General features: G+C 33.9%; 5 protein-coding genes across 5 annotated transcripts in view; 1 reads left to right on the top strand and 4 right to left on the bottom strand.

Moving 5' to 3' along the window:
* The window catches only part of LOC149489443 (chymotrypsin-2-like), a 3,208-nt gene extending 2,639 nt beyond the window's left edge, over window positions 1-569 (top strand). The window contains exon 5 of the mRNA XM_089715009.1: window positions 423-569. Coding sequence (XP_089571135.1) covers window positions 423-569 — 147 coding nt within the window. The remainder of the gene's footprint in view (window positions 1-422) is intronic.
* Window positions 570-2,072: 1,503 nt separating this feature from the next.
* On the bottom strand, window positions 2,073-4,043 carry LOC149489442 (chymotrypsin-2-like). The gene is made up of 5 exons (XM_089713752.1): window positions 3,910-4,043; window positions 3,663-3,837; window positions 3,077-3,323; window positions 2,460-2,618; window positions 2,073-2,270 (listed from the first exon to the last, which is right to left on the bottom strand). The coding sequence occupies exons 1-5, from the start codon at window positions 3,959-3,961 to the stop codon at window positions 2,121-2,123; spliced, it is 783 nt and encodes a 260-aa protein (XP_089569878.1). The 5' UTR covers window positions 3,962-4,043; the 3' UTR covers window positions 2,073-2,120.
* An 8,848-nt stretch (window positions 4,044-12,891) lies between these two features.
* LOC149489441 (uncharacterized) lies at window positions 12,892-20,691 on the bottom strand. Its single transcript, XM_089715005.1, has 10 exons — window positions 20,548-20,691; window positions 19,781-19,983; window positions 18,794-19,037; window positions 17,920-18,078; window positions 16,879-17,024; window positions 14,680-14,697; window positions 14,433-14,615; window positions 13,847-14,093; window positions 13,231-13,389; window positions 12,892-13,041 (listed from the first exon to the last, which is right to left on the bottom strand). Exons 1-10 carry the CDS (start codon window positions 20,689-20,691, stop codon window positions 12,892-12,894), a joined length of 1,653 nt encoding a protein of 550 aa, XP_089571131.1.
* Window positions 20,692-24,822: 4,131 nt separating this feature from the next.
* On the bottom strand, window positions 24,823-25,824 carry LOC149489440 (trypsin-1-like). Its single transcript, XM_089714943.1, has 2 exons — window positions 25,612-25,824; window positions 24,823-25,044 (listed from the first exon to the last, which is right to left on the bottom strand). The coding sequence occupies exons 1-2, from the start codon at window positions 25,735-25,737 to the stop codon at window positions 24,904-24,906; spliced, it is 267 nt and encodes an 88-aa protein (XP_089571069.1). The 5' UTR covers window positions 25,738-25,824; the 3' UTR covers window positions 24,823-24,903.
* A 7,643-nt stretch (window positions 25,825-33,467) lies between these two features.
* Window positions 33,468-69,899, bottom strand: LOC149489439 (protein obstructor-E-like). Its single transcript, XM_089713760.1, has 6 exons — window positions 69,746-69,899; window positions 53,641-53,682; window positions 41,997-42,236; window positions 38,880-39,068; window positions 37,095-37,324; window positions 33,468-34,468 (listed from the first exon to the last, which is right to left on the bottom strand). The coding sequence occupies exons 2-6, from the start codon at window positions 53,672-53,674 to the stop codon at window positions 34,397-34,399; spliced, it is 765 nt and encodes a 254-aa protein (XP_089569886.1). The 5' UTR covers window positions 53,675-53,682; window positions 69,746-69,899; the 3' UTR covers window positions 33,468-34,396.
* Between the last annotated feature and the right edge of the window lie 2,190 nt (window positions 69,900-72,089).

Below are 72,089 nucleotides of genomic sequence, written 5' to 3'. Positions count from 1 at the left end.
TATTTTCTTGTGATTGATTTCACTCGAGTATCATATATTTATATTTATTCATAATATTATTATCTCTACGAGTATATCTATCTAGTATCCATGTGACCACACACACTGCAAAGTGTGCCAAACGTCGGGGTAATCCATACTAATATTATAAATGCGAAAGTAACTCTGTCTGTCTGTCTGTTACTCAATAACGCCTAAACTACTGAACCAATTTGCATGAAATTTGGTATAGAGATATTTTGATACCCGAGAAAGGACATAGGCTACCTTTTATTGCGAAATATGTACCACGGGCGAAGCCGGGGCGGACTACTAGTAATCTAATATTATGAATACCTAAATTACAAAAAATTATTGAAGTGAAACTTCATTATTTATAAGCATTTCTCCGAGTGCAAATTAACCTTCCGTTATATTTTCAGGGTGATTCTGGTGGTCCACTAGCAGCTAATAATTCGCTAGTAGGTGTTGTTTCCTGGGGCAACCCCTGCGCGGTAGGGAACCCCGATGTTTTTTCAGGCGTGTACGCATATCGAGACTGGATCCTCACCAACATCGCTAATAATTAAGTTTCATGATGTCAACAACATTCTTGTTATTGTATTTACTTTTTAGTATTTTCAACTGGATATTAAATAATTTTTAGTTTATCTCAGTTATCATAAAATCTTTTGCTGTATATTTGGTCTTCGTATTAAATTTTACAAGTAATTATGAATAGTCTTTTTTTTCACCACCCTTTCGGAAGGTTCTACCGAGAAGAATTGGCAGAAACACTATAATACGATTGTCCTATCTTTTAATTTAATTTAAGTATGAATTATATAATTATGTACATACATAATACAGTTTTCGTAATCATTATCTACCTAATCTTATATTATAAAGATTTTAATTATCTAGTTATTTTTTTGTATGTACCTACTGAAAAGGTAATATTCAGAAGTACTAATCTGATCATGAAAAATCTTTCACAAACCGATAGCTGCACTATTAGAGTGTAATTTTATTTTGATTGAAGAAAAAAATTGTGAAAAATATTAATATTTTTAAATCAAGTTGGCCAAAGCAGTTGAGATGTGATTTGCAAGTATGCGATGATAAACAAACGAAAAACTTATCAAACATATTATATATTACATAACATTTCTGGTGATCTGTGATACCGTTTAAAACCCATTTCAGACACCAGCTCCTCCAACTCCAGCTATGTTTTATAATTTTGTATGCATGTAGATTTTATGTGATGGGGAATTGTGAGGAGAAATAAATAAATGATTTGATTTGATATTATTGGTCATTATTAGTTCTAGAAAAAAAAAGTACAGCTAAGCTAAGAAGTTTATTTTAAAGGATATATGTATTTATTCCAAATCAAATCGCTTTCTTCGATTTGAAACCAAAATAATGGAGGGAATGTCCACTAGTGACGGACAGTAAGGTATTCAGAAAATAAAACAAGAACTACTTCGAAAAATTTTACTTTTTGATTGATTAAGTATAGTGTCTTCATATGGAGTAAAAGTTTCAGATTCTCGAGATAAAATATGACGGTCGTGATCAGCTGTGAGACGTTATACCCTCTCAGTGAAGGTTTCGGTCTCACGGGATGGTACATGCCGTTCGCGGTCAGCTGTGAGCCGCAATTCTCGTTGTGAAGCGGTTTCAGGTTCTCGGCATAACACATGTTGTATTTGGTCAATAGTAAGCCTCTTACCTCTAACGATTCTTGAGAACTCTCTTACTTATCATTTTGTTAGCTTTGCTCGAATTTCGAGATAAAGATTTTTTAGGTGGCTAAGTAAATAAAAATTAAGTTAAAACGGACTGAGAGTGTTATAGACAAATATAATCAGAAAGCTTCGAACTCCTAAGCTATCGGAAGTTACAGGTGTTATTGTGGGTTGTCAGGAATAAAATATAAATATATGATACGGCTGTTAAGAATATATTTTTTTGAATTTGACGAATAACACTAGGCTCTGGTCCTGGAGCTAAATTTAATGACAATTAATGAGATGAATTTCTAAACATCATTTAATAATGTGTAAACTCAAAATGCAAAATGATCATAATAAAAAAAATATTTATTTCAATAATGTTCACAACATCCATCTTGATTATTGATTATTAGCAATGTTGGTAAGGGTCCAGTTTCGATACGCAAAAACGTCTGAGAAGACATCAGGTAATCCATTGGCACAGGGATTTCCCCACGACACGACACCGATTAGCTTGTTATCTGCTGCTAGTGGACCACCAGAGTCACCCTGAAAATATAAGGGAAAGTGTAATACCCTACTGTCTACTGTCTGTCACTCCGTAGCTGTTCGCTTTTTCGCAGTTCTCAATTATTGTGTATCGAGCTTAATATTATCGTCCTCATATTTGGTCTGTATCTAACAGTCTTAAAGTGCTGAAAAAATTTAATATTATTTAATTAATTATATTTTACTCACAAAACAAGCACCCTTTCCTCTTTCTTTTAAAGTGCAAAGATTAGTTTTAGTTGATACCGGATATATTCTAAACTTTTTCTCCAATTCTTCTTTACACTCTTGAACCGGTACTGTCTGTACGTAAAGCACTTGTAGCTTATCAGGCTTTGTTCGCCGATCCTTAAATATTAAAAAAAAAAAACAATTAATTACAAATTATTATTCAATGCAGTTAATAAAAAATGCATTTTAAACGTCTGTTTAATGTTACGAGTTAATTAAATAACAGAGAGGACAAGTTTTTGGATGAAACTTTCAAGTTTAACGGGATAATTGCTAATAGGACATTTCACTTATGTTAGAAGCAAGCACACATTCGTGTGGACTGAATGTCCTCTTTAAAAAAAAGACGGGTTGCACTCCGGGAGTGCCGGCAGAAGCGAAAACTTGATTATTAACGTTGAGCATGTTTGATATTTTGGAATGGTATCCGTCTTACGCTTTTTCGATCAGGTCACGTGTCCTGACGCGAGTTTAAGATTTTATACCCACTATAGAAAAAGTGCTCAACGCCACTAAAGAAGTTTTCACTTCAAAAATTTGTTCGATTTTATAAGCTAAAACACTCATTTACTTACATCGATTGCTCCCCATCCTGTTAATACACAGTCAGTATTAGGTTGTGTGGGCTCGTCTGTTAGGGCTATGGGAGCCACTTTGGAGTTAAAACTGATTTCACCTGCTATTTTAAGAAGCGAAACATCATTAGATGCTCTTGCTGGATTATAATCCTCGTGATTTATGATTTTAGTCACATTATATACCGTACCACCTGAAGATATTAAGTTAGATCCCACGACTACTATTATCGATGTTGGACGAACTCTAGAAGAAAAGAGTATCATGGTGTATCCAAATCTTAAAGATAAGAACTACTTATAAGTAAGACCCTTTCTGATTCTATTATTTTTATAAATTATAGATTGAAGAATTTAAAAAATCAGCTGATTAGAGAGATGGATTTTTAAACTGATCGTCGTACATATATATGAAACCACCATAGTTAGACCCACCATTCGATCTGTAGTGAGCAGACACCATACTAAATGATATTATAACTTCAATGGCTGGCAAAATTTGCACTTCGCTCATGAACCAGTACAGTATGCGTTTTGTGTATTTTTTTCCAGATATGTTTATTACTAGCAAGTGTAATTCCAATACCTTTGTGTGCAATGAGCAGCTGTTAATACCCATGTCGATCTGATAATGGATCCACCGCAGAAGTGGACCTCCTTATTATAACTCGGCCTCAATGATACCTGATAGGGAAATGCTCCATCTGGCGCGTCCTCCCCTCCAATGATTTTAGTGTCACTGAATATTTCCGACAAAGTACCTACAAATCTTGATATAATGAAGTATGTTCATGAAATACGTTCATAGATATAGCTAAAGATAAATGACTCACCCTGGGGGTACCAAATCACTAACAGTAGTGTTAAAAAGTACTTCTTAAACATATTGTAATCCGTCTAGTAGATACAAGACAAGACAGACATCTAGAAAAGCCAAAATTGTTTCAATTTATATACAGTATTTCCAAATAAGGATCGTTACACAATGAAGAACTTCACGAATGAGTATGGATATTATTGGAATGAAGTTCCTTATCGCGAGTGGGGGCTAGACTGTAAAAATTAAGACGAAAGTTGTAACTTTTTCCTATAGTTGCAGGCCGTGCGGCGTGCGCGTGTTTCTCTGTCTGTCTCTCTTTCTCTCTAAACTTCGTCAGGTTCTCAAGTGTCCCTTGACACCTCTAATTTTTTACATTTTATGGTGAGGGATTCTACATTTCTGTGTCTACTTTTCTTACTAAAGCTTAAATTACTAGCAGTTAGGGTGAAGTCACCTTTTCTAGCACAGAAACTAATAGTTTAATGTTTTAATTACACTGATAAATGCTTGAACAAAAAATAAATTCACAAATTAAGTAATTAATTGTTATAATTAATTAAAATGTTAATTAATTTTTGGACACTTAACTACTTTTCTAGTACTAACTTATTTTTCTCTATCAATGTTTAGGGCTGATTTTTCAATCCTTGGTTAAAAGTTATTCTTCGAATAATGTATAAAACTACCATTTTAAAAACGTATTCTAATTGCCCGTATTTGACAGTTTACGTGACATTTTAATATTATCGTGTAATACTATATTGGACGGATAAGTTTTATCCAAGTATTAAAAAATCAGCCGGGCAATTATAATCGAATTTATATTGTTAAGATAGTCGTTCCGTCTTCTCGTAACTTCATTATATTATCTATACGTACCTATCCTATCCTAATATACTAATATTATAAATGCCAGAGTTTGCGAGGATGGATGTGTATTGTGTGTGTATATATTTTTTACTCCTTCACGCAAATAATACTGAACAAATAATTATAAAGAAATTTAAAATACATATAGGAGGTATTATTCCGGAAATCCCATGGGAACAGGATCAATGCGGGTTTTTCTTTGAAAACGAGGTCGAAGCCGCGCGCGGAATGCTAGTTATTCAAATAATCGGTAAGAATCCGACATAACCCACGGCTCCTTCCCCGGGGGCCATGGGTTGTGTATCTTTGGAAGATTTTCCCACTATAAAAAAAGGCATTTCAGATTATGGTTTCACATACGATCAAGTGTCCCAATAATTATATGTTACTTTTCTTACTCAAAAGGTTTTGAGTAAGAAAAGTAATTATTTATTTGAAAAAATATATCAGGTTTAATTATTCATAGTTCTAATGATATTTTCTTAAAAAGTATGATAAATACTTGAACAAAAAATTGATTTAGAAATAAATTTAAATTTAAATTAATTTTTTACTACTTTTTTACAATTTAATCGAATTTATAGTTTGAAACAGAACCACTAGGTGATTCTATTTTCTGGTAGGTTTACATTGTTAAAAAAAAAGTGAAGTAAAAAATATCGATATATTCTTCAAAATATCGATATAAGCAAATATCGGTATCCGGTCCCTGACTGGCACAGAAGGCTGATCACCTACTTGTCCGTAAAGAAAATCGATCAGTGAAACAGATGTATGCATAATGCATCTGCCCTCATCATTATCCCTTACCCCACTAGGGGACACGGGACTTCACCACAATCAACATGATAAATTTGACAATTTCATTTTGAAAAAGGTTAAAATTAGACTTTTAACCAAAAACCAAACATAAATTATAATTTCCTACATGACACCCATCATTTTTAACCGACTTCAAAAAAGTAGGAGGTTATAGACCGGGAGATACTGACACAAAATTTCGAGTCATTTGTAACAAGGATGGCGGTTCTACAGGGGTCTTAGTACGCAATGACAAAAAGAAAAATGATGGTGTGAACGCTGGTACCGGTGGCTTAGTCGCGTGGGCGTTTGTCGAACTCGTCGGAAAAATAGCGAAAGTCAAACGATTTGTAACACAAAAATTTTAGAATTTACCGATAGTCCATAAAAAAGTAGTAGGCGGTAGTGTCATGCCATACTTTTCCGGTGTGACTTACAGCCCGCCATACCGACGCGAATGTGTTGATTTAAATAAAACAATCATTCAACCATTTGTACCAGGCTAACTTTTGCACAGGTAACTATCGTCGTGCAGCCATTTACGAAAATCGCCATGCCATACTTTTCGGACTATTGCAAATGGTCGCCATACCGCCGAAAATCTGCAAAAAATTTTTATTTCGCCAAACTTTTTGTACCAGTATTGCATTTGGATTTTTGGAGAGTATTTGATAAAATGTGACCATTATTATATTTGCCATACTTCTAGTAGGGGGAAAAAGTGCTGTCTTACTTGAAAACTTAATTTATTATTAATTTATATAAGTGAAGATTTCCAACACATAGATCTTTGAAATTTTGTATTTATATTTGTTGATCCTCAAACTTACAGGAAAAATAAGTGCCATACTGTTACAAATCGTTTGACTTTCGCTATTTTCCGACGAGTTCGACTAACGCCCACGCGACTAAGCCGCCGGTACCAGCGTTCACGCCATCGTTTTTCTTTTTGTCATTGCGTACTAAGACCCCTGTAGAACCGCCATCCTGTTACAAATGACTCGAAATTTTGTGTCAGTATCTCCCGGTCTATTATCAATTCGGCCGGTATATTTTGTACAGTAACATTTATTTCTTAGTATGTAGTAAAATAAAAATCAGGCTTTAGATAAATATATGGGAAATGATTGATATAAACTCTTTTTGAAATTAACGTTTATTTTCTTTAGATGCAAATAGATATATGAATTTTTCTTAATTACAAATTGGGCGTAATAAGCTGATGCCTCAGCCACTTGTAATTCAGGGAGGTTGTCATAATATGTATCAGAAATATTATTTCTAGTGTGACGAATATGATGGATTTAATACTGCTTTAAGACATCATAGTAACGCCCTCGTCAAAAAGCTCTCCACTATGCTGAACCAATGTGATCTTCTATCCAGTCATGATACTTGTATACGCTTGTGTATACATCTGGATATCCCCGTGCACATGGCACACCCCAGGATACGATGCCGATCAGCTTATTATCAGCCGCCAATGGACCACCAGAATCATACTGAAAAAGGTTTGAGTTGTTATGTTACTAATATTATAAATGCGAAAGTTTGTGAGGATGGATGTTTGTAACTCTTTCACGCAAATACTACTGAACATGTACTGATTACAATGAAATTTGGTTTATGGGTAGCCAGATTTTTATTCATTTACTAGATTTCCGCCTGCAGCTTCACCTGCGTTTTCAAAGAAAAACCCGCATAGTTCCTGTTCCTGGGTTTCCAGGATTAAAAATAGCATATATCTTAGTCTAGGTCTTCAGCTACCTGTAGACTAAATTTCATTGAAATCGGTAAACAAACATCCATCTATCTGTCGTGGCCATATTATCGTAAATTTGCTCATTTCATGATATGATTGGCCAGATCGTTTCACGATATGGCCAACTAAACGCGCGGTTTTTTCATGAAATGATCAAAATTATTTGATCATATTATCGTAAAATAGTTACATTACCTAATCATTGGTAGAGGCGCTGCAAGCTCTGTGTTTATGTGATAAGATGGCGGCCGCTGGCGAAAATTTAATTATTCGCAGTTAAAAACTTCATAATTCGTTTAATAACAATATGAAGAAAGTCATAGCAAAGAATTTACGACGGTTCGAGTACTATGGAAAATGTGGATATCTTATATGTATTGAAGAAAAAATGCGTCTTAAATAAAATAATTTAAGACGCATTTTTTTCGTATTAGTATTATAGTTTCGTATTAGTATTAGTATTATAGTTGTTTGTTTTTTAAAAAGCGATCCGCTTCTGGCACTCGCCGGCCGCTGCCGCGGCACGCTCGCTTTGCTCGCTCGGCTCGTGCGTTGTTTATCAAAGTCTAACCTAACCTAACCTAACTGTTTTTTATTGCAAAAACGATTCGCTTCTGGCATTTGCCGGCCGCTGCCGCGGCACTAACTTAAATGACATTAAACAAGTTTTTAGAATATTCTGAATTTTTTAAATATTTTATGGACTCTTTATATTTCATACGATCTGGCCAAATGTGGATGGCCAAATCGTGAAACGTTGACGATTTAACGATCTGATCAAACTATGCTGGCCATTTCATGAAATGCGACCATTTCGTAAAATGATCGATCATATCATGAAATGAGCAAATCTACGATATGGCCACGACATATCCATATTTACAAACTGTTGCGTTTATAATATTAGTACAAGTAGTAGGATATCGTTGTTTATAAAAGTCTGTCTGTCTGTCTTTTCTTCAAACCTTAACAAAATTTATGAAACTTGACGCAGATATATTTCCGACCTGAGAAAGGACCTGGGATACATTTTTTAAATGCCTTTAATCAAAATCCCAAGGGAATTGAAATAAGGCGAGTTTGTCTTTGACTTCGTGGGCGGGAAACTAGTATAGATATATATATATAATAAATTATAATAAATAGACTGACTGGTTTGCTTGGTTGGTACTTGGTAGTGACCCTGCCTTCCAAGCGTTCGATTCCCACCCGGGTTAAATATTTGTGTGATGAAAATCGATGTTTCTCGGTGTCTGGGTGTTAATTATCTATATAAGTATTTATTTAATTTAGTTATTGTATTTACATTTTAGTATTTTCAACTGGATATTAAATAATTTTTAGTTTGTCTCAGTTATCATAAAATCTTTTGCTGTTTAATTGGTCTTCGTATTAAATTTTACAAGTAATTATGAATAGTCTTTTTTTTTCACCACCCTTTCGGAAGGTTCTACCGAGAAGAATTGGCAGAAACACTATAATACGATTGTCCTATCTTTTAATTTAATTTAAGTATGAATTATATAATTATGTACATACATAATACAGTTTTCGTAATCATTATCTACCTAATCTTATATCATAAAGATTTTAATTATCTAGTTATTTTTTTGTATGTACCCTCTGAAAAGGTAATATTGAGAAGTACTAATCTGATCATGAATTTTTTACAAACCGATAGCTGCACTATTCGAGTGTAATTTTAATTTGATTGAAGAAAAAATTGTGAAAAATATTAATATTTTTAAATCAAGTTGGCCAAAGCAGTTGAGATGTGATTTGCAAGCATGCGATGATAAACAAACACAAAGCTTATCAAACATATTATTATTGGTCATTATTAGTTCTAGAAAATAAACACACAGTACAACTAAGCTAAGAAGTATTATTTTAGTAGTTATTTTAAAGGATATAATATGTATATGGGCGGATGGCCATAATCATCAGAATCACCCATATCTTCAGTAAATTATAATGTTGGTGGAAACAAATGAATCATCAATGTTACAACAAATGTTATGTAATCGCACAAATCTATGCGCTAGTAATTAGGGAATCACTTGATCAATACCTTTTAATTAGATTCGATACAACAATGCACAATTACTCGGAACAATAGCGATTCGTCGCAAACGTGGTGCTCTAGCCGTTCTTCGTTTGTAACCAAGCAACGTCTGCAGCCGACCATCGACGCGACGCTCCGCTAGACTGACTGTTGTCAAATCTCGTTCCGATGTAATTCTCATCAGCCAGTTATACTTCTACCAGCCAGTAATACTCCTACACGGCCATTCTGACTATCGCCCGTCCTCGGGCGCATCAAATTGTAGTCCTGTAACAATAACACAATCCATCGGACGGGTATCTGTCAATATCTACCCGCTCGCCCATCCTGACAAGCTAATACGTCGTCGTCGTCTACGTCTACTACGTAATATTACGGTCATACAACAACAATTGTCTCAGAATGAAAAAGCGTGTGTCCTTTCGACCACTCATGGACCGGACGGCACCTTTTTCTACTCACACAACAAACAACTCTTTATCGGCATGTCCTATCCTTAGGACCAATTTTTTACACAGTATCATTTGGACCGGACGGGTGTGTCCTTTCGACCATGTGCATGGACCGGACGACACTGTCCCTTCGACCACAGAACACTTATGGTTGAATCGGATAAATGTGTCACTTCGACCAGCCGCTATCAGCTGCATGGCTCAGACGACATTCCCTTCAACTAATGAACACTTAAGGTTGGACCGGATGAATGTGTCCCTTCGACCAGCCGCTATAAGCGGCATGACCTGGACGACATTATCCTTTCGACCACCTTCCACACACAACAATACTCGATGACTGTTCTCACTCAACGTGCCAAAATAGTTAAGTAGACTTCATGCAAACAATGCTCACAGATTAAACATAAGTTACGGATTGTCTTGCTCTGCATGAATTTCGACCAACTTTCGACAATTCATGTTCAATGATTTCACGATCTCAGATGTTATGTCACGCCACGCTTTATTAGATAATCGTTAGCAAACTTTTCAAAGTGCGCATCACACGCTCTACTTGCCCGTAAGATACCCAAGATCACTGCGCACAGTATCTGGCAACTTACTAAGATAGCTCTATTTTATCAAAAAGCAAGACGATCCGCTTTCAAACAAAAAGGGGACTGACTCACCGGATTACGGCCTCAAGATGCCACTCGACAGTCGTTATTCGCAGATATTAACCTCTTATTTTGTAGTAGCTCTACCTCCTTTTTAACCGATACCATCCTCTTTCATTACAATTTGTTTCTACGTGTCCAGCTTGACCGCATATGTAGCAGGTAACGGTCGCAATTTTCTCAGGAGCACGTAATGCAGTTGACGGATTTTGCTGTTTAGTTATTCTAGCAAAATCTTCTCGAAGACGCTTTTTACAGTCGGCTTGCCGGTGTCCGGGGATTCCACAAAAATGACATTTATCAGGAACTCTTGCGTGTACAAATCTTTTTGTTATTGTTTTAAATCAGGCTCTTGGATTTCAATAAGCTCCGATCTTCGCTTTAGAGAAATGCCTCTTAACCCATTGACCACCGAGCGGCCCGATCGGGCCGAGACACAATAGATTTTCTATTGTGTCTATGATCCGAGGACTGACGGATTAAGATTCTAAATAGCTGAGGTTTGGTAGTGACAGTATATGCGTTTAGCTCATGGCGTATCAAACCATCCATCGACATAAGACTGATATGACAAATCCAGTTATAACATCTTCTGGCATTCGAGTTTTAGATATAGTTTCGATCATATTTCATAAGCGCAGGCCAGCTTCTGCTTCAGTTTCTTTTGTTCCAATTTGACAATGCAATATTTCATCAAAGTAGTCTTGAAATAATTTTGGTTTACAAAATCTGGCCATTAAACTTTGTTTTACAGTCTCCCATGTGAGCTCATTCAAATTTAACTTTGTCAAGCAAGAGGTGGCGCAGCCTTTCATTGCATTGGTAAGAGCCACAAGTAAATTCCTTTAAATTTTTAGTCAGTACAATAAGCTGTAATCTAACACCAACCTTCTACATCCATGTCTACATCTTTCGGATAAAAATCTACAAATTTTACTGCACTAGACTGTGCGCTAGCGGTTGCGTCGTCGCTAACATCCGAGTAAGACTGCCATATTGCTTAACAACTTCAAGGCGCTATTGTCGTCAAGTGGTTGGTTTTCCTCGGTCTTAAGCGCATGGTATATCCCACTTCTGATATGGGCGGATGGCCATAATCATCAGAATCACCCATATCTTCAGTAAATTATAATGTTGGTGGAAACAAATGAATCATCAATGTTACAACAAATGTTATGTAATCGCACAAATCTATGCGCTAGTAATTAGGGAATCACTTGATCAATACCTTTTAATTAGATTCGATACAACAATGCACAATTACTCGGAACAATAGCGATTCGTCGCAAACGTGGTGCTCTAGCCGTTCTTCGTTTGTAACCAAGCAACGTCTGCAGCCGACCATCGACGCGACGCTCCGCTAGACTGACTGTTGTCAAATCTCGTTCCGATGTAATTCTCATCAGCCAGTTATACTTCTACCAGCCAGTAATACTCCTACATGTATTTATTACAAATCAAATCGATTTCTTCGATTTGAAACCAAAATAATGGAGGGAATGTCCACTAGTGACGGACAGTAAGGTATTCAGAAAAAAAAGACGGGTTGCACTCCGGGAGTGCCGGCAGAAGTGAAAACTTGATTATTAACGTTGAGCATGTTTGATATCCATCCGTCTTACGCTTTTTCGATCAGGTCACGTGTCCTGATGCGAGTTTAAGATTTTATACCCATTACAGAAAAAGTGCTCAACGCCGCTAAAGAAGTTTTCACTTCAATAAAACAAGAACTACTTCGAAAAATTTTACTTTTTGATTGATTAAGTAGGTATAGTGTCTTCATATTGAGTAAAAGTTTCAGATTCTCGAGATAAAATATGACGGTCGTGATCAGCTGTGACACGTTATACCCTCTCAGTGAAGGTTTAGGTCTCACGGGATGGTACATGCCGGTCGCGGTCAGCTGTGTGCCGCAATTCTCGTTGTGAAGCGGTTTCAGGTTCTCGGCATAACACATGTTGTATTTGGTCAATAGTAAGCCTCTTACCTCTAACGATTCTTGAGAACTCTCTTACTTATCATTTTCTTAGCTTTGCTCGAATATCGAGATAAAGATTTTTTAGGTGGTTAAGTAAATAAAAATTAAGTTAAAACGGACTGAGAGTGTTATAGACAAATATAATCAGAAAGCTTCGAACTCCTAAGCTATCGGAAGTTACAGGTGTTATTGTGGGTTGTCAGGAATAAAATATAAATATATGATACGGCTGTTAAGAATATATTTTTTTGAATTTGACGAATAACACTCTCTGGTCCTGGAGCTAAATTTAATGATAATTAATGAGATAAATTTCTAAACATCATTTAATAATGTGTAAACTCAAAATGCAAAATGATCACAATAAAAAAATATTTATTTCAATAATGTTCACAACATCCATCTTGATTATTCATTATTAGCAATGTTGGTAAGGGTCCAGTTTCGATACGCAAAAACGTCTGAGAAGACATCAGGTAATCCATTGGCACAGGGATTTCCCCACGACACGACACCGATTAGCTTGTTATCTGCTGCTAGTGGACCACCAGAGTCACCCTGAAAATATAAGGGAAAGTGTAATACCCTACTGTCTACTGTCTGTCACTCCGTAGCTGTTCGCTTTTTCGCAGTTCTCAATTATTGTGTATCGAGCTTAATATTATCGTCCTCATATTTGGTCTGTATCTAACAGTCTTAAAGTGCTGAAAAAATTTAATATTATTTAATTAATTATATTTTACTCACAAAACAAGCACCCTTTCCTCTTTCTTTTAAAGTGCAAAGATTAGTTTTAGTTGATACCGGATATATTCTAAACTTTTTCTCCAATTCTTCTTTACACTCTTGAACCGGTACTGTCTGTACGTAAAGCACTTGTAGCTTATCAGGCTTTGTTCGCCGATCCTTAAATATTAAAAAAAAAAACAATTAATTACAAATTATTATTCAATGCAGTTAATAAAAAATGCATTTTAAACGTCTGTTTAATGTTACGAGTTAATTAAATAACAGAGAGGACAAGTTTTTGGATGAAACTTTCAAGTTTAACGGGATAATTGCTAATAGGACATTTCACTTATGTTAGAAGCAAGCACACATTCGTGTGGACTGAATGTCCTCTTTAAAAAAAAGACGGGTTGCACTCCGGGAGTGCCGGCAGAAGCGAAAACTTGATTATTAACGTTGAGCATGTTTGATATTTTGGAATGGTATCCGTCTTACGCTTTTTCGATCAGGTCACGTGTCCTGACGCGAGTTTAAGATTTTATACCCATTACAGAAAAAGTGCTCAACACCGCTTAAGAAGTTTTCACTTCAAAAATTTGTTCGATTTTATAAGCTAAAACACTCATTTACTTACATCGATTGCTCCCCATCCTGTTAATACACAGTCAGTATTAGGTTGTGTGGGCTCGTCTGTAAGGGCTATGGGAGCCACTTTGGAGTTAAAACTGATTTCACCTGCTATTTTAAGAAGCGAAACATCATTAGATGCTCTTGCTGGATTATAATCCTCGTGATTTATGATTTTAGTCACATTATATACCGTACCACCTGAAGATATTAAGTTAGATCCCACGACTACTATTATCGATGTTGGACGAACTCTAGAAGAAAAGAGTATTATGGTGTATCCAAATCTTAAAGATAAGAACTACTTATAAGTAAGACCCTTTCTGATTCTATTATTTTTATAAATTATAGATTGAAGAATTTAAAAAATCAGCTGAGTAGAGAGATGGATTTTTAAACTGATCGTCGTACATATATATGAAACCACCATAGTTAGACCCACCATTCGATCTGTAGTGAGCAGACACCATACTAAATGATATTATAACTTCAATGGCTGGCAAAATTTGCACTTCGCTCATGAACCAGTACAGTATGCGTTTTGTGTATTTTTTTCCAGATATGTTTATTACTAGCAAGTGTAATTCCAATACCTTTGTGTGCAATGAGCAGCTGTTAATACCCATGTCGATCTGATAATGGATCCACCGCAGAAGTGGACCTCCTTATTATAACTCGGCCTCAATGATACCTGATAGGGAAATGCTCCATCTGGCGCGTCCTCCCCTCCAATGATTTTAGTGTCACTGAACATTTCCGACAAAGTACCTACAAATCTTGAAATAATGAAGTATGTTCATGAAATACGTTCATAGATATAGCTAAAGATAAATGACTCACCCTGGGGGTACCAAATCACTAACAGTAGTGTTAAATAGTATTTCTTAAACATATTGTAATGCGTCTAGTAGACACAAGACAAGACAGACATCTAGAAAAGCCAAAATTGTTTCAATTTATATACAGTATTTCCAAATAAGGATCGTTACACAATGAAGAATTTCACGAATGAGTATGGATATTATTGAAATGAAGTTCCTTATCGCGAGTGGGGGCTAGACGGAAAAAATTAAGACGAAAGTTGTAACTTTTTCCTATAGTTGCAGGCCGTGCGGCGTGCGCGTGTTTCTCTGTCTGTCTCTCTCTCTCTCTTAACTTCGTCAGGTTCTCAGGTGTCCCTTGACACCTCTAATTTTTTACGTTTTACGGTGAGGGATTCTACATTTCTGTGTCTACTTTTCTTACTAAAGCTTAAATTACTAGCAGTTAGGGTGAAGTCACCTTTTCTAGCACAGAAACTAATAGTATATTGTTGTAATTACACTGATAAATGCTTGAACAAAAAATAAATTCATAAATTAATTAATTGTTTTATTTAATTAAAATGTTAATTAATTTTTGGACACTTAACTACTTTTCTAGTACTAACTTATTTTTCTCTATCAATGTTTAGGGCTGATTTTTCAATCCTTGGTTAAAAGTTATTCTTCGAATAATGTATAAAACTACCATTTTAAAAACGTATTCTTATTGCCCGTATTTGACAGTTTACGTGACATTTTAATATTATCGTGTAATACTATATTGGACGGATAAGTTTTATCCAAGTATTGAAAAATCGGCCCTAAGGGCAATTATAATGGAATTTATATTGTAAAGATAGTCGTTCCGTCTTCTCGTAACTACATTATATTATCCTACGTACCTATCCTATCCTAATATACTAATATTATAAATGCCAGAGTTTGCGAGGATGGATGTGTATTGTGTGTGTATATATTTTTTACTCCTTCACGCAAATACTACTGAACAAATAATTATAAAGAAATTTAAAATACATATATCATACTGGAAATCCCATGGGAACAGGAACAATGCGGGTTTTTCTTTGAAAACGAGGTCGAAGCCGCGCGCGGAATGCTAGTTAAGTATTCAAATAATCGGTAAGAATCCGACATAACCCACGGCTCCTTCCCCGGGGGCCGTGGCCGTGGGTTGTGTATCTTTGGAAGATTTTCCCACTATAAAAAAAAGGCATTTCAGATTATGGTTTCACATACGATCAAGTGTCAATAATTATATGTTACTTTTCTTACTCAAAAGGTTTTGAGTAAGAAAAGTAATTATTTATTTGAAAAAATATATCAAGTTTAATTATTAATAGTTCTAATGATATTTTCTTAAAAAGTATGATAAATACTTGAACAAAAAAATGATTTAGAAATAAATTTAAATTTAAATTAATTTTTTACTACTTTTTTACAATTTAATCGAATTTATAGTTTGAAACAGAACCACTAGGTGATTCTATTTTCTGGTAGGTTTACATTGTTAGTGAAGTAAAAAATATCGATATATTCTTCAAAATATCGATATAAGCAAATATCGGTATCCGGTCCCTGACTGGCACAGAAGGCTGATCACCTACTTGTCCGTAAAGAAAATCGATCAGTGAAACAGATGTATGCATAATGCATCTGCCCTCATCATTATCCCTTACCCCACTAGGGGACACGGGACTTCACCACAATCAACATGATAAATTTGACAATTTCATTTTGAAAAAGGTTAAAATTAGACTTTTAACCAAAAACCAAACATAAATTATAATTTCCTATACAACAAGCAGATCACCTAAATGTTGACCACAACGTGACACCCATTACCCATCATTTTTAACCGACTTCAAAAAAGTAGGAGGTTATCAATTCGGCCGGTATATTTTGTACAGTTACATTTATTTCTTAGTATGTAGTAAAATAAAAATCAGGCTTTAGATAAATATATGGGAAATGATTGATATAAACTCTTTTTGAAATTAACGTTTATTTTCTTTAGATACATGCAAATAGATATGAATTTTTCTTAATTACAAATTGGGCGTAATAAGCTGATGCCTCAGCCACTTGTAATAATTCAGGGAGGTTGTCATAATATCAGAAATATTATTTCTAGTGTGATGAATATGATGGATTTAATACTGCTTTAAGACATCAAAGTAACGCCCTCGTAAAAAGCTAAACGTAAAAAGCTCTCCACTATGCTGAACCAATGTGATCTTCTATCCAGTCATGATACTTGTATACGCTTGTGTATACATCTGGATATCCCCGTGCACATGGCACACCCCAGGATACGATGCCGATCAGCTTATTATCAGCCGCCAATGGACCACCAGAATCATACTGAAAAAGGTTTGAGTTGTTATGTTACTAATATTATAAATGCGAAAGTTTGTGATGATGGATGTTTGTAACTCTTTCACGCAAATACTACTGAACATGTACTGATTACAATGAAATTTGGTATATGGGTAGCTAGATTTTTATTTATTTACTAGATTTCCGCCCGTGGCTTCACCTGCGTTTTCAAAGAAAAACCCGCATAGTTCCTGTTCCTGAGGGGTTTCCAGGATTAAAAGTAGCATATATCTTATTCTAGCTACCTATATACCAAATTTCATTGTAATCGGTTTAGTAGTTTTTACGTGAAAGAATAACAAACATCCATCCATCCATCTTTACAAACTGTTGCGTTTATAATATTAGTAGAATTAGTAGGATATCGTTGTTTATAAAAGTCTGTCTGTCTGTGTGTCTTTTCTTCAAGCCTTAACAATATTTATGGAATTTGACGCAGATATATTTCCGACCTGAGAAAGCACCTGGGATACTTACATTTTTTCAATGCCTTTAATCAAAATCCCAAGGGAATTGGAATAAGGCGAGTTTGTCTTTGACTTCGTGGGCGGGAAACTAGTATAGATATATATATATATATAATAAATTATAATAAATAGACTGACTGGTTTGCTTGGTTGGTACTTGGTAGTGACCCTGCCTTCCAAGCGTTCGATTCCCACCCGGGTTAAATATTTGTGTGATGAAAATCGATGTTTCTCGGTGTCTGGGTGTTACCTAATTATCTATATAAGTATTTATTTAAAATTATATATGTATGTTTATCAGCCATCTGGTGTCCATAACACAAGCGAAAGCTTTGTATGGGATCAGATCGTGCCGTGTGTGAAAATTGTCCCGAAGTATTTAGTTATTTATTTATTTATAATACATTACTTACTGTACATGCACCGGTTCCATTTTTATAGAAAGCGCAAACGTGATTTGTTGTTACTGGCTGTCTTGGATAAGCTTTCTTTAAAATATCAATGCATTCTTGTATCGGAAAGGTATTTACATAAAGAACTTTCAATTTATCAGTTTTCCCGTTTCGATTTGGCTGAAACATTAAATATTCATTATTCATTTGTAATACTTAATCAAGAACTTCATTATCTTAAATAAAGTACTTAATGTTATATTGCAAAATATTCTCTATGCAACATTAAGAGTTACAATTCGAATCGTTAATAATGATTTGGTAATTTTTTATGAAACTAGCGGTCCGCCCCGGCTTCGCTCGTGGTACATGTTTACGTTTTCTCTACATAAGAACCATCCTCGTACTTCAAGGAATATAATAAAAAAAGAGTTATCGAAATCGGTTCAGCCGTTCTCGAGTTATGCGCTTACCAACACATTTTGCGATTCATTTTTATATATCAGAAAGATATAAAACTTGCAAGAAGAATAGGCTAACCAAGAAGTACCTAATAGTTTATGCTCGATAGAATAGCAAATATGTGTGGAAATTTAGGTACAAGATTTTTTTAAGCTATTGCATAGCTTCTATCGCGGGCCTTGAGCGCGGGGACCGAATCCAGAAATTCCGTAACGAAAAAAACCTCACGCTCCCCACTCCGACGGACACGGAGGTGTGACTTGAAGGCATGCTATGCAATAGCTTTACCACGGCAGTCCCCGAGTGCCACACGTCTTTTTTTAATTTGAATCATTAATTTCAAATTTAATACGAAGAAGATGGGAGCACACGCCTGATACTGATGCGTTCAAAATTTGGATGATTATATTTTGATAATAAACTAAATACTTACCTTTGTCCAACCCCATCCTGTTAATACGCTCGGAGTCCCATCTGGAGTAGGCTCATTCGTCAAAGGTAAAGGAGCTACTTTGGAGTTGAAGCTTATTTCAGTTGTTTGGAGAATCGAAATATCGTTGAGTACAGTCCTTCTATCATAATTCTCATGGTTTATGACATTAATAACCTTATACATCGTACCACCTGATGAAATTGTGTTGGTACCTACGACCACTAGTACCCGATTAGCTGGTAGTCTATAAGAGAGAACAAAATGTTCTATTATTATTACATCTTAATATTTATAAATCTCGTGTCACAATGTTTGTCCTCAATGGACTCCTAAATCACTTAACCGATTATAATAAAATTCGCACACCATGTGTAGTTCGATCCAACTTGATAGATAGGATGGTTTAAACATGTAGGTACCACGGGCGAAGCCGGGGCGGACTATACTAGCTGTTCGCCGCGGTTTCACCAGCATTGCTCCGCTCCAGTTGGTCTTAGCGTGATGAATTCTTCCTTCCTCGATAAATGGGCTATCTAACACCGAAATAATTTTTCAAATCGAACCAGTAGTTCCTGAGATTAGCGCGTTCAAACAAACAAATAAACAAACTCTTCAGCTTTATAATATTAGTATAGATGTAAATGATACAGTTGTTGTATGCTATAAATGATTCTGTTAATCGCCGTCAATAGTTTATTTTGCGTGAATATGATTTCTATAGGATAAAAATGACGCTAAACGAGTTTCTCAGCGTAGAACTCGAGAACGGCTCGACCAATTCGGCAATTTTTTTACGTTTTTGTTTGAAAGGTTTGCACTAGGTAGGTTCTTATGGAAAGAAAACACAAAAAAGCCAGTAATTAAGAAAACATAACGGCTATTTAAAGTTCTCGCGAAGACATGACAAAGTCTGGCGGGCATTATGTTTTGGACAACGCGGACGTAGCTGCGGGCAGTGAGTAATAATAAAATAAAAAAAAACAATACCCGTATGTGCAATGGGCAGCTGAGAGCACGAATGTCGGTCTTATAAGTGTTCCACCACAGTGGTGTTCGTTGACCGCAGAAGTCAGCCTTAAGGATACTTGATACGGAAAAGCACCTTCTTCCGCGTCTTCACCTCCTATTATTCTCGTGGCAGGATTAGACGCTTCTAATGAACCTGTAAACGATAACCATTTACGACAGGTCTTAATAGTCCATTGAAATATTACATTTAAAGGTCAATGTTGTAAACATGCTCTCTGGGAAGTAACTGTCTTCCTTAACACAGGATTTTCCTAGCTAGGAAGACAGAGCCACACTGTAATTGTACTGTATTAATTTTTGTACTCAATAAATATATTTTTATATTTTAAGCTATTGCATAGCTTCTATCGCGGGCCTTAAGCGCGGGGACCGAATCCAGAAATTTAGTAACGAAAAACCTCACGCTCCCCACTCCGACGGGCGTGGAGGTGTGGCTTGAAGGCATAGCATGCAATAGCTTTACCGCGGCAGTCCCCGAGTGCCACACGTCTTTTTTTAATATCAACCGTACATGCTGGGGTCTACCGGTTTAAGGTACAGGGATGCCTGAGCAGGTCACCTGACGTGGGGACGTTAAGGTATACCGTACGGTGGCACTCGATAGAATTGATCTTTGATCATGCTCGAGTCCCTTATACAGATTCAAAGAACTGCACAGGTCTAATCCTACACAGGTAACGGTCTACCTGCGCAGGTATACCTGTGGTTTACGTGTACAGGGGGACCTGTGGTATACCTGTACAGGTGTACCGTAGCGTGTGTGCGGGCGGGCGTTTCTCAGATGACGCAATGGACAGATTTGTTAGTGTAGGGATTAGGAGAAGATGAATTCGTTTGTGGACTCGTAACCAAAGTCCCGCGGCCCCCATCTTGACAAAAGCCGCAGAAGGAAAGTATGTGCATTAATATAAAAGAAAAAAGATATTAAAAAGAACAAAAACTTACCCTGCACAAACCAAGCCACTAACAGTAATACAAACGCGCATTCCTTCAACATGTTGTAATAAGTTTGTTTAATGTTGTACTTATAAATTTGTGATATATTTTCGATTTATATATAGAATACTTTCCAAATAAAGATGATTACACACTGTGGCGTCTAACAGAAGTATTAAAAAAGACGTGTGGCACTCGGGGACTGCCGCGGTAAAGCTATTGCATGCTATGCCTTCAAGCCACACCTCCGCGCCCGTCGGAGTGGGGAGCGTGAGGTTTTTTCGTTACGGAATTTCTGGATTCGGTCCCCGCGCTCAAGGCCCGCGATAGAAGCTATACAATAGCTTAAAACTTATTCAACTCAATTTTTTTTAGTTATATTAATTTTATACATTTAACAGTATGTAGTAATGATATCTAGTATTCAGTAAAAAAAAATGTTATCTAAACTAGTATTAATGATGTACCTAATATGAATGTATATTTTAATTAAAAAATATTTGTAAGGAATTAACTGAAATCTAGTTACTGGATTGATTAACAAAAATCTTATTATTTGGACTAATTGAAGCGGAGCTGGAATAAGGTACGAATGGTAAAATCTATGTTTATTTTTACTTTCTTGTAATAATCAACAAGAATCTAGACAAAATAATTAAAAGCTCCATATTTTTAATATTTTCATATTTTATAAGTTACAAGTAATGGTACGACGACGACGTACGGTCGTCCAGTGCATTTACGTCAAACGAGCGAATGCTCATTCTAACCCCACTATGTCAAATTCTTTTAGCGTAGGCCTAGTTTTATGGAGCAATCGTATGTTGTTCTTCCTAAAAGATTCTATGCAATATAATATAATATTGAACAACACAGAATACCTTTCGTTTACACTAAAAGATCATGAACGAATGCTCTTTTTCTTGCTCTAGCTCTATGTTCGTTTGATATAAATGCAACGTGACGCCATCTCTTTCTCACACTGGAAATAATACTGCTATAAAAAGTCTGGGTTACAGACTACTGTTAAGACTCTTCAAATCGACATGCATACAATTTTGCAACTAAGTAAATTAGATTTTTTTCATAGTCGCCAAATTTTTACAATAATACGCAATCATAATCTTAACATTTTTGTCCAACGAGCCATACTTAACATTTTTAAATATTATATTTTTAATTTATGTATTTTTGTGTAAACGCCCTTAATATAAAGAAAATAGCCAATTATTTAGTCCTGTTCTATTGAAAAACGACGTACTTTTTGACCTACGGAAATGGAAAGTTAAATTAAAGTTTTTTATAAAACGTAAAAACGCAAAGTAAAGACAAACACAACATTTTAATAGAAAATATTATAATGGGGTTTTATTAATTTTAAACACTTTTTTTTAAGTTGTTGTTTTGTCTGGAGAATTATTAGCAGGCGTAGTTACTAGTCACACGGTACCTATCTACCGTAGCACTTTCACAACGTGTGACTGCGGTTTTCCAAACATGAAAATTTATCTCTTTATAGAATAGTATTGTATGACATTATTGTCAATTTACGACGAAGGCATCTTGGTAGAGTCTACTGTGTCCATTTACTTGCAACTACATTAGCAACTTTGTTCAGTTTAGTATTCTGAAAATCTTGTTTTATACTTTTTCATCGCCGTTTTTGTTGAAGTTGGGTTTTACTTTTTTTTTTACTTTTTACTATACAACTCATTTATGTATTTCTGTACTATTGTGAACTCTGAGGTCCTCCTCATTGTCGGTAAGATTTTGCGATAAAAATGACAGCTTTTCGCATCAAGACTCAAGAGGATCATCTTACTCTTTCGGTAGGTATTTAATGAAAAATTAAATTGATTGTGAAGTTCTTGCATTGGGGTAAGGGGCAGATGCATTATTAATACATCTGTTTCACTGATCGATTTTCATTAGAGCCAAGTAGGTGAACAGCTTTCTGTGTTTTGCCAGACCGATACATTTTTTTCTTCGTCTCCACCGGGAATCGAACCCAGGGGCCAGGACCCTCGGTTCTACGCTCACGCGTCAACCCCTGTACCAATGATGTGGTCTGCATCTTAATTTTATTAATTATCACAAATAGTTATAGACGAGATAAATTAATTGTAATGTCGAAGAGTCTTTATCAATTTGGTTCGTTTAGATAAAAAAAGAAAAATAAATTATATTTTTTCGAAAAATATCTAGTACAAGAAAAATACATTCCCTTATCAGTTACCTTGTAAAGAAGTCATGTATTTTTGGAATAACAATCTTGTTAATTATTCAAAAAAGTAAAAAAAAACCCAACTTCGACAAAAACGGCGATGAAAAAGTATAAAACAAGATTTCCAGAATACTGAACTGAATAAAGTTGCTAATGTAGTTGCAAGAAAATGGACACAGTAGACTCTACCAAGATGCCTTGTAAATACTATTCTGAAGTATGCAATATTCCACTATGTAGAGATAAATGTTCATGATGCCGTAGTAGGGTAAAAAATAATAACATGATTATTTCTTTTTGTAGTTGTAAAGCTTCTGTAGCATATAATTTAATAAATCATATTCATGATAAAATATATCTATACTAATATTATAAAGAGGAAAAGTTTGTAAGTATGTATGTAAGTATGTATGTATGTATGTATGGTTTTCACGCAAAAACTACTGGACCGATTTCAAAAATTCTTTCACCATTAGAAAGCTGCATCTTTACTGAGCAACATAGGCTATATTGCATTTTCAAAAAAATTAGAGATCCTTACCAAAAATGCAATAATGTAACCCAAGGTGTAAAAAAATCCTCAATAAAACTTCTGTCATCGCGTGCGCTGCGGAATCTATTGAAGATAGAACAAAAAAATGTTCTACAGTATTATAGAATGGATCAATATCTACAAGAAAGTCCGCGATACCATATGTCCATCTTCAGTAGTTATGTTACTACAACAACTTTTTTACGTTTTCAAAGTAAATAGAAGTGCCGACAGTAATCAAACCATGTTATCCATACACATATATTAATCCTTATCCCATTAAATGATGTTTTATTATAGACTGTTTCAATACCAGCAAAATACTTTTTAAATGAAAAGAATTGGATATTCCATTCAAAAGATATAACGAATTTAAAAGTGTCAATCTACAGAAAATAGTAGGTATACTGTTCGAGCAGGCCGTAGTGCGGGGGTCACGGAGGAATTCTACCAATATGCGTCTTGACGGAACACAGTGGGGTTTTGGTCGGTAGGAATCCGACATAACCCACGGCCCCTCCCCTGGAGGCCGTGGGTATCTATGAAAGATTTCCCCACCAAAACAAAAAAAAAAAGGCCGTAGTGCGGGACGGGGTAAAGGTGATTTTCATGTCCGACCTATAGTAGACTTTTCACTGTAAAGATATCGCTATCTATGCGGGTGAAACCGCAGGGCATTGCTAGTATTTAATATACATACTGTTAAAGACATTAAACTCATCTTAAACACTAATTGTATTGATGAAGTTCATTAGAATTATCACATTCGTGTCTGCGACTTCCAACAAACGATTTGTAACCTTACAAGTAACTATTAACAGTTCAGGGTGGTTAAGGTTTTTAAAGAAACTGCACTTTTGCTCAGTAAACATTTAATTCATCAACGACAAACTGATAATAATAATGTATAAACAACAAAAAATAAAACAAAAAACGTTAATAATAGACTAGAGATAAACTACGATAACATGGCGCGCCCCTCCAAATTACTGTTTCAATGTGTGTAGTGAAATACAAATATTTTAGTATTATATTATTATTATTTATAATAATATAATAATTAAATTATTAATTTTTATTATTATATTATATTATTTATTATGAATTTCACAAATACTTTCAAACGTTTTGAAATTTGGATGGGCGCGCCATGTTATCGTAGTTTATCTCTACCAAAAGAAAGAAAGAAAGAAATAATTTATTCTTGTATCAACAAACAAAAAATATTTATATATATATAACAAACACAAGTCAATAAGGTAAAAATACATTATCCCTAAAATCCAACCCCGTAGGAATACTCCCGTGAATACAACAACTGAATATAAAACCACAAAGGTTAATAATAAACTACCACAAGAGCTCAATAAAGAAACAAAATATTATTCATTAGTCCACTATGCCCAAAATCCAATCCAGGTAGGAGAACACTCTTGTATATACCTCCGGGTACCTAGAAGCGCAGCCTATACCCCAGGAGACGACGCCGACAAGCTTTCCATCAGCTGCTAATGGACCACCGGAATCACCCTGAAATAACAATCCATAGTTAAATGAGCAAATGTTCTACTACAGTGCATTTAGCGAGCGAATGCGCATTCTAACCCCTCTATGTCAAATAATTTAGTGTAAACAGGCATAGAGCATCCATTCATTGTTATTAGTGCGTTAGAAAAGATTCTATGCAATGTTGAACGTACTGAACAAAACTGAATACAAGTTTTCATCTACACTAAAAGATCACGAAAGACTGAATGAACCGTTACAAAAACGTTGCAATTTTTTTGATCTATAGAGACACGATGATACTCAACACGTTACTCTGCAAGTAAAATATGCAATTATATACTATTATAATATATTAGTATGTGATTTGGCAATTATAGATATTTTGATGACAATAATTGGGATTCTCAAAAACTCATATTTTGATCTTGAATTTGTCATCAAAATGAAAAGAAATAATTACAATGCTACGGAAATAAAATATAGAGATTGACAAAATGCAAAACGTATAACGTGCGGTTAATTTTTTTGTTAAAATTTGTTTTTAATAAAAAAATATGCATTATTTTGAATTATTATTTCTATACTCACTTGACATCCTCCTCTATTACGTTGTCCTTCAGTACAAATATGTTTTTGTGTAATAGGACCTATATCTTCATAATATCTTAACTTTTGTTGACACATTTGCACCGATATGGTTTTTACAGAAAGCATTTGGAGATTATCAGGTCTTGTTTGATAATCCTGAAATATTACAACACAGTAAATTGGCAGTCAATTATTATTATTTTCATGTTCAAGCTCGCAGCATTCATGTAAAGTTTGCCAAATAACAGTAATACCACAGATTAGATACTTTACGTTCAAATGATCTAAACAGTCTTTGAATGTGATCCTGTTGGTTCCTAAATAAATATTCCAAAATCTCTCTCCTGGTGATAGCAAAGTTTTATGGAGAACTATCGGTCTAGATGTTAAATTTTTTCTCCATAAGAACCATCCTAGTACTCCAAGGAATATTATAAAAAAGAATTAACAAAATCGGTTCAGCCGATCTCGAGTTTTGCGCTTACCAACACATTTTGGCGATTAATTTTTATTATACAGGGTGTCCCACTATTGGTATACTAGGCGCGAAGGAACTTGTAGTTTTGCACACACTGATCACGTAAAAAATACTTAAACAACAAAATTACGTTAAAAAATTTTTGCTAAATTTTTCTTGAAAATCCATGTTTTCTTCTCTAGCTTCGCGCAGCGGGCATATAGGTACCGCTTCTCTAATTAAGTGAGCATTTTGTCTATGAAAACATAATCTTAAACGATAGCTCACGTGCGGGTGGCAAAGTTGGGCGGGTTGCTTGTTATGGGTATACGCATAGAGTTTCAAGAATTCATCTATTTGAAAAAAAATGCGTCTGGAATTTTTAAGTATTTTTTACGTACTCAGCGTATGCAAAACTATAACCTCCTTTGAGCTTAGTATACCAACAGTGGGACACCCTGTATAGGTATAATGATACGATACTAAACATAACGTACATCTGTAAATCCCCATCCTGAAATTACGCAGGTTGTGTTAGCAGGAATATCCTCATCAGGCAAGGCCATGGGAGCCACTTTAGAGTAGTATCGAATCTCTTCAGCTACTTCAAGAAGAGCGATGTCATTTACGTAAGTTGTGTCACTAAAATTCGGGTGGTTTATTATTTGTTTCACAGCATATGTATCACCACCTGACGACAGTTTGTTGGTTCCAACTACCACCGTTATTCTGGCGGCACGGAGACTGTAAAAAAACTTGATATCTGAAAATTACTCAAAAATTTCCTGTACCTACAAAAAATCCTTTATAAACATACATTTATCCGCCATAATTGCCTTTTCTTATTGCAGGTGGAAACAATTTAAATGTTAATTTATAAACTTCTATTTTACATGTTTATTCCTCTGTTAATTTATTTTATAATTATATGGTTATCACGTTGACTGCGGCACATATATACATATCTGTACTTTCCATTACTGCGTTACGGGTCGTTTTAAACCTTGTCCTATACCAGACATTGTGGCGGCACGAGGCATATTAAACCCCAGAGCCCGTAGGAGATCAAAATCCTTTTTTTGGCGCCAAATAAGACAAAGTGTGCGGCTTTTGTCGTGATTATTATTAACAACTAGCTTCCGCCCGCGACTCCGTCCGCGCGGATGTCGGTCTTCGCGTGGATGGTTTATTTCTCCATTTTGAGTAACTCTGACAATGACATCTTATAATTAATATCTATTGGACCCAAATACGGGTAGTCCTTTAATAATACGCAACGTGTGTTCGCGGTTCTACAGAACAACGTCTATGGATAAAACTGAAAAATTAAGATTAATTTTTTTTCTACGTATTTTTCCAGGATAAAAAGTATCCTATTTTACGCCCAGGATAATAAGGTATAATTATACCAAGTTTCATCGAAATCGTACCGTTAGTTTTCACGTGATGTCTTCACATACAGACAGACAGACAGACAGACAAAAAATTTTTTAATCACATATTTGGGTTTGGTATGGATCCAGTAACACCCCCTGCTATTTATTTTTTCAATATTTTCAATGTACAGAATTGACCCTTCTACAGATTTATTATATGTATAGATGAGTTCATTAACCTAAATCTACCGTCGCCCGTGGTTAGATTAGTTAGTTTAGATTCTATGGGTAAAATAAAATGTGGGGTCTGATGTACCCCATACCGCACTGAACGATAGCAGTTTTTCATATAATTTAGTGATGGGAAAAGAAATATCGACTTTATTTAATTGTATTTATTTGTCAAACTTATGGATGTTTTTCATTAAAACAGGCCAAGCAATAATATTTTTTCAGATTTCAGATTTTAGAGTTTCACCACCCGGTTTTTCTTCATCTTCCTCCTTGATTAACTTTTTTCGGCAACGTTTCGACATAATCGGCAGCAGTCGTAATTCGTCGCGTGCTCAGTCTCGAATGTGTTGCACAACACTAACCGCGTGAAGCTAGCTTAGGGTGCGGTACGAGGTTCGCGGGGTACGAGGTGTTCGCAACCTCGTTCCGCACTGTGTTAGAATTTTTATTAGTTCAGTGCGGCACGAGGTCTAAGAAACCCGGTATTAAGGTCGGTATACCATTGAACTAGGAATCAATAGCACATCTCAGATATATACCTAGATATCAATTTCCTACACTGAACCAGATGGCAGTTATGCCTCCCGCACGACAGAGAAGTTTGAGTTTTTTACTACCGCTATAACGACGAGACACGGACAGGGTGTTTCAAGCCCTGTTTCGCAGCTAACGTGTTAAGTCATACCAAAGTAAAAAAGGGTTACACTCGCTGTATTCTAGTGATATACTGGGTTAATATGTGATGTAGGTCTAAGGGGGTCTCTTTTATAACTTGAGGAGTTTTTTGAAATGTTAAGAGATACTGGAACTATCAAATCTTACATTTCTAAGTCTTTTTAAAATTTGACCTCACTTTTATTCTAGCCCTTAAATGAGCCGAAAGCGGTTGCCATAAAACTATTGCAAAAATTTGGCCTGACTTTTATTCTAAATGAGCCGAAAGCGGTTATCATAAAACTATAGCACGGTTAAAAAATAATAGAACCGTCGTAACTAAAATGATGTCTCATAAAAAGTATTTATAATAATACTCTACTCGACTGTGCAATGCGCAGCTGTCACTACCCAAGTCGGTCTGATGATGGTGGCGCCACAGAAGTGGGACTCAGCGGAGATGTTCATCCTCAATGATACTTGAGATGGAATAGCTCCTTCTGGTGCGTCTTCTCCACCTACTATTTTAGTATCGGGATCACTTGATGCTTGAAAAGCTCCTGCTGTAATTTCAAATTTTTATTTAACCTCTATTAAAACTATTTCTTAGCAACAATCAGTAAGCGAATTAGCGTTATAGTCTGTATTTTTGCATTCTAGCTTATGGAAGGTTTTCTGATATGCATATTAAACAATGTTACTCTCTTGTATTAACATACTAATTTTATACGTTTAGGTTTCTGTGTGCCCCAATGTGTGTGTTCTGACTGTGCCCCAATCTACAAATATTTTTATTCCCAAACAGGGCGATTCGTCCTCCCAGTAACCCGCCCGTATTAGCGGGCGGCGCCAGCAACCTGCTGCAGAGGACGAATCGTCCTGAACAGCATCCCCCACGCAGCCTTCTTCGGAGGCCGCGTGTGTGAAGACCACTCGTCGTTTAGGTTTCTATGGAACTTTTATTTCTAGAAATTAAAGATTTTAAAGGATTTTAAATGCGATTTATTCATTATATTATTTTCCTCGCTCGCTGCAAAGTGTGCGAAACGTCGGGAAAATAATATAATGAATAAATCTTTAATTTTTATTTCTATTTTATTATGTGCATCATATTATGCATTCATAAGATATATATAATATTATTAAAAGAAATCATAAAATTACAAATGAAAAATATATGCCTTACCTTCTGCGACCCAAGGACCAAAAAGTAGGAATAAAATGAAATTTTTAAACATTGTAATTAATTTACTATCGTATTTTATATATATATATATATAACTTTTGATCACTTCGAATGCTTCGTTTTCTTTTGACTGAATTACCTTAAATTGTTGGCTTAATATTAACAAAACTCTCTCGACTTAGAAGTGACGTACCTACTATACGAATTAACTTACAGTTCAATTAAGAATGTATAATTGCAGTTTAAAAATTAAATTGTTATTTATTAAAACAAAGGTCAAATAAAGCGTCATTGCTAGAGTTTGTCGGGAACATAATAGATTATTTAAATAGCACAAAAGTTGACACCAACTTTCTTAGTTTGTTTGCATATAAAAGCGTTTTACATAAAAATTATACTGATTAGAATAATGTTTTCTGATTAGAATTTATACTACGATTAGAAGCTATAATTTGATACAACTCAAAAATGCATGTTGTATTTGCCTGTAATTTTATCTACATCTTGCTATGCATGCTAATTTATGTCACATACTCAAAATATATTATAAATATAAGATGTACATAACTGTTGGCAAATCAAATAAATAAATAAATAATTACGCTCACTACTACAAATGTTTAAAATGCAGCCTATAATTAAAATTCATTCATAAGCCACAAATAGAAACGAAAGAGCGTAATATGCGAAATATTGTTTAAAATCTATTAATAATTATCTATATATATAAAACTCAAAGGTGACTGATATAGTGATCTATCAACGCACAGCCCAAACCGCTGGACGTATCGGGCTGAAATTTGGCATGCAGGTAGATGTCATAACGTAGGCGTCCCCTAAGAAAGGATTTTAGAAAATTCATCCCCTAAAGGGGTAAAATAGGGGATAGAAGTTTGTATGAAACTTTTTATTCCTTGGATGTATTTGCATGAAATTTAGCACACATATACATAGCATAGGTTTTATCCCGGAAATCCCACGGGAACGGGAACTATGCGGGTTTTTCTTTGAGAACGCGGGCGAAGCCGCGGGCGGAAAGCTAGTTTATCTATAAACTTATTATTATTATTTATCTATAAATCTATTAATAATTATTATTTATCTATAGTATTATTGATTAGAAATCCAAGAGTGGGATCAGTGGGAAATAATTTTCTTAGTTGTTTTAGTTTAAGGTATTTTGCTTCGATATTTATTACTTTGTTGAAAGTGAGTGAATATCAATATGACCTTTATTTTTAATACTACATTCCGTTAATTTCAGGGAAAGTTATTGACTTAAAATTAGAATTTTAAATAATTCAATGGGTTTCATTTTTAAAATAAAGTCTTGATCCCATTTCTCAAGTAATTTGTCCAATACGTATGCGTGTGTATGTTACGTGACAAACATACATACATACGCAGGCTAGCGTATTAGTAACTAGCTGCTCCGCGCGGTTTCACCCCCGTGGCTCCACTCCTTAGTCGTAGAGTGATGATAATACCCTATAGCCTTCCTCGATAAATGAGCTATCTAACACCGAAATAATTTTTCAAATCGGACCAGTAGTACCCGAGATTAGCGCGTTCAAACAAACAAACAAACAAACACTTCAGCTTTATAATATTACTAGCGACCCGCCCCGGCTTCGCACGGGTGCAATGGTGGCCGGCTGGTACCGCCACAAACGCTACGTCCCGCAATTTTTAAATCTGTAATATCTTCGAAAATATTCACTTAAATCATACGGTGTAAAGGGCCATATAGATCTATATGAAATGAACAATGTATTCAAGGTATTTAATTGGTTAAGGATTAATGCTGTATTGGTTAAAATCGCTTCGAAAATTAGCCATTATTTGTCGTAAAAAGTAAATGACAAAAAAAAGTTATTGTGGGTTATCCATAAGAGACAGACATATACCATTCACGGAGAGATTTTCTCTAGACCTTTTCAATGTGTACAATACTTAGTACATTATTTTGATAAAACTCGAAGGGTTCAGCCTGCGTTTGCAATGTAAGCGGAAAAAATGTAATTTTTTACGACATCACATTAGAAACCTCAAAAATAACAGTACTTCTCCACTATTTAATGGATGTTGTTATACATATAAACCTTCCTCTTGAATCACTCTATCTATTAAAAAAACCGCATCAAAATCCGTTGCGTAGTTTCAAAGATTTAAGCATACAAAGGGACATAGGGACATAGAGACAGAGAAAGCGACTTTGTTTTATACTATGTAGTGATAGTGAAGTATAGATATTGTACTGAACATTCGTACCTACTGACTACACCGTAGCATTGAGGAATCACATAGGCTTTGGCTTTCTAACACCAAATCGGAGCAGTAGTTCCTGAGATACCATTTAACTCAAAAACTACTGGACCGATTTTAAAAATTCTTCTTCAATTACAAAGCTACATCTTACGAAAATTTACTGAAGCCAGGACTACCGTATAGTGGTTTATTAAAAAACCATTACTTATAAATAATCCTGATAACGTTTACAATCCGTCAGTCTCAGCGGTTTTCGTGTCTTAGAGAGCCCTTGATATTCCCTTTTACCCTTATAGCATTAATCTGATTCCGTGAACGTAGAGGGCCCGGGAGACCATTACGTTGCTACTTAGGCCTAAATGACCATTCAGCTGGTTGCTAAGGAAGTATTATAAAAAAAGAAGTTAACCCTTATTTGGCTGAAGTTTTGTGTTTCAAGTGATATTGGTTGTGTGTTGGCTTGAAAAAATTCACTTTCACCATTTTCAGGTGATATTTCCATAATATTATTTTGTAATAATTTATTGGAAGAACATGTAACATGTTTCTAAACAAAGATTAAAAAAAAACTGTCTGTAGCTAAATAATGACTGCTTAAATGTTTTAGAATGATGGTAATATGTAAATTCAAAAACATTACACTCCCTCTATCGTAGTTAGGTAAAAAATGAACATGATATAATACAAATTTTCTTACGTTATCTAAATACTGTTTAACTAGCTTTCCGCCCGCGAGCTTCGCCCTTGTTTTCATAGAAAATCCCGCATAGTTCCCGTTCCCATGGGATAAAACCTGTCCCATGTGTAAATCCACGTTACGCTCTATATGTGTGCTAAATTGCATTGTAATTGGTTGTGTAGTATTTGCATCAAAGAGTAACAAACATACATACATCCATCCTCACAAACTTTAGCATTTTTAATATTAGTAGTGTTTTTTACCGGTTAGATAGAGGACAACAAAAAGTTTTTATTAAATTACTCGTTAATGAAGAAACTTAATAACCCAGGGGCCATTCGGGTTTAATCATAGTCTTTGTAAGAAACAAAATTTAATAAAGAATAAACGAGATAGAACAGACCCGTCTTAATGCCCCATTAACGAAATTTAATTATGTTTTGTTTACAAGCAATTAATAATTATTGTACCTTCTAAATAGTATCCATAGTAACGAAAGTAAAAAATAATGGCAAAATAAATTTCATCGAAAGTGGTGTTTAAATTACCATATATATATAAGGTATTCAGTCGAAGAAAAGCAATTTTTTAAGGTAAATTTCCGTCTACTAATATATATGCAAGAATAGTAGTTCTGTCAGTCTATTAGACTTTCACACTTAAACTAGTAAATCGTTTTGATGATATTTAGTACAAAGAGAGACGTCTTGACCTTAGAATAAAACTTACTTCTATAATATGAACTACTTGTTTAAAAAAAAAGAAGAGCGTGGCAAGGTTCAAAGATACCAAAATTGTCGCCTTACTCTATTTCGTGACGGCATTACCATGCCGCGACCTTGAAATTTAACTCTCAATGCGCAAGTCGTTTAACTTCAATAAACTTGAGGGAGTGAAATAGGAGATATGTATACTTAACATTCACGCAAACGTAGCCGCAGGAGCAAAGCTAGTCAAGTTAATAATTAATAAGAAGCTAAGTCTAAAATGAAACAACCAATCATTAATTTATAAAGTACTTTTATTTAACTTAAAATTAACTTACTCTTAAACTAATGAATAATGTCTGTTAATTGAGTATTTCTTTGACAAATCATTAAGAAGATAATTTACATATACTCTAAATAGCCTAAACAGCATTTTCGTTTCAAGAACGAACGTTTGAATCGCGGCGGTTTTTTCATTAGTAGCATTGGAAATGTCTTTTTTCGTGTATGTAACGTATCAATAACTTAGATACATTTCATAAATATGTGTGTTTGTATTTATTTTAAAAGTGGTGAAAGAACCATGAGGTTCAACAACGTTTTGACCCGAAATATGTTATATGTATGTAAAAATGCAGTCTCTAAAATGAAACTGTTGGTCTTTGAACTTTTTGGAAATGAAACCGCCGCGGTTCAAACGCACGTTGATAAAACGCCTAAACAAATAAGGGTGGGGAAATTTATTAACATATGGAATATGAGAAGTTGGAAAGTAAACATGGGAGAAACGATAAAACTTTTCCCTTTAGCCTTTGGAGTATCATACTTCGTTATTAATCTCCAAGATGAAAGAAAGTTTGCTATAAAACTTTTAATAGGCATTGTTCATTGGAATGTTCCTACTGAAGATATTTCAGGGTTTACAATTGTTTATTTTAAGAGAAAATTGTAGAATGAGTGTTTAAAAATCTAGGCTCGATCAATTTCCAAGTAATCAGCAAAGTAAGATAATACCTGATCTGGTCTTATAATAAATATTAAATAGCCAATTATATCTTCATTTCTTTTACAAATAAAGATGTCTAAAAATAGAAGGGATACCAATAACCTCACATTCTCAATACATCTCAATCAACTCTATTGCTCGTCTATTTTATATCTATTGGAGATAGATTTAAAGTCTAAATTAGATTTGGCAATAAATACGATGCCTTTGGATAATCTTTAGTTTCTGGGTCTCGGGCGTTGGCCGTCTAGGTTGTATTCCTTGCTTGGCCGGTTGGACTTGTGCGGGTTCTGAAATATTCAAAAAATGTTATAAGAATATTTATTTTCAGGATATTTTAATAGAAACAAACACATAATTAAATTAAAAGAAGAGCGGGTGTGCCGAGCATACTTGTCGCAAGTGAAACTTCTTTGGCAAGATTTTAGATTGATATTTTTGGTTTTGTGGCATTCAAATGCTTTATAAATATAAATTTATAAAGAATAGAAAAAATTCGATCACGAGGCGGGACTCGAACCCGCATCCTTTCGCGCCATTCCGGGGCGGATGCCTGACCAATTCAATGCGGATGCCAGACCAAAAATATCAATTTCAACAAAAAAGGTCGTGTTCCATCGTTACAATATTGTATTCACTGAAAAGTGTTTCATATTGGTTGAGATGGTTGTTAATCATCTCAATAGATGGCGCGCGGTGTGTCCCTTAGAAACATAAAACTGAAAGAATAGAATAAATTCGATTGCTCTGGCGGGTCACGAGTGGCTGAATTGGTCAGGCATCCGCCCCGGAATGGCGCGAAAGGATGCGGGTTCGAGTCCCGCCTCGTGATCGAATTTTTTCTAGTCTTTATAAATTTATAAGATTTTAGATACCAAAATCGGCGCCTTACTCCATGACGTGACGGTATTGCAATGCCACGACCTTGAAATTTTAATCTCAATGCGCCTAAAGAACTTTCACTTCAAAATTAAAATAGACGGTTCAAGCCCAGTCTATAAAGTCATGGTTTAACTTGAATACAGAGGTTTAAACTTGGCTTTATCTATTGTCCTTTCCTTGTTATGGTTTACGTTAAAAATGTTTTGTAGTAAGAATTTAAACCATTAATTAAATACGTTTTAAACGGTTTTTAGTCAGTACGTACTTTGTATAAAGATGGTTATTAACTAACTTTATGAGTCAAGCTTTTCCTAAACCTCTATATTTTACGAAATTATCTATCTTTTCAAAATTTTGACCTATATAATATTATGTATATTAAAGTAGCTCTAGAAATTCTTAACAGAGTACTCTCAAGTATTATAAACTAGTCGACAAGTTTTGCAGTCTTTGGTTTCAAGAGTTTGTCCCGAGTCTTTAGGTTAGTCGTTGTTTGTAAGAATTTTAATATCTCTGAGGGGAAGTCCATAGATATTAAACTCCTTAGCTTCAACACACCGGGCATGAAGTATGTAATAAAGGAACTAAAGATTATTTAATTTATAAAAAAATGTATGAAACTAGACATTTGTAAAGTCGTCTTCAATTTAGTTATCAAAAGAAGACAGCTCAAGAAGAGAGAAAGTGTAATTTCTCATTTTTCATTCAAATTGTACAGTTTATACATATAATAAACATTAATAAAGATATCACCCACATTCATTGTGATAAGGGAACTATATAAAGGGACAATAAATCCTCTTCGGGTCCTTAACGAAATATATCTGGAATCGTAAAACATTAATACGTAATAGATTACGTGCCTTAAAAGGGCTTTATGGGATATTCAATTGGCTGGACGGATTTGGAACGCTACCTTAATTTGACGATGTGGGCGGGTTTTATTGGTATTCCTTAGATATTTTTGATATGTGATCTTGTTCTACTCCTATGACGATTTCTTTTTAATCGATTTGAACATTTTGTTTTGTAATTAATTTATCTCTGTCGTAAAAGTGTCTCTATTCATTTTTACACTGGCACTTTTTATTATCTTAATCTCTGATAGAGGTAATTTCTGATTCAAACGCGATAGGTTTCATATAGGTATACATTTCAAATGTCTTGTTAGATTATTCAGACCAATTCAGACTATGAAACTGGTGAGTAACTATCTACGTCATGGATTTCTGTTAGGTATAATTAAATCCAAATAAAAATACGATTCTGTATCTATCTATAATATAAAAATGAATCGCAAAATGTGTTGGTAAGCGCATAACTCGAGAACTGGTGGACCGATTTCGATAATTCTTTTTTTATTATATTCCTTGAAGTACGAGGATGGTTCTTATGTAGAGAAAACGTAAATATGTACCACGGGCGAAGCCGGGGCGGACCGCTAGTATATTAATAAAAAACGAATCAAAAAGTCACGCCTTTCGTAATTTGTTTTTGATTTATTCTTTGTTCGGAAAAATACGAGAAGAAAATTTAATTATCCCAATGATATTGCATTTCGTAGAATTGGATGTTGGAATTTAATCAAAGTGCAATCCACTTGCAGCTTTATTTTACCATGCATTATGAAATACTGGGTTAATACAATATGTTCACATGATTGTTTTACTCTTTTAACGTAATTTTCTAAATTTAATTAAAAGTAGGTATATATTTATGTGTTTTTGTAGATTTTAGTCGCATACTCCCAACTTCTGTATTACAATTCATTTTTATATTTTCCTTATATACTATACTAATTTCATTTAAAATATTTAAGAGCGGCCGCGGCGGTCGAATACCAGCAGGTTGGGGCAGCTATAAACTTGACAAGTCTATCTCTGAATATCAAACCTGCTCCTGCCGCTGTGCTTGGCTTTGTTCTTCTTCGTGGTGGGCACGTCACCAGCGAGCGGAGGTCGAAGATCAGCATTGCAGGACAGCTTTTAAACTAGCCAAGTCTTGCCAAGTCTAGTCAATCTCTAAATAACAAACCTGCTCTTGCCGTTGCGCTTGGCGCTGCTCTTCCTCCTCTGGTGGTGGTCCGGTGGTAGTGGGAATGTCACACTCTTCAGTGGGAGGCACCACGCACCGCAGCGAGCGGCGGTCGAAGACAAGCATAGCGGGGCAGCGCTGCAGCCGCGGGTAGCCGCCTTGGCACTGCCAGTAACGGTTGCAGGACTTGCCAAGTGGCACGTTGCCGTTGGGGTCCTCGTTGCAGAGGGCTGGAATGTTATAGGTTAAAGGTTAGTTCTTCATTGAACAAAACTTTAATATATAAAATAAAAATGTGGCTGATTAATTTATCAACGCTCAGCTCAAAGTACTGGAACGATCATGCCACTATGATGTAGGCATCAGTCAAGAAAGGATTTTAACAACTAATTATGTGAGAATTAAAAAATAGTAACAACTTTTGATAACTAATAATATGTAATTCAGTTGTGGGGAACTATTATTCTCTAGCTTAATATTCATTAAATGTAATTCCAAAAAATATATACCTAATGCTTTTCCCATTCATAAAATATATTCTTATGTCTAATGGGAAAAGACGATTAATCTTTTCTAACTGTACTAGGTAAACAACCTTTATTCTCATCAATCTTATATACAAACCTTTAAAACCTAAAAAATATTCTGACCTTTTAAAAGAAAAGTAATTAGCCTGAAAGCCTTTCTTTGAACCTTGACTACTTTTTAGAGAATTTACAATACATATGTGGTTATTCCATTTCCATAATGGATACTTTTTACCATGTAAAATGATTAAATTCCACAATTCCATGTAAAGGGCATTATTTTAATATTCATGTTGTTTAATATTCTATGCGGCGTGCGTGGAAAGAATTTAGGGAATGTCGAGACAATGGATATTTTTGTGTTTTATTTTGTTTATGTATTTTAAGTAGGTACCTAAGTTCATTTATAGTAGTGATATAATATGATAGGTAGTTTTATTTTTGTACAAGGTGACCCGTCAAACCTTTGCACAGCTTTTTTTTATTTTCTGTAAACATGACAAACTTGTGTCATCACTTTGTTTAACCTTATTTATATTGTTAATTTTTGTTAGTCGTGTTAATCCAGGTAAACAAATAAAGGAACTTGAATATTATGAAAATTGGTTCTTATTTGTGTTATAAACAGTATCTCTGAAACATGTAATGTTTTTAAATAATACCAACAACTTTTTGTTTAAGTATTCCCTATTTAATTTCTCATTTACAGCGTTAATTAGCTGCGACTGCTATTTCCAACTTTTGTGGTTTCTTTCAACTCATTATAACTTATTATATAAGTACAGTGTAACAAACTTTTAGGAGAGTTGCGGTAAATAACTCCAGAGAATTACAATTTCTGCTTAAAGAACTATGATCAAACTTTCCTCTAGGTTGTTTATCAAGTATTGCTTTGTAAACATCAAAAGTAATCTTCATTGAGATTCTCCTACCAATATTTTCATAGTCTTCATGTATTTGAGAAGACTCTATACTTTGCAAAAATATTCACACATTCAGTCTTTGTGAAAAATATAGATTCTAATTTTTAGCACTGCATCGTATTATAGTTTTGTTACCAGTAAATATTGCCATATTCAATATATAAATCTATTAATTTAATTACTGCATATTATATGTGTATTATTCACCTCGACCATTAGGATACACACTACACAGTTACGTGACAACCCTAACTCCTAGTCTTGCAACAAACCAATATCAACCTTACACACATCGCTTTACTGTCTATTTTCTTCAAACAGCTCCAAATACTTACGATGTTTCTGACAGCCGTCTACATTCTCAGGCCAGTCGCAGGAATGAGCGTTCTCGTTATACAGCAAACCGCCTATGCAGAGCTGTTCTGTTGCTGTACCGTTCCAGCAGGTCCAATATCTGGTGCATGAGGTCTCGTGGCCGAAGATGCCGTATAACCAGTCGCAGTGCTCAGTACCAAGAGGTGGGTCTGCAAGAGATTGGCTACTTAGTAATTGGAAGATTTGCAATTGAAAAATACATACACCACCAGTGTTACTAGTGATTTATCGCGGTGGTGACAACTAAAAATCGAAAGTCCTGCTACGTAAAAGAATCGAATGACCTTATTGCGTCTTACGAAATAAAAGATAAAACCGGCCAAGTGCGAGTCGGGCTCGCGCACAAAGGGTTCCGTAGCAGCAAATATAATAAATTACAGTTAAATCAACCTATCTCAAAAACTATAAGAGATACTTTGATCAAACCAAAAATCGTTGAAAGAGTTAATTAGCATGCATCACCTCTATTTTTTTTAGAATTTTATACCCCGTAGTTATAAAAATAGAGGGGGGGGGACATACTTTTTACGACTTTGAGAGCTGATATCTCAAAAACCGTTCACTTTAAGAAAAATGTTTTTTAGAAAACTTTATATCATTTTAAAAGACCTTTCCATTGATACCCCACACGGGTATGTACATCGAAAAAAAAAATTTCATCCCTCAGTTACATGTATGGGGGGCCCCACCCCCAATTCTTTTTTTTACTATTTAGTGTCATATTTTTGTAGCGGTTCATACAACACATATTCCCATCAAATTTCATCACTGTAGTACTTATAGTTTCCGAGTAAATCGGCTGTGACAGACGGACAGACGGACAGACGGACAGACGGACATGACGAAACTATAAGGGTGCACTCACACACATCAGTCACCGTCAAGTCACCGATGACTGATCGGTGACGGTTTGTGTACGTATCCACAAACACCAGTCACCGTCATGTTGTCCGTCAGTCACGTCGCCGGTTTGACTGAATCATTGAACACATACATCAGGTTAGTCAGTGATTAGACGTGTGTCACGCTAGAGAACATGTAGCAATTGACGGTAGCACGACGCTGACTGAACTGAGACGTGACGGCACCGGGTGAGTGGGGATAAAAGTATGATACATGTATGGTAAGATTATTTGACGTGCCTGACCGGTGACGTCACTGATAGATTTCGTGCCGGCGACTGTCGTGTGGGAACAGAGTCATACTAGAACTATTGATACATATTTTTTTTTAATCCTGTCCGGTGACGTGCCGTGACGGTGACTGATGTGTGTGAGTGCACCCTAAGGGTTCCGTTTTTGCCATTTTGGCTACGGAACCCTAAAAATGGAATGATATTATACTAGCTCAAAGGACCAAGGATTGTTATTCAATGGATGATCCTATCGATGTATCGAATTGGTGAAAAAAAATTATAAAGGCTTGTAAAAGTTTAAAAGGAATTGAGATTGAGGTTAAGGTGGCTTTTGTGTGAATAGGTGATGAATGAGGTTGTCTGGAAGAGATCGCTGTCTTAGCGATAAGACCGCCTGTTGTGCTCAACTTTGTCTATTTATTTTATATATTTACTTTTGTAATTTTTATTTATTGGTGCACAATAAAGTATTTTTGTTTGTTTGTTTGTTTGTTTGTTTGTGATGAATATGAATATGATGAAAAGCTGATAAATATCATCAGACACTGCATACTTAATAATATCAATCATAGCATTGCTTAATAATATCATGATGAAATATTCACTGCTTTAGATCGAAAAGTAAAGTTGAATTTTCCCTTTTGGCATATGGAGAAGATTAATAAATAATAAAAAGTTCAATTATTTGATTATATTTTGCAAGTTCCTACTGGGAATGGAACCCCTCAGTTCTATGCGTATTAATTACTTCAAGGAGACGAGATACTTGAGATCTTTGGATAATTGACAGCTACCCTATCCATCAATAACCTCCCAATTGAGATAACAATTCATTAACTAGATATCGGTATAGTCTGTGAATAAACCAAATAGTTTCTGGTAATTATTTGTTATAATCTAGGCGAGTTACTAGAGTCTGTATCACTCTCGATTATATGTCTCATACTTCTTTTGCATAACGACTTTTTGAGACTTCAGTTGCGCTAGAGGGTTACATAATAAATCCAAATAAATTTTTTTAATAGTGGTTTTCTTTAGATACTAAAATCCCTTAACTAACAACAATCTCTAAGGAATTTGGAGTCAATCTATCTATCTTCTATAATATAAAAATGAATCCCAAAATGTGTTGGTAAGCGCATAACTTGAGAACGGCTGAACTGATTTCGATAATTCTTTTTTTATTATATTCCTTGAAGTACGAGGATGGTTCTTATGTAGAGAAAACGTAAATATGTACTACGGGCGAAGCCGGGGCGGACCGCTAGTGTTAAACTAAACTAGGAAAGTATAGCAAAATTATATATGTCATAGACATAGGTATGTAAAATAATACTGCGGTCGATAACCACATTTCCGACAAATTTACGTGTGGATTCAATGAACCACAATTTCTAGGTAATGTTAAATATTATTGCTTAGGTATATTCTACGAATTGTAATACCTCTAAATTGAAAACGTGAATGTAAATTAAATGAATAAACAAACTCAATAAATTCACCAGGAAACAATAAATAGTACCTAATAATAATGACTATTTATTTTTTCCCTTTTAACGACCTCTACTGAAACGTCCGGGGTTATTGATGACTATGGGCTTAATTATTCTTATATCACTAAGTGGTCCGTTTGTATCACAAGTCGAAGTAAAATATATTTTATTCACACCCACATACTCTACATTTAGAAACTATTCAATTATTTTTTAACAAAAAACCGCCTTTAAAAACTAAACCAAACATTGGGACTATGCCAGTCACTCGCTTTCAAGTAAAAAATTATCAAAATTGGTTCACTTAGTCGAAAGTTCATTAGTAACAAAGCCAACATACTGGCGAATCGAGAACCTTTATTTTCGAAGTCGGTTAAAAGCATTACTCTGCATCAGTATTTTTACAGGTGACAACACTAAACAAAACTAGTATATTAAAGCATACTCACTTATCTGTACTTTAGGGTACTCGCAGTAATTCGACCTCCACGGGTAGTCGCAGCCTTCCGTCACTCCTCTGTGCTTGCCCGCGAAGACCAGACCGTTTGGACAATCATACTGCACCGCTTGACCGTTCTCACACTCCCAGTATTTGTCGCAGTACTTATCATCGGCAGTGACACGGGATTTCAGCTTGCAAGGATCCTCTACTTGGACGGACGCGACGATTGTGATGGTGGCTAATAATGCTGTAAAAAAAGATACAATTATAAGTAAGAAAAGTAGGAAGACCACTGAGATATATACGACCACTCTATATATTATAAATAAAATAAATAAATAACCCTGGATATTCCACACAACGTAATCCAGCCAGAAAGCTTCTGACATAGAAATTATAATCATTTTCTTATAAGCTTGCCTTTATTTCATTTTATTCGTATTAATTAAACACCCAATAAAAACAAAAAAATTGATACTATCTTAAAATATCTTCGAGTATATGCGTTTTTTTTCAGGTTTAAAATTAATAAAAATACGCTGTATATCATTAGATAATGTTACATTATTAAAGTAAATTATGTAAATGTTTTTAGAAGCATATTCTCAGAAACTCAAAATTATTTTTAACTTAAATTTTGAATGAATATGTAGCAAGCGTGCTAACGATGACCAAGCTACAGGATATTGTTGTTTCTTTGTTTAATTACTATTTGTATTAATATTTTCATAAATTAATAATATTATATTGTATGCATTAAGGTATTGGTACCTAATCGCGTGTGTTTAACAACTGAAAGGCCTTAGGTTTGATCCCAGTGGAGACAAAATACTGATAACTTACATGCCTACAAAAAATTAAATTTACCCTATTTAAGTGGTTAATATTTATGAAATGAAAAAAGGAAGGAAGTAATGCAACTATATTAGTTACAATACTTATAATATTTTATGTGAACTAACGCCTGATGTCGAAAAATAATCCAATCTTTCCAATTTATTATACGATTAAAATAGATAATACTAGATTTCCGCCCGCGGCTTCGCCCGCGTTTTCAAAGGAAAACCCGCATAGTTCCCGTTTCCGTGGGATTTCCGGGATAAAACCTATCCTATGTGTTAATCCAAGTTACCCTCTATATGTGTGCTAAATTTCATTGTAATTGGTTCAGTAGTTTTTACGTGAAAGAGTAACAAACATCCATACATCCATACATCCATACATCCTTACAAACTTTCGCCTTTATAATAGTATTAAGATTAAGATTCATGTTCATATCATTCAATAAAAACAACTTATTAGAACACTAATTAAAAATGTAATTGATGCCCAAAAGGAACGTGATGTAAATTGTAAACCTCGAAATAATGAAACAATTTGTGATACCCACCGATTTTAATTTCGATGTAATAATTCACTCGCCCTTGCCCTTTCTTAATTTTCATTAAATACAAAATAAGAGATATTATAATATATTATATCCCTTGAGTAATTCAGGTACCTATATTTCATCTGGATCTTAGATAATGTTTATTTATTTGTTTAACGATCCTTCAGAAATAATCAGGAATTCCTTTGAGTTTGAACATTCACGAGCGTTATTACTAATTATTGTTCCTTTCCTGTCTAGATTGAAACCTATATTAAAAATACTTCAAATACTCATAAAGACAGTCAAGACAGTCAGTATATTATAAGTACTTTATTCTATAACTAGATTTCCGCCCGCGGCTTCGCCCGCGTTTTCAAAGGAAAACCCGCATAGTTCGCGTTCCCGTGGGATTTCCGGGATAAAACCTATCCTATGTGTTATTCTGATGTATAAGCTATATTGTGGTAAAGTTTCATTCAAATCCATTCAGTAGTTTTTACGTGAAAGAGTAACAAACATCCATACAAACTTTCGCCTTTATAATATTAGTAGGATATTTATTATAAAGAGAAAATATTAGTTTCTTGTTTGTTTCTCATGATTCAACTCAAAAACAGCCTACTTTTTTTTAAATCCAACCTCTCGACTCTACTAGACGTAATTTTGGCCCACATTAATTGAACGGACAGATTTAATTCAACAAAACTTATATATTTTTGTTTTTTATATTTATTTTTTGTTCTATTAATGTTTTTCAATAATCGAGTGAAAGTCATTAGCATCTGGCTTGTAATTAAGGTTGGAGAGGATTAGCCTAACGACTAAAACAATAAAATGCTTGATGAGAGTTTTTGCTTCAAAATGTGTTACGAATTGAGTAATATTTTAAAATAACATTTTACTGAAAATCATATGAGGTCAATGAACCGCATGATTGTAATCTTTGTAACAATGGAGAAAGTAGTCCAATAGTTGATGAGTTTGGCCTTTGATCTCATGTTTTTAAAGACAATCGATTATTTGCAAAGTATTATGACAAGAGAGAATTGTGTGTGATAGATAGAGCATTGTGACTATAAGCTGTTGATGTTTTGTATTATTATTTTTAAGCTATTGCAAAGCTTCTATCGCGGGCCTTGAGCGCGGGGACCGAATCCAGAAATTCCGTAACGAAAAACGCTCCCCACTCCGACGAGCGCGGAGGTGTGGTTTGAAGGCATAACATGCAATAGCTTTACCGTTGCAGTCCCCGAGTGCTACACGTCTTTTTTTAATTAAAGTTGCCCTCAAATTAAAGTTTTAACCACGTTTAAACTACTATTAAAAGTGTCTGCATGAGAGAGCTTCAAACATCAATCCTGTATAGCGGAGCAGGAGACGAAGAAAAACAATGTCTCGGTCTGGCAGGACACAGAAGGCTGATCACCTACTCGTCCATATAGAAAGTCAATCAGTTAATCCAACAAATCGTATAAATAATGCATCTGCCCCATACACACACGGGACTTCACTTTATGTCTTTAAGATAAAAAGAGCGTGTGTGCCGAGCACACGTGTCAAAAGTGAAACTTTTTTGGCAAGATTCATAGATGCCAAAATCGTCGCCTTACTCCATGACGTGACGGTATTGACATGACGCGACCTTGAAATTTTACTCTCAACTGGTCTAAAGAGGTTTCACATCAAAAACAAATCTATTTGTTCTTCGAATATTCTCTCTATTTATAATTGCATAGTGTACCTAATTAGTGATAATGACTGCAACACACAATCTATTTTGGCCAACATTAACTGTCAAAGTTAAATTTGAACTTATGGAGCGGAAGATTTCAATGAAATCGTGATCATTCATGATTATGAAATATTAATTAATGTTTGTACAGACTATTAGCATAAAATTAATATTAATTTGATGACGTTCGAGATAAAATTCAATTAATTAATTTTGAAGATTCGGAAAATGTTTGCGATGGAATTGCTATGCTTGTATTATAATAAATGGGGTTTGATTGTTTTCTAAAACCAACAACGAAAAGCCTTCAAAATAAAACTTCAAAAATAATAACTTCGGGTAATATGAACTACCTCGGAATAGAAATCATATCATATTGGTTCATTTATTTTCGAGATACACATGAGAAGAAATATTAGATAAAGAAGAATAGTTAATGTGAAAAATATGCTTACTCATAAAAACGTACGTACAAGAAATAACTGCCAATTATTTCCACGTGTTCGTGTATTTCATTACAAAATGGCTGCTATGAAGCATGTCCCAAAAATTTAAAACTCGAATTATTTAGGGTCAATCACTTAACTGAGATTGGACCAGTTCATATTTTACACGCGGCTCAACAATTTTCACGTTAATTTTCCTAATAAATTTGGAATATTTTCTACTATGGCTCAATATGCTTCACATTTGCCGCCAATTTGCAGCTATAAAATGAGGCAGTGCAAGTAGGTATGCTCGTTTAATAAAAATTTGTGGCACGAGCTTGGCATTACACGTGTGTTTCATTGATCGATTTTTTATACTGACAAATAGGTGATCAATCTTCTGTTTTGGCATTGCCTTTTTATTGCTAAGTACCTTCCGTGAATAAACCCTCGATAACCCACGAAAGCCTCGGTTATTTGATCACACTCTACCAATTCTGTTTAAAAAAATATCAACCTTTTATCGAAGGTAGAGAGCATTTTATTGATGAAAGCTCTAACTTCAACTTTCTTAGACAGCTTATTAGTAAGTTCTATTAATATTAATATATAGAGCTTACAAATAACAAAACATACACAAACAATTTAATTTTATAAACAAATTACCACATTTAATTCACTCATCTTTACAACCAATAACATAACACATAATTTAAAATTATCCACGCAGTATGATTACTATAAAATGAATGTATGAAGCAGGTGAAAGCTCTTCCGACTTACATAACTATATGACATTGGTGATCGGGAATTACATACATAATTGCATCCGTAGTTTTGAGGAAAAGTTATCAATATCCTATATCTATCCTATATATCCTAATACCGATAACCGGTCAGTCATATCACTACATAGTATAAAACAAAGTCGCATTCTCTGTCCCTATGTCCCTATGTATGTTTAAATCTTGAAAATTACGCAACGGATTTTGATGCGGTGCGATGTTTTAATAGATAGAGTGGTTCTCGAGGAAGGTTTTTTATATTTATATGTTTAGTATATAATTTATAAGGTTTTAGGCAAAGCGGGCAAAGTCGCGGGCGGAAAGCTAGTAATATTAGGTATAACATGCATTGTTTGGCCAATCGTTTATTTACACGACACATGAGAAATATTATTTTTATATGTTTAATGTACGTAAAACTGTAGAAACTATAACTAAATATTGCAATTAGTTACCCAATATTATTAATAAACTGAACGATTATAAAAACAGAATATAGTCTACTTTCATTAGGTACTACATTACGTAAAACAACCAGGTCACATTGAACATCCAATAACACAAAAAGCTAGCTAAAATACCCCGGAATGCACCATATTCGTGAAAGGTCAATTCTATTAATTTTATGCCTAATAAATTGGCTAAGCGGTCGCACTCAACTTAATCATTGTATGCGCACTTTACTTAAGGATTCACTTAAGTTATTAGGTTTATGATCGAGCTGAGCAACGATTTTGTACTCCCAGAGGTATTTGCGTAATGTTAAAGCTATTATATATCTACGAACGTACATATATACGAACATAAAAAGAAAATTGAAGTGTCTGGCTCTTTAACACTGCGCTTTTTAGCACTGTTTTAAGTTTTTACAAATATGTATGTAATTAGGTAATTAGGTTGTTTGTTAATCATTTTATTAGTAATTTGCCAGAATACTGGTCACTACAAATTATATATTTATTCTTTATCAACGTGAACCGTTGTATTTATGAAATAATAATAACTAACTACTCACATTGAGACAAGACAAACACAAACAATTTTTCTATATGTGTTGAAACCCAAAACCAAGTAGGTAATACAATACAATTTCATTTATTATATTTTGAGCAATATCAAAAAAACAGTGCGTAAAAAATAACCAGATACTAAATTCGTTATAACTATTATTATTGAAATAAGATCCTCATAAAATTATCTAATTCAAACAGGTACATTACTCAAGACTTCAAAAGTTATATAATTTATTTAGAAGTCGTGTCTTCTTTGTTTTTACTCAACGATTACACAAACGCCGGCATTTGCAAAACAAGTTTATGGTCAAGAAAGTGTTCCATTTTCAAAAGGTCATGTGTTTTGGCGCGAACAGATAATATTGATGGCACAGATAAATAATAACCGTCATTTTGGCACCCTTGTTTTTGTATAGGTATGCTTTGTGTAGTATGATAGAGATCTTTGTGTTTGTAAACGAAATAAGATCTGAAATTACTTTGGCTATTTTGAAAATATAAAGCTGTATTAATACTAAGTGACGTACCTACTTCTTTTTTGTTTGATTTGATCATGTGTCAAGATTAGATGAGAAGCAATCTAATATTAAAATATAATTGAAATAATAAAAGCTAATCTGTTTTCCCCTCCATTAATTTTTCCACTTTACATAGTATAAAACCAAGTCGCTTTTTCTGTCCTTATGCATGCTAGAGTGATTCAAGAGGAAGGTTTTAGTAAGAAAGATTGTTAAGCAGGCGAAGCCGCGGGCGGATAGCTAGTATTACATAACTGAAATTATTTGAAGAATTACATATTACATCACAATTAAATGGTTATTTTTCTTTTCAATTTTCCAGTTACGTGTGCCACATTTCTATGTTGAGTAACGAATTACATAGTCATTACCATGAGAGGAAGCCAGTTCAAGCCTTATAAATATGTTAAGTTTAAATATCCTATAGTTGGGTCCAAGTTATGAGATGTTTTTCCATTAGATAAATGGCATTTTAAACATTTTAGTATAAGTACTAATAACATATCTAAATACATAAATAATTTAACGTGGTATGATTTCTATTTAAATACGTTAAGTTTTATGTGTTATGTATTCAGTATTTACACATGATTATCTCTATCACTTGTCAAACAACGAAAGTCGCTACAAAAAATAGAAAAAATACGTTTGAGCTAACATAAAAATCTTGATTTAAATTAGTTGATAGTTTTAGATCATCAAATCTCATTCTCAGAATTGAAGCTAATTTAACGACAGCATCGATGAATCTGTCAAAGAGTTATACAAACACAATCACCCTTTTACCTCAGCTACTGCAGACGAAACAGCAAATTTTTCAGTATATTTTGTTTTTCCAGACTATTCTATCTATCGCTCTGAATCTTTCATCATTCTATCACCTGTAAACCTATCTAGCGCTTATTTTTATGCGAAATATTTGTAAGCAACACCTTTAAAGTAGGAAAATGTTAAAAACGCTTTTTCTCATCACTTATACTGCTATAAATTGCGCAATCTCTCTAATGTAGTTGGAACGGGATGTGATCGGACATATTCGAATCGCTTGAAGTCTAATCGATTTTCGACTCGAGTGATGACTCTTTCATACGAACTGTATAATCAGTTTCTAAATCAACGAATTTTGTGGAACATCCATTTTAATTACGCATCATTACTCCCACATGATTATACAAGCTATTTTCCTCATTTCACACACCACCTGTGTTGGTAGTTTAAACTTATAATATTACTAGCGGTCCGCCCCGGCTTCGCCCGTGGTACATATTTCGCAATAAAAGGTAGCCTATGTTCTTTCTGGGTCTAAAGATTGTCTGTGCCAAATTTCATCAAAATCGGTTTAGAGGTTTAGGCGTGAAAACAATACATAGGTACATACATAATTACATAATTACAAACTTTTCCTCTTTATAATATTATTTATATTTATAATATTATAAAGAGTTTCTAACTTGTGCGTGGAGTCTTCGGAGGTGATCCGTCATGAAAATTATTTCACTAACAGAAAGCTACAGTGGAGATATTTTAAAATAAAACGTTCACGAACATCTAATTTTGAATTATACATGACATTAAATATGAAGATTGTAATTAAAAAGCTCCATTCATTGTGTCATAAAACCCACCGTTTCTCGAGCCATATATACTATATTTATTTATCAAGGAAAGCATAACACACACACACACACAGACATAACATAAAGAACCGTATAGAAATATAAGCCACTGAAATCATAAAAATAATAGACAATTTTATGAAAATTTTCGATGAAAATCAATAATAAACAAATCACAAAACATAGCTCAAAACCACACGCTGTATTGAAAAGTTATTTATAGAACATATTGACCCCTAGGTTGCCTAAAATAAATTAATCGAACATATTATTCTGACAGTTAATTAGGTAGAAATGTGTCGAATACAAATATTGTCAATTTCAGCATATAAAGCGCGTCACACACGGTGAAGATACTATAATATTTTCATCATCATATCATCCTGTTACAAATGACGCGAAATTTTGTGGGTCATTTGTAACAGGATGGCGGTTCTACAGGAGTCTTAGTACGCAATGACAAAAAGAAAAATGATGGTCCGAACGCTGATACCGGATGCGTTAAGATACTGTAATATAAAATATAACAGTATCTTAAGATAAAATATTATAATAGTATCTTCACCTTGTGTGACGCGCTTAATTGTATCTATAAATAGAGTAATGTGTTCCAAAGTAAGATATAATCGTCAGTCTAAATATAGTCTGCAGTGTAATCTAGCCTAGAGCTATAATAATACTAGCTTTCCGCCCGCGGCTTCGCCCGCGTTTTCAAAGAAAAACCCGCATAGTTCCCGTTTCCGTGGGATTTCCGGAATAAAACCTATCCTATGTATTAATCCAAGTTACCCTCTATATGTGTGCTAAATTTCATTGTAATCGGTTCAGTAGTATTTGCGTGAAAGAGTAACAAACACACACACACATCCTCACAAACTTTCGCATTTATAATATTAAGTAGGATACACTGAGAACTACACTAAATAAATAAAAGACTAATCTCAAATTGCTGATTAAAGATTAGATTGAAGTAATGAAGTAACTCTAGTAACGGTAAAAAGAGTAAAGACTTTTTACTGTACTTGTTTTTTGTATGTACCTACTTTAAGCTTCGAAAATATGACCAAACTAGCTGTGCCCTGCGGTTTTACCCGCAGTGCTCCACTCGTGTTGGTCTTAGTGTGATGATATATAGCCTATAGCCTTCCTCGATAAATGGGCTATCCAACACCGAAATAATTTTTCAAATCGGACCAGTAGTTCCCGAGATTAACGCGTTCAAACAAACAAACAAACAAACTCTTCAGCTTTATAATATTAAAGATAAAAAACTACATTATTCAGCGGGATTTATAAGAATACGATTAAGCTCTCCTTGTCAAATATAATCTAAAAAATTACAACGTGAATTTATCAACACTAGAAGCTTTTACGTTTAATGTAGAAACTCATGTTTTAAATGGATATAAAGCGTCCTTCTCTTTTATGATCTAGACTATCTAATGATGAGACATTCATACACAACTATTATGCTATTAAAACTATTAAAACTATAGCTTTATATAACGATTACAATATGCTCTTTGCGAACTTTTTGTATAGGTAATTGTAAAGTAGGTACTCACATGAAACAAATGAGTCGCCTTTCAAAAAATTTATGGCAGTAAAAATTCAACTAAACAAATATCCGAAAGAGCTATAAGATTTGGTATATGAGCTTTTACTCCTTATGGCATTTCATATACCTGTGTGCAATTTTTTTATAATGTCTGAACCAATTTGAATGAAACTTCAAATGACGCACCTAATATAATACGTTAAAAGCTATAAGATATACGAATATTCATTTTAAACACCCCTATTCCGTTTATTAAGAAGTAAAAAAACCGATACACATAAATTTTAATTCACACAGCGGACAGAAGTTTAGTTGCACCACCTATAATAAATCTGCCTTGCGAAATCCAACTTTAAACAGAAACCTATTGTAATACAACAATGTATGTAGGTGCTGTATGTTCACATGACCTTGTGAGTGTATATTGTTCAGAGTAATCTACGAATCGGTTTATTTAATGATAATTGTCTTGGATTGATGCTTTATATATTTGTACTAGTGGTCCGCCCCGGCTTCGCCCGTGGTACATATTTCGCAATAAAAAGTAGCCTATGTCCTTTCTCGGGTATCAAAATATCTCCATACCAAATTTCATGCAAATTGGTTCAGTAGTTTAGGCGTGATTGAGTAACAGACAGACAGACAGAGTGACTTTCGCATTGATAATATTAGTATGGATAAGTTTGGTTTGAATGGTTATGATTGGATAGCTTGTGAATTGTTGAAGTGCTTTAAAATTTTTGTAAAAGAATAGGGAAATGGATGAAAATTGTGCATTATATTATTTATATGTGCATTGAATATAAGATTAAGTGTTTCTTTAACTTTGTTAGATTCTTTTTACGAGAAGTTCACTAGTAAGTTTACGTGTTTATCATGATTTCTCTTTTTTAAATTCATTCATTGTATTGGTAATGACTGAGGAAAAATATTTCAATGTTTGCCTATGAATGTGACTACTATTTTACATTACAGATAATAATAACTTATTTTTATCCCTTTATAAAACGATATCTGAAAATCAATTCAAGTGCCTAATAGCTTTGAAATTAATCCTTAAATAAATTCATTTTATTTAACATAAAATTGTTAAATAGAACCTTAATAGAACAGATAAATAATATTTAATTTCAGAATGAATTAAATAGTAATATTGTGTCATACTAAGGTGTCATATTACATTTTTTTCAACATTTACGACGTGTCTATCAAAGTTTTCCATCATAAACGCTAAATTTAGCAACATTTAACTGTAAAAGCACTTTAGCAAATAGTCCCAGATTTTATACAGCTCGGCCATAAACTAACTCTTCCTACATTACCCTGATTGGATACAAAAATGAATTGAAAAATAAAAGTGTTATGGGTTTATGATCCAGTCATAAACTATAATTGCATTTGACGATAGTAGTGACGTCAGTAAAATTGGGTCGAAGGGGTTTAAATCTAAATGTATTGTAGTTTTTATGGTAACAGTAATAACAATCTATATACATAATATGTATACAAATGAAACCCATTTTCCTTGGTCACGAAATCACGCGTGAACGGGTGGACCGATTTCGATAAATTTTTTATTATATTCCTTGAAGTACGAGGATGGTTCTTATGAAGAGAAAACGTAAATATATACGGGCGAAGCCGGGGCGGACCGCTAGTAGTTAATAGTTATGGTAAATGGTAAATAAGCTTGGACATTTTAATTACACTTTATTGGTATATGCGATTGAATAAAAATTTTATCGATACAAATGAAATTAAAGACAGTTCTGTAAACAAAGTCCAATAAAAACTGCAATCATCCGGAAAAATTGTTATAGCTATTAAAAAAATATTTAATAGAAGTAAGTGAACGTACATTCCAGAATGTTCCGTGAAAACTAATATTTCCGAGTGCTCTGAAAATTTATTTGCTCAAACGAAACGTTGAAATATTTTACGTTTAATTTTTAAAGTGAAACTTTTATTACATCGTCTCAAACTTTTTGGTCTGTGTAGCGCATGTCGCGTGTATCGCGGCTGCCGAGTAGGTATACCTTACTCGGCAGCCGTCCGACACGCGACATGCGCTACACAAAGCAGTGTTCGGAACCGTTCGAACAGTTTCACTTTTACCGTGGTTTCATAAAACAACACAACATTTTTTTTTTATGAATTCTTTTGGCATTGTTCTAGAATTTCTCGTACCACGGTTTAAAATCAACGGTATTTGATAAAACAATCAAATCAATATTCATATCAACACTAATAAATGGAAAAATTCACTATTGCAGACAGATATCCTAAAGAATATTCCACATTCCACATTTATAATGAATCTAAAAGTCCGTCTGACTCTTCTTCACGCCTAAAGTACTGAACAAATTTTGATGAAATTTTGCACAGAGGTGGTTAGAGACCTGAGAAAAGCCATAGGATAGGTTTATCCCGGAAAACCACGCGAGCGGAAACTATGAAGGTTTTCGTTTGACTATGCGAGCGGAAAGCTAGTAGGCTATATTTTTTATCCTTACAATTTCGAGTGAAACAGATAGTATATTATTTCTAGCTATCGTCACTATATGCATTCTTACCAAGGGTTATTTCATTTCGTATAAGAAAAACATACAAATTTAAAATTTCAACTTACCAAAAACATTCACCCAATGCCGCCCTGTCGCCATTTTGAATTCTGAAACAAAATAATTTGTATTCAAAAAACGTAAATTACGTTATATTATGTTACAATAAAATGACATAAATATATATAATTAAACTAGCGGTCCGCCCCGGCTTCGCCCGTGGTACATATTTCCGTTTTCTCTACATAAAAACCATCCTCGTACTTCAAGGAATATAATAAAAAAAGAATTATCGAAATCGGTTCAGCCGTTCTCGAGTTATGCGCTTACCAACACATTTTGCGATTCATTTTTATATATAAGATTAAATTGTTTTCATGGATGTTAAGAGTTGTCATTAATTTAATTAATGCCTTATTTAACAGCAACAAGGTTTCAGTTTAATGTGTTATTTATAATTACAATGTTATATTACTTTGAGCTTTATTGAATTTTTTTAATTTATATGAGCTTTTAAAATCTAATGTCATAAAGATGAAGTTTGTTTGTTTCCTTGAACGTGTGGAGGAACCACGGGTCCGATTTGAAAAATTATTTCCCTGTTATGTAATATCATCTCGCTAAGACAAAGAGCGGTGCAATGCGGGTCAAAGCGGGGCACAGCTAGTAAGTGAAACTTGGTTAAGTGGGACCTGGATAAGTGAGAAACCTCCATAACTGGAACTCATGCTGAGGTCCCAACACTTTGGCACTGAATTACCTAGTCTATTAGTGGGACGAGGTTAACCTCCATATCTGGGATTTGTTCTTTCGATTTATCATCATAGTTAACTCTATAACTGAGACAGCGAGTAAATTTTATATGCATAAACCTCTGTAACTGAGATAACATTGTTTTTTTTACTCATTCTTATATACATAACACGTTATTTTATTTAATGATCGCACCTGTATAACTGAAATAACCTGTATTCTCACCTCTATTAATGGAACCCTCTGTAAATGAGACAGATATTTATTTATACCTGTATATCTGAGACACTGGGTAAGTGGAATACCTCTATAAGTGAAACGACATTGCAGATCCCTTGATGTCTCACTTAACCAGGTTTCACTATCATAAAAAGGAATACATAAGAGTTCAATGTATTAATTCGTTTTTCATATACATAATGTGGATGGAATTATTGTAAAGATAATATTTTTTTATTTTCTTATAAACAGAAAATAAAGGCAAGTATGAGAATAGACTGTCAAACGATTACGAGAAGTTTTATATTAAAGCTTTAAGCTCAATGCTTATAATTTATTGTAATAGTAAATCTTATATATCTTATATATAAAAATGAATCGCAAAATGTGTTGGTAAGCGCATAACTCGAGAACGGCTGAACCGATTTCGATAATTCTTTTTTTATTATATTCCTTGAAGTACGAGGATGGTTCTTATGTAGAGCAAACGTAAACATGTACCACGGGCGAAGCCGGGGCGGACCGCTAGTTATATTTATAAATATATCATTGTATTTTCAGACTGTATCATGTTTTAATAAAAATAGCCGGCAAATATTTCTCTCATTGATTTATGCTTAGACGTAAACAAGCTAAGGATCAGTTTACATTCGCCCGGAAGTTTAACTAGGGCTCAACTTAATTATATTTGGGTTTTGTTAGTTCAACAACAACCCAAAAACCCTGTTTACAACGGTAATTATAAATTTACATAACAAATTTCTTAGGTATTGAACTATGTTGTTTTTAATTTACCTACTTTGAAGTGAAATTAACCCTTAATAAGCCATGGGGACTATTATTTCCCACCTCGGAGTTGCTCACAAATTAATTATTATTTTTGTATTTTTAATGCTTCAACTATTTTCATACCAAATTTCATTAAAATCTGAGCTTTGCTTTTTCCGTAAAAAGCATACACAGACAGATAGACTTTCGGATCTCTACAAATATTTAAATACTAGTATAAAAAATTGAAGAGTTTGTTTGTTTGTACGCGTTAATCTCAGGAACTTCTAGTCTGATTTGAACAATTATTCCAGTGTTAGACAGCCAATTTAACAAACGTTAGAAGCTATATTATTATATCATCATGCTAAGACCAATAAGAGCAGAGACACCCGGGTAAAACCGCAGGAAACAGGTAGTATATAAAATTAGAATATTCTCGAACAAATAGGATTATAAGAGCATTAGCATTGTATCGTCAAGAGGTGAACAACCTTTGTCCGCCAAGAATTTAGGATCAACAAAGGCCCAATATAAACGGAGAAAATCAATCCCGCTAGTCCATACTAATATTTTAAATGCGAAAGTAGCTCTGTCTGTCTGTCTGTTAGTTGTTACTCAATCACGCCTTAACTACTGAACCAATTTGCATGAAATTTGATATAGAGATATTTTGATACCCGAGAAAGGACATAGGCTACTTTTTATCCCGGGAAATAGGATAGGTTTTATCCCGGAAATCCCACGGGAACGGGAACTATGCGGGTTTTTCTTTGACTACGCGGGTGAAGCTGCGGGTGTAAAGCTAGTTATATTTATTGTAAATATTTACGTTAACCTTAGTTATAGGGCGTAATTAACATGTTTTGTGTTACAAAGTTAATATTTGTTACACACTTGAAAGTCTAGACTTTATTTACGTTCCATCGACGGAATAATTAGTGAAGTTCAGTTATTTATTTGTATCGATGAAACCGTTAAATAGATGTGTGAGGTTAGATAGAGAATGAAAAGATTATTTTGATATTTGAAATAATGCTTTCAAGATTTTAAGTATTAAACAGCTGATAAATAGGTGGAAATTCTCTTTGTAGAACAATATTTACCAGGAAACCAAGTTTATAATTTATTACAAAACAAAAATGGTCGATTCGTATTTTCATAAAAAATTATGAAGAAAGTCCAAATTTTTCGATGTATTTCATAAATTATTCCACTAGTAAGCTTTATTCCTGAGTAAAATATACTTATTTTAATGATTATTCTATCCCGAATCTAAAGTCGCAAGCCAGAGCCTAGCGGCATGGGCACCATAAAATAACTAAGTTATTTTACTTACGCACAGAATCGTGAAGTAACTTATTAAGTAACAGGTCAAAACCAGCATGTAAGAGTTATATTGCTACGTTATACAATTTCACCAGTCTGTTATTTGACCTCCACTCACTCTCATACATAATTCAATACGACTTTGACCTACTATATATTTTGGATGCCCATGTGACATAATAATGTGTGTGAATGGTAGGCTTTATGACGTGAATGTTAAGGAAGTGTTAGATTGAGGAAGGAGGTTTTTGGAAGAATGGAAAGAAGTAACACCTAATAAAAAATACAACACTTAAATATAAAACCACTAGCTAGTAGCTTTCAGCCCGCGGCTTCGCCCGCGTTTTCAAAGAAAAACCCGCATAATTCCCGTTCCCATGGGATTTCCGTGATAAAACCTATCGTATATGTTAATCCAAGTTACATTCTATATGTGTGCTAAATTTCATTGTAATCGGTTCAGTAGTATTTGCGTGAAAGAGTTACAAACATTCATACATACATACACATACATCCTCACAAACTTTCGTATTTATAATATTATATATTAGTAGGAAGGATAGGATCTGTTTGTGCATTTGCTTACGTAAAAAATTGATACCTCTTGAATTTAAATACGTAATACGTAATACCCTCAGTACTTTTCCATTGATATCAGAACAGCTATTTAAAATTACGTAATTTTTGGAAATATTATTAAACTTCGGATTGGTAATATTACCCTTTGTAGTGTTAAATGTCTGAATACCTAAAGTTCCCAGTGAAGATTCAATCCCCATACAAACAAAAACTAATTAGTCTTAAAGGGGATCATTAATTAGTTGCCGTGAACCTAATTGATGAGTGAGGACGTGAAAGGTGTACCTTACAAGGGCATATAACATTTTTTAGCGAGATGAGAAATTAGCACAGCTTTCTCGTAAACCTTAATAAAAGGTGGAAAGTACTTATAATAGCTGTTATCTTTTAACAAAAAACTAAACCGCCTTCTGTTTAACAGAGCTGGACAAAATTTAAAAGAATAGCATTGGAAGGCACTAGCTTCAAAATAAGAAGAGAATAATCAAAATTAGTTCACCCAGTCAATAGTTCTGAAGTAACAACATACCTACACAAAAATACAGTCGAATTGGGAACCGCTTCTTTTTTTGAAGTCGGTTGAAAATGGTAATAATATATCAGAAAAATATACTTATTTATCACGACTTTTCCAAACAATAATAATGAGAGATCAAACTATTATGTGGGTTTATTAGGTATTACAGTTTGTTGGACTTTGAAAGTTTGCCGAATATAGTTTTATATTGATTGTATCCAATAAGGTTCTTTCGTTGGTTATTTGTTTTATCTTGTATTCATGGTATTAACTCTTTTGTAACTTATCATGAAAGCAATTATGAGTATAAGTGTAAGTGTTTGTTTGTTTGTTTGTCTTCACGTCGTAACAGACCGGTTTCAAGGTATGAGTTTTGAGTCTTCAGATAGTGACTAGACATCGGCTACTTTTTACCGCAGTGAAACATCTCAATCCTATGGGAAATTCCTTTGATCACGAGGGCGAAGGCTTGGGGCAAAAAACTACCTACGATATAATATTACATATTTACCGTTGAAATAAATGTAGGTATTGTAGATATTAATAATCGCTACCATGACTTGAATCTATGAATGTGGAGTGACACTCGAATAAATAGTTTTCTTTATCATTGTATATATTTTTCCACGTGTAACCGATCTCTTCCGAAACTATTGGACAAATAATATATTTATTATTTTTCCTTGAGTGTTTTCGTTAATACTAACTTTAATACTAATATTTGTACTAACTTTCCTGTTCTTTTTTGAAGAAAAGGTAAAAAAAATATAAGCTATAACGCCTGCTATTATAAAACATTTCAAACACATTTATGTTTTTAAATACTAAATGTTTCTTACAACTCTTATAGAAGTTACTTTTTTAAAAGCTCTAATGCTGATTCCAACCCGCATCTTTCGTTTCGCAGTAACTACACCTGTAGTCAACACTAGGTACACATTCTCGTAATTAAAACTTTTAGAACTTTCTTATTTAGTTCATTTAATTTAATTGTTACATTCATTATAAGGAGGTACAAAAACCATTTACGAACATAGCAATTGGGTTTAAATTGATAGACAAATTAGCAAAAAATAATGAGTATTAAGCGGTCTGTTTATGACATAATTCAGAAAAATGTGTTTGCGAAATTAATTTTATTTGTACAGTCTGTATTGCGTTATATCAAAATCTCTACAAATATAAAAAAAAGATTTCTCGTAAGTGTTTTATATAGGTACTTTATTCAAATACGAAACAATATGATAACTTATAATATAAAGTTTGTTTGTTTGTTTGGCTGCACTAATAAAAAACTACTGGACGGATTAAAAAAAATGTGTATTTATTTAATCCGAGTACCTGTACCCAGAACAGGCTATATATTATTATGTAGCATGGACGAAGTAGGAACGGACCGCTAGTACCACGCTAGTACAATAAAATTCACACCCTATTCATAACGTAGGTAATCATTTCTATAAACTACACCCAATTTGCGTGTACAAGCTATCATTACATAAAAATGACTATCACCAAAAACCCATGTTACAATCGTAGTTCAATGACTGCGAATCTAAAGACAATGCGAAGATTCACGTAAGAACTTGTTCACACTGTTGCATCAGTAAAAAGGAGGTTGCGGTGAAAACGAGGCAATTAGCAGCTGTTGTGTCACATCTCCTGGTATTTTTATCTTAAACTAGCTGTGCTCCGCGGTTGCACCCGCATTGCTCCGCTCCTGTTGGTCTTAGCGTGATGATATTATAGCCTTTCTCGATAAATGGGCTATCTAACACACTAATTTTTCAAATCGGATTTTTTCCTGAGATTAGCGCGTTCAAACAAACAAACAAACTCTTCAGCTTTGTAATATTATTATAGATATCTATTTACTTAATGATCTAAGATTATAAGAAATATGAAGGGTTGTTAATGATTTTTCGTTGGATTTGGTCCGCTTGGGGTAAAAAAAATTATTACAACTTAAAAAACTTTACAAAATGAATGAGCCGAAGTCGGGGTGAGCAGTTACTAGTGTGATATAACTAAATTGAAAAGCTTTTATAGTCCTATGTTTTACGACGGTAAATAATTAATATTGTATTAATATAGTATTGATTGCTATGTATTCATTGCGAACGCATCTCTATTATAGACATGACATGTTTATAAAAATATTGTTGGGGCTTTGCGATAGCTTTTTTCTAGTATTTAGATATTAAAGACTTTTTAACGGATTTTAAACGCGATTTATTCATTATATTATTTTCCCGACGTTTCAAAGCGAGCGTGGTCACGGGGAGACTCCGTAAAAAGTATTTAATTTATAAATTCGATAGCTATTTTTCCATCTTGAAACGTTTAAATTTAACACGTTTTCTAACTAAGTATATCAAGATTAATATTGTCATCGTTCATTTAAAAAAGGTGCGTTTTTTTAATACATAGAGTGGTTCTCGAAGAAAGCTTTTATATGTATAATTTATTGTTAAGTTTTAGACAAAGCGGGCGAAGCAGCGGTCCGAACGAATGAGATTTAATCTGCTCAAATAGAAAAATCTGTTTACCCAACTTCTTCTTAATATATTACTACATATACTGCATAATATATTTAAACCTCTTTCTCAATGGATTCGCAACGCACCAGTTAATTCAAAGCAATAAAAATAGTAACGGCATTACACACGCGTTTTAAATTTATAATGTATTTACATAACAATAAAATAAAGAATTATACCGAATAATGTTTATCAATGAAGTTATTGCTTCAGTACCTATATTGTTTTTACACATTCTTTAGGAATAATTCGGTTCTGGCGTGGTTATGAATTTACCTTAATAATAATCTTTCTAAAGCTGATACTTTTATTTATTTTTATTTTTCTTCTCATTTCAATAGACTATTAATGTTCCGAAATCAAGCAATATTTTCTATCAAATATAAATTTATTATAATTTTTATCATTTCTAGGGATATCGTAAGCCCGCGGATTTCTTCGCGAACTACACAGAAATCTGCTATAATAAGCTCATTGCATTTATAATATTAGTAGGAAATGTCCTGCTTATATTATAAAGTTTGTGAGGATGTGTGTGTGTTTGTTACTCTTTCACGCAAATACTGCTGAACCGATTACAATAAAATTAAGCATACATATAGAGGGTAACTTGGATTAACACATATGATAGGTTTTATCCCGGAAATCCCACGGGAACGGGAACTATACGGGTTTTCCTTTGAAAACGCGGGCGAAGCCGCCGCGCGGGCGGAAAGCTAGTAGGCTATAATTCCGAGAAGAGCCGGAGCGAAAAGCTAATAATATTCTATATATGTATATCTTATCTATGCGTTACAAGCTAATATTTGTATATTTTACTTATTATTTTGTAGTTTCTTGGAACAAGTAATGGGTTTCCACTAAAACCAGTCAAGTGCGATTCGTGCCGTTAAAATATGTTCGTATGCAAATATAAGTACCTACCTAGTTAAATATATTTTTTTTTGCGACTTACCAACTCAAACGTATTACTTTCCCATATAATCCTTTTACTTCGGCTTTTTGCTCAATGTTTTTAACTACGTCTAAAGTTATTGAACTTGCTAATTTTATTCATACGAGTATAAACGGTTGTATTATTTACTAGCTTACCGCCCGCGGCTTCGCCCGCTTTATCTAAAACCTAATAAATTATATACTAAAACCTTCCTCATGAATCTCTCGTTTTAAAGATTTAAGCATACATAGATAGGGACATAGGGACAGAGATAGCGACTTTGTTTTATACTATGTATAGTGATTTGGTCGACTGACGCTTTTCGGAAAAACTTTAATCGAATCGAAGCGACGAAAAACTTTTTCCATAGTTATTAGTGAGCGTTTTTACAACTTTTAAACTTTTTTCACTTCCGTGCGTTTTTTGAGAAAAGTCTACATTAGGTACCAGAAAATCCTAAAATCAAAATAGAATGATAACAATTTTCAGCTACGGAACCCTAAAAATAGCTGGAATTCAAATAGCTTGAAACCTATAATTATTAGTATTCATAGAAAGCACTTAAGTATTTACTGTTATGTACATAATATTATTGTTTAACGATTGTTTTACACATAAACGGTATAATGATTTGCGGGTTAAGCAACCTAAGGCGCGGTCAGTTTATTGATGGGTGTAATTTATTCTAAACTGTTTTTATATGAATTACTTAAAAACGATATATTTACCACTTTTCGCATTACATTTTTGGAAGCTGATTAAATGTCAAAAAAAAAGTAAAGCACATGATTCGAAAATATGAATGAATGAATGAATGAAAATCCTTTATTGCTACAAAAAATACAAATATAAAAGCATAAAATACATTTAAAAACAAAACTTGGCCTTATCGCCAAAGTAGTATCGCTGTAGTTATAAAAAGTATACAAATTCAAGTAACAGAGAGAACAGTGTGTACTTTTGCTAAAGAAAACAACAAAAGAACTTGAGCTGGGAAACCTATTAAAAAAATATTTAAACACTAAAACTATCCTATGTTATTTAGGATATTATACATATAATATTTGCTGATATAAGTGAAATCTCGGTTCACAACTAAATATCGAAATTTCATAATAACCAAACACATAGGCTATTTCTTTATTGTTTTTAGCGACTATCCTATTTGGTTACGTGAGTAACACTGCGGTACGCAACTAGCTAACAAAATTAAGTAATACATTTCGATATTATACATTAGAAACTTTTTGACATCACGATGTAACTAAAGCCGGCTACTCACGTACCTGCAGCAGGGGCAATATTGGAATTGCACCCTTAATTGGCTCCTTAATTGTGATGTAGGCAAGCAGGGGCAACGTAGAGAACAGTTGAATTTGCTCCGACCGCCGCGCCGTGCAACCGAGATTGTTCTAATATTGCCCCTGGGGCAGGTACGTGAGTAGCAGGCTTTTGAGAACAGATGAAATTGCTCCAACCGCCGTGCAACTGAGATTGTTCTAATATTGCCCCTGCGGCAGGTACGTGAGTAGCAGGCTTTAGGAAACAGCTGAAATTGCTCCAACCGCCGTGCAACTGAGATTGTTCAAATATTGCCCCTGCGGCAGGTACGTGAGTAGCAGGCTTTAGGAAACAGCTGAAATTGCTCCAACCGCCGAGCAACTGAGATTGTTCAAATATTGCCCCTGCGGCAGGTACGTTAGTAGCAGGCTTTAGACAACAGATGAAGTTGCTCCGACCGCCGTGCAACCGAGATTGTTCTAATATTGCTCCTGCGGCAGGTACGTGAGTAGCAGGCTTTAGACAACAGATGAAGTTGCTCCGACCGCCGTGCTACCGAGCTTGTTCTAATATTGCCCATGCGGCAGGTACGTGGATAGTCGGCTTTACGGCACGATCCCCATAAAAATATATTTAAATTTAACAAGCGTGCACATAGCATTTACAATCCAAATGTGTATGGAATAAATTTTTTAACAAAGTGTGTCGTATTACATTGTGAACAACAAAAGTATTGTGTTTACTTTTAGAATTGGGTTTTTGAAAAAAAATTGTGATAAATGGAAAGATTATAACATTATATTAGTTTTATAGCCATAGGTACTATTTTTTTTGCAATAATTCAATATTTGAAAAATAAATAAATTTTGAATCCAGTATCCAGTTCTCCGTAGAAGTGAAATTCGGAATCGGTAGTTTACTTGTAAAAGTTTAGACACCTTTATAAAAAGGTTTTGATATAAAAAAAAGACGTGTGGCACTCGGGGACTGCCACGGTAAAGCTATTGCATGCTATGCCTTCAAGCCACACCTCCGTGCCCGTCGGAGTGGAGAGCGTGAGGTTGTTCGTTATTAAATTTCTGGATTCGGTCCCCGCGCTCAAGTCCCGCGATAGAAGCTATGCAATAGCTTAAAAATAGGTGTGGCACTCGAGGACTGCCGCGGTAAAGCTATTGCATAGCATCGCATCGCTGTGCCGGTTGGAGTGGGGGGTGAGGTTTTTTCGTTACGGAATTTTTACATTCGGTCGCCGCGCTCAAAGTCTGAGATAAAAGCTATGCAATGGCTTAAAAGTTTAATTAAGTACGGCAAACCTTGAATAATTTAAATGCATGTCTAAGTATAGCATTCGTGAAATCATTACGCAGTTCAATATTTATTCTAAATGCGTTTGTCCTCCTTTGGCCAAATCGGGTAACAAATTTAGCGAGTATTGGCCAAGCTATTAATATATATAATGAAGATGACCTCATATCAGTAGAAATATTAATAAATTTTAAGTAGAACACAATTTTTATTTAATTTTTTAATAATTTATTTTTGTTAATTTTACAGGATTTTTTAAAAGTATGTTATATTATTTGAATAAAAATGTTGTTATTATTTATTTATAAACATTTCTAAATAATGTTTAAAATATAATTTCAAATCAGAATTTCTCAAAAAAGGTTCTTTGATAAAAAGGACAAAGCTTAAATATTTTACGTTACGTTGAACTTCTAAAGGAGTTGTTATTTTATTATGATATAATATTTCAATTTGTATTCTGAATAAAAATTGTTTTTATTTTGATTTAATATTTAAAATTTATTTATAAGAAAAATATAGAAATCTTAATACATAATGTTAGGTACATAATTTTCTTTGGAAATTAACAGTTGCTCTTGGTACATTAACCTGAAACCAAATCCGGTTGTGAATCTAGTCTTATTATAGATTTTATCTACAATCGAATGCAATCATTTTATTTACTAGCAACGCTGATGCTTTTTCCTTAATATTAAATTATTCCATGAACTTCAATAAGTACTCTGAAATAAATATAAATTAAAAACATCCTTCCTACTATCCTATCCTACTAATATTATAAATGCGAAAGTTTGTGAGGATATGTGTGTGTTTGTTACTCTTTCACGCAAATACTACTGCACCGATTACAATGAAATTTAGCACACATATAGAAGGTAACTTGGATTAATACATAGGATAAGTTTTATCGCAGAAATCCCACGGGAACGGGAACTATGCGGGTTTTTATTCCAAAACGCGGGCGGAAAGCTAGTAAAAAATAAATTCTTAAATTGATAGATACGCAATCATTCTCTACTATGTTATATTTTACAAAATATCTCAATAGCGTTAATACTTACAATAATTGAAAAGAAACTTCAAAATAGTTTCAGAGAAATGCGGAGACATAAACATTTCATCCAAACATATTACACGCCTTTAAATTCTTTGCACAATATTTCGAAGCTCTAAAAACCATTGCAATTCTACAAATATTTCATTCATGTCTAATTGATTATTATTTTTTTTTTACCAATAAACGATAAATGCATTGGCACAGCAAAACATTACTTCCGTGAGAAATATAATTACATTGGAATCTTCATATAATTATACTGTAAAATGTCAACTAGTGTTACTGTACGTGTATTTAATTGATTTTTTATACTGTGGTATTTATTATTTATGCCCTATAATATAAAGATGATCTAATGAACAGATGGAATAAATGTCAAGCCTTTGTAATTACAATTATGAAATTATAAAAATTATAGTTTATAAGTATAAAAAAGACAATACATTAATTGTGTATAATAAAATATACTACAATAATAATTATCCGCTGAGTCAAGTAAGACCTCATGTTAATCACTATACACAGTATAAAACAAAGTCGCTTTCTCTGTCCCTATTTCCCTATGACCGTATGCTTAAATCTTTAAAACTACGCAACGGATTTTGATGCGGTTTTTTTAATAGATAGAGTGATTCAAGAGGAAGGTTTTAGTATATAATTTATTAGGTTTTAGACAAAGCGGGCGAAGCCGCGGGTGGTAAGCTAGTAAAATATAAATAAAATAAATATTATTAATGACCATCACCTGCGTTCCACTGCTGCACATATCGCGATGAAACATACATTCGATAAATCTTCTGTAGTATAACTTGAATATGAAAAGATGAATCATCGCGATACGTAGAGGGAACGCTATAAAATACAACTGAATTAAGATGAGGCTTTTATTAAAGAAAAATGTTGGGTATTAAGTAAGCATAGTATGAAAATTATAGTTCACGATATACCATTTTCTTTAAATACATGGGCGTTTAACATGTTATGGAAAATGGTCTTATTACGGTTCATGCTGTAATGTTTTTGTACCATGACCTACACAATGAGATCATGACTTCTAAGATTAGTATCGGATAAATAAGCCCGTGTACATAATATTAACAATTATTATTTTGTTTAAAGCTTTTGAACGGATAAAACGAGATTTGAACACACATTGAAATCACGATTACTTATTATAAAATATTTAAAAATAATTATGTATCATCCATCGTGTCTTTAAATCATCTCATAATCAGCTTAAAACCATCTTAAAATTGTAAGTATAAAATGCTTAGATTGCATTCAAAAACAAATAAACAAAAATTATAACTGTGAACGCAGCCTTAGCCCAGGCCTTTAAAAACAGGACGCAGTACTAGATGTGTTCCAATCTAGATCTTAAAGGTCAACCAATTGATAGCTTATAAAATACTAGAGAATGTTATCGTTAATAGGCGTGAGAATCTGTATTACTGTATTTACATTAACAGCTTCGTTTAAATATAGATTTGCAGGTTTTTAACGTCATCTAGTCCTATAAATATGTAGTATCTATGTCGTGGCCATATCGTAGATTTCCTCATTTCATGAAATGATCGATCATTTCGTGAAATGGTCGCATTTCATGAAATTGTTGAACGTCTATTGGCCACATCATGATGTGGTTTGAGCAGATCAATGATAAGAAATCGTTTCTCGATATGGCCAACTAAACGCGCGGTTTTTCATGAAATGATCAAAATTATTTGAGCATATCGTAAAATAGTTACATCTAAAATAGTTAAGTCTATATTTTATACGATCTGGCCAAATGTGGATGACCAAATCGTGAAACATTGACGATTTAACGATCTGTTCAAACTATGTTGGCCATTTCATGAAAGGCGACTATTTCGTGAAATGTTCAATCATTTCATGAAATGAGCAAATCTACGATATGGCCACGACATCTATATTGTCATTAACTTATAAGTTGTAATAGAATAAGTATGAGCGCATAATTGGCTTATTAAGAAAATTGACTTGTAAATTAATTATCCGTTTATAATTTGCATTTGTTGCGTTTTATATCATCCATCTATTACTTTATAAATGACCATAATTAAATTAATGATGAAATTACTTAAAATAAAAGGTAAAAGCATGCGACCTATAAGTAACGAAATAGGTAACAAGTCTCTGGATTTCCCACTAATTTATAACGGAGTTATATTATCATTTATATTATCATAAGACTAGCTTACCGCCCGCGGCTTCGCCCGCTTTCTCTAAAACCTAATAAATTATATACTAAAACCTTCCTCTTGAATCACTCTATCTATTAAAAAAAACCGCATCAAAATCCGTTGCGTAGTTTTAAAGATTTAAGCATACAAAGGGACATAGGGAAATAGGGACAGAGAAAGCGACTTTGTTTTATACTATGTAGTGATGAAGAAAAATTGAAAATATTCCTACTTTGACAATGTCTATAATATCAAATGTTAAAAAATACGTAACTTTAGCAATATCACTTTAACATTAGAATGTTACCAATATTTAAAAACAACAATGACATTAATATTCGTGCAAACTTGAATACCTAATTATTCGCAAGTGAAATAACGCAGTTATTTTTTACCCTCAATTCAAAAACCTAACTGTTGAGTTTGTTTGAGTTTGAGTTTTGAGTTCAGCTTAAAATTATTGATTACGGTTCTGCCAGAGGTCGTAGTTAAATTTTTAAAGAAACGGTTAACAATTAACTTTCACAATATTTTTACTTGAGAAATATACACCAGTTTTTTTTATAACTACCCATGAAATTATGTGTTGCCAATAGCAGCAAATTGTCGGAACCTTTTTGTGACAGTAAATAAGTGTGGGGTAAATATTTGTTCGTTCCTATGTGTTTCGGCATTTAGACAGGTTTTCTAATTAATTATCGGATACATAGAGCTAGAAATAATAATTAATAAAAATAAAAATTATCGTTTTAATTTATTATTAGTGTATTCCTAATCTTTAAAATTAAACGGAAAAGTTTAATCGTTGTTAATTGTTTATCTGTCCATTAGCTACTTACTCTCTTTGGGTAAGCGTCTTTTTTGTATCATTTTCAAAAATAGCGAAAATAAATCAAAAAAAAGGACGATATTTTTACTAAATAAATCCACAATTATTTTATGAAAACAAACAAGTAATTTCAAAATAAAACAATATTTCACTTGTCAACCTTCAGGGACACAAAAGAATGCGCGCCGATGCCACTAAAATATTCATTTTATTTAGGAATGCAGGTAATAAATTTGTTTTACTTACAATACGGAAAACCGGTACGCATAAAATATGTTTGAAATTTAGTCTAGATAAATAATAGGTAGGTATAATACATCGTTTTGTTAATGTAGCGCTTTATAAACTTTTAAATCGTTATTTCGAATTCTTTTCTTTGATTCTTTGTTTAATCAAATATTCTAAAAATCAAAGAGAACGTTGTGTGAATAAAACAAACTCCCCGAAGAGCTTTTAGTATTGAATTTAGACGTTAGAGTTTTCACAAACTACTTACAAAACTTATCATATCTATATAAATAGTATTCAGTAAATAGTAGTCATTCTTCTCCGTAGAAACTGCTTTCCAAAAGGGGAGTACCTAAATGGTAAACCTATGATATGACGATTCAAAAGTACTTCTAGAATAGGTAATTGAATATATATAAATTTTTGAGGTTTCAGATTATATGAATTTTGGATTACAGAAAATATAGTCAACGCCAAAATTTCACTAAACTTATGTACCTAATTCATTAGACTAGCTTTTAGTATAACGTACTTATCGATCTTTTAACGATACCTAATATGATTATGATTGAGCCAAAAAGTCTGTGAATTAATTTGTACAACTAAAATTATTGTACTTAGTTTATATAATATTTTCACAAATAACATTTAACAACAAAGTATCCCATATTTTTCGTTACGAAATACAACAAATTGAAAAAAAAAATAACGCATATGAAACTCTGAATACTTCATATGAAATTATTCTCTAGGGAGAGACGGAGAGTCTGGAACCTTCTATCAAACTCAATTAATCTGAGGCTGGTTGGAGTCGTACAATGCTCTAACTTATTTATGAAGGGTGGAAGAGCAGATTCTGTACTAATTTCGACTTAGAATTGAGCTAGGAATAAATGATATGAGCAAAGCTAGGAATAAAGTTGTCATAACTTTAATTGTATTTCTACATTATTAGTAAATGTAAAATGAAATTTTACTTTATGAAGGGGGTGAAATAGGGGACGACAAATTTTACAGAGAACTATCATGAATTGCACGCGAGTGTACACACAGACAGAAAACTAGTTTGTAAACTTATTAGTAAGCTTTAAATTCATGTTTATAAAATAGTTGCAAATAAGCCAAGGTAGGTTGTTGATAGCGATAATAACAATTATTTATATTATATAACAGAAACCGGCTTTAAAGGTCTAAGCTGCCCTTTTTCGTTTTTGTAATTATTTGCTAATATATGCGAAAAACTTGTATAGTTTATACCTGTGTTTTTATTGACTCTATAAAAACAACTAGGTATATTAATTTTTCTTTATACATAAAACTTTTATTAAACGATTAAAAAACTAATCAGCAAATTGTTAAGATGTCGAAGATAATACACAGCAATTATTGATGTATTTTCACTGATTACACATATCGTGACTGCAAATTATCCCAACTATGTTCTTACATCTTTTGTCATCTACAACTTTCACTATTCATGCACGAACGTATGACATAATATATGCATTGATTTATCTTCGAGGAGAAATCTCTCGTGAAAACTGAGAAAAACCCATTTACAAATAAACCGCCAAATTTTAAATTTGGAACTGTCAATTCAGAATATACAGAAAAAAAAACTTACATTTGCTAGGATACTGGCACAACACAATTAAAAAAAAAGTAATTCCAAAGTAAAGAAGTGGTTTGTTCGATACACCAAGTATGACTGGGGTATCGTCGCCGGCGCAGGTGAATGTGAACGTCACTTACCACTCTTGTTTCGCTAGCATTACCCGGCTGATTGCGCAGACACTGCTATCATTCAACCATCAATATAACACCCGTACTCCTTAATTTGGCTGGGTTATTGTGCGTTGAACTTCGCGGTCTATTTGTCTGAATTGTTATGCGTCGCGAGTAAATTCATTTTTATTCAACGGCTCCGCGAAGCATCTTCGGTAAAAATAGACCGGCCCACTTTATCCTGTCATTGTCAGTAAAAGGAAAACAGTTTCTACAAGAATGAACCTTACTTGACGCAATATTATAGGAACTTTTTAAAGTGAAACTTTTATTACATCGTCTCAAACTTTTTGGTCTGTGTAGCGCATGTCGCGAGTATCGCGGCTGCCGAGTTGGTATACCTACTCGGCAGCCGACCGTCACGCGACATGCGCTACACAAAGCAGTGTTCGGAACTTTTCGAACAGTTTCACTTTTACCGTGGTTTCATAAAACCACACAACATTTTTATTTAGAGGAGTATGGATTTTCATTGAGGGGATAAAAATTGTATAGAGCCTTAGAAATTTTGTACCAATAAATACTATAAAAATATGGTGAATTATTAATAGACTACAGGCCCGTGTTGAAAAAATTATGGGTCATTTGACCCACCACCTGACCTATCTAGAATGATATAAGAGCATAAAATAATAAGATTCAGCACTATGACGTCACTTGTAAGCTGTCCACCTGAGTGCAGATGAGAATTCGAAGGTTCAGGTAGAGATTTTCTCCCCTTGTCTCCATGATTTTTGTACGGCGTTGCGGAATAATTGATTAAAAGTAGTATAGAAATAGTATGACACAGATGCCGTACAAAATCAAATGACCAAATTTACCCCGGCAACTGTCGAAAAATAAAAATAAATTCCGACTTTGTGGACCACCATTTTTGTACGGCATCTGTGTCATACTATTTCTATACTGCTTTTAAGCCATTATTCCGCAACGCCGTACAAAAATCATGGAGACAAGAGGAGAAAATCTCTACCTGAACCTTCGAATTCTCATCTGCACTCAGGTGGACAGCTTACAAGTGACGTCATAGTGCTGAATCTTTTTATTTTATGCTCTTATATCATTCTAGATAGGTCAGGTGGTGGGTCAAATGACCCATAATTTTTTCAACATGGGCCTGTAGTCTATAATATTGATATGGGTTGTCACAATTGAATGATAATCTTTATTCTAAAATACGAAAGCTTTTTCATTGATTCATGACTTATTTTTTTTATGATTGAATGATTTAAGTAAATGAATCGTTGATCAAAAAAATAGTTCCTCGTTATTGAAAACACTCGAAGAAAATAGTCACCATTTAATATTGTAGAGAAAAATATAACCCTCTTTTAAACAGTCGGGTAAACACAAGTTCAATGTACAGAGAACGTGGTCTCATAAAACTTGCTCTATATAAACTATTCAGGGATGGAGATATAAAACAAATAGCTTTTGGTAGATCGAAAGATGTTTTACAACGGAGATAGTCATAAAATTTATGTACTAGCGTCCAGGTAATGTGCTCAGCCTAGATTATTTTAGAATGTGATTGAATTTATTTATTTTACTCAGATAAGATGAAAAATAGGTGTATTTCTACATATTTCGATTTTCTACTGGGGTGGAAGTTATCGTGCTATTTCTCTTATTGTTTGCTTTCTTTGTATTAAACTAATATTTTATTTTGTCTTAGGATAATGTGTTCATGTTATGTAGATATTAAATACAGGCTTTTAACAATAAGGCGATTAAAACACGGCACCGCGCACCGCGGCGGTTGGCAGTGATTAGTGAATCCCTACGAGGAACGGACCGTTCGACCGCGCGGTCGGGCGGTGTATGTATGTTTGGTATCAACGGATTTAATAGAAATTAGAAGCCAATGCAACTTGAGAACCGCTTCACCGCCAACCGCGGCGGGACGCGGCACCGTGTGTTAATCGCCTTATATACCTACTTGTTAAAAGCGTTTGTGTTATTAGTTTTCCATTCCATATTGAAGTACGTTTCCATATTGCACTGCGTTTGATGTGTTATCGTATCCAACTCAAAAACTGCAAATCGATTTTGATAATTCTTTCAGCTGCAGTACCTACAATTTATTTATTATTTTTCGTTTGTTTTGGCAACAGAGTTCATTTGAACAAGAATGTGGCCCACCTTGTGCAATATAGTTTTTAAAGAAAAATATTAATTAAAAA

This window comes from Colias philodice, chromosome 3 (genome assembly GCF_061535455.1).
Source record: "Colias philodice isolate Cphi_HAF_F1 chromosome 3, ilColPhil1 Martin Lab GWU primary, whole genome shotgun sequence".
NCBI classification, from domain to species: Eukaryota; Metazoa; Arthropoda; class Insecta; order Lepidoptera; family Pieridae; genus Colias; species Colias philodice.
This window is presented reverse-complemented; position numbering and strand designations above follow the sequence as displayed.

Coding starts and splice junctions, on each gene's coding strand:
- LOC149489442 (XM_089713752.1), bottom strand. CDS start 3,961: ATGTTTAAGAAGTACTTTTTAACACTACTGTTAGTGATTTGGTACCCC. Junction 3,838..3,909: donor AGTGATTTGGTACCCCCAGG/GTGAGTCATTTA, acceptor CAAGATTTGTAG/GTACTTTGTCGGAAATATTC. Junction 2,619..3,076: donor CAGGATGGGGAGCAATCGAT/GTAAGTAAATGA, acceptor TTAATATTTAAG/GATCGGCGAACAAAGCCTGA.
- LOC149489441 (XM_089715005.1), bottom strand. CDS start 20,691: ATGGGGGCCGCGGGACTTTGGTTACGAGTCCACAAACGAATTCATCTT. Junction 19,984..20,547: donor CCTGTACAGGTATACCACAG/GTCCCCCTGTAC, acceptor TGGACTATTAAG/ACCTGTCGTAAATGGTTATC. Junction 14,094..14,432: donor GCTGCTCATTGCACACAAAG/GTATTGGAATTA, acceptor CTTTTCTTCTAG/AGTTCGTCCAACATCGATAA.
- LOC149489440 (XM_089714943.1), bottom strand. CDS start 25,737: ATGCTTTCTGTAAAAACCATATCGGTGCAAATGTGTCAACAAAAGTTA. Junction 25,045..25,611: donor GTAATAGAGGAGGATGTCAA/GTGAGTATAGAA, acceptor TTGTTATTTCAG/GGTGATTCCGGTGGTCCATT.
- LOC149489439 (XM_089713760.1), bottom strand. CDS start 53,674: ATGGCGACAGGGCGGCATTGGGTGAATGTTTTTG. Junction 42,237..53,640: donor GCATTGGGTGAATGTTTTTG/GTAAGTTGAAAT, acceptor CTTTTTTTACAG/CATTATTAGCCACCATCACA. Junction 37,325..38,879: donor AGACGGCTGTCAGAAACATC/GTAAGTATTTGG, acceptor ATAACATTCCAG/CCCTCTGCAACGAGGACCCC.